The sequence below is a fragment of the Haliotis rubra genome, unplaced genomic scaffold, assembly GCF_003918875.1.
Source record: "Haliotis rubra isolate DU_JTF1 unplaced genomic scaffold, ASM391887v1 Scf178, whole genome shotgun sequence".
NCBI classification, from domain to species: Eukaryota; Metazoa; Mollusca; class Gastropoda; order Lepetellida; family Haliotidae; genus Haliotis; species Haliotis rubra.
Genome location: NW_025765758.1, coordinates 852 through 57,253, shown reverse-complemented (window position 1 = coordinate 57,253; position 56,402 = coordinate 852). Strand labels below are relative to the sequence as shown.

Sequence of the window (56,402 nt, the reverse complement as noted above, 5' to 3'; positions counted from 1 at the left end):
TTATTCGATCGCTGAAAATCAATCCATTGTTATTGTTTCAAATAGTCAAGATGTTACTAACATTCAGAATAACATAGGTGCATCAAAACCGAAATAGAACAAAAGTAAAAATTCTCTTCATCATTCTGACACTGAGAATCACGATCTTTTAATATTCACGGTGTTACTAAAATGCGGATTCACCCTGTTGAATCAGCACAGAGACAAACCAAAAACATCTTTACTTCATTCTGACACTGAGAAACACAATCTTTTAACAACCAAATTATTTCTAAACTGCAGGGTCACAATGGTTCAGGAGATCGGTTTGATGCAATACTGGTTCAGGAAGTGGAACCCGAGGCTGAACGATAGCGCATGTGCTTCAACAGAAACAGGGGCCAAGCCGATAGGTCTGGAGAAGCTGGTGTCGGTCTCACTCGCCCTCCTGGTGGGGGTACTGTGTTCGGGTCTGTGCCTTCTCATTGAGCTGGTCGTTAAGGCTTCATCATCACTGTTTTGAAGAACACAATACATAGGCGCCTTGTTTATTCAGTCCTTTGAGAGATCGCATGCTAACAACATAGTACAAGGCGATGTATCAATGTGAACCGTTTTGCATGTGCCATGTGTCTGTTGTGGTCTTCCTGCAAGACGTTGGTCACACAAACAGAGACGCTTCAGGTCTAAGCAGGGATATCGAAGACAACCAAAGTCCAAACTTCAGTCCTTATGATGCCGTCATGCTGCTGTGTCTGTTGTTTCAAGTGATTCTCAGCTAGGAATTCATTTTCAGTTCTGATGGTGCATTCGATGGATAAGTAAAATTTACATAAAAGCAGGCCATGCTATAATTCAAAGAAATACATGTGAACTATAGTATTGTTCATTACCTTGAACTCACTGGAATTTGTGGATTAGAATCCACTCGCAACGGCTCGATTTTAATGATCAGGTACGACGGTTTCACTGCTGTTGGGGGTGGCTGTATAGTTAAGGCACCCGCTAGGGTGCAGTGTGTGAAGCCCATTTTTGTTTGCCATATTGCTAAAGAGAAAGGACAACATGGTCGAGATTAACAGAAAGGTTCTGAGTTTGAGGGCAGTTGAAATACACTGTCATGCCAAATGGAAGGTTATTTCTGACATGATAATACATCACATGGACCATATTTTTCTCTTTCGTTACGTCTTGCGACAGATTTTGGTGTTATTTCCAAGTCATTCGACTAACAAAGATTCCATGCAGTCTTTTATCAAGATCTTCTCGAGTGGTTTCCTAATATACTGAACCACAAAGAAACGTCGCTTTTCAAAACCAAATGCCAAATTTTGTTCATACAAAATGGTGTTTTTATTATGATTGTATCGTTATATTAACATGTTTTTCAATCCAAATTGACAGTTGTTGCCAACATCAGTGTGTTTTCTGATGAAAAAGCATATCGACCAAACGCGCCTAAAATGACAGACGTGGTAAAAGGTTCCGTATGACATTCGTGAAAATGAAAATGCACGTGCATATAGTGACAATCCTACCAATGAAAGCGAGTCCCAAACTCACCTGAAATCATTTTTGTTTTGACACAATCGCCATGGCACGACTTACGAGAAATCAGAGGACGATTGCAAGTTGGCAGACTGCACGGAGGGTAGCCAATCATTTTAATGTTCATGTTAGGACAGTCTACCGACTGCAGGAGCGGTATCAGGTCACTGACAGCATCCAAGACCGTCCACGCAGTGGGCGACGTTCAGTAACATCACAACGTCAAGGCCGACACCATCTGCAGGATCGCTTCCCAGAGAGACGAAAACAGCACGCCAGACCATTTGGACTCACAACAGACCCATGCCGATACAGTGCGTCGACGTTTGCGCGGGAGAAACCTCTGCTGTCACAGACCATATCGTGGTCCTTTTCTCACCGCTCATCATCACCAAAACCGACTGCGATGGGGAACTCAGCAGCAAATTTTGCGTTATCGACAATAGAGAACTGTGCTTTTATCTCAAGAAAGCCGATACTGTCGATGGCAGAGTGAGAGTATGGTGAAGGCGTGGGGAACTGTTTTCCAATAGAGTATTGTTGAAAGTGACTCATGGGGTGGTCCAAGCATCATGGTGTGGGGTGCAGTCGGTCTGAACCAGATAGTTAGCACCGTGGTGTTTCAGAATCTTGGTCCAGGATGAGGAAATGACGTGACAGCTGCACGCTATATTGACCAAGTCATAAGACCCCACGTTGTACCACATTTTGGACATTACAGAAATCACATCTTCCAGCAAGACACACTGGCCCACACTGCCAGAGTTACATTGGACTTCCTAAGACAACATGACATCCAAACACTACAATAGCCTGCACTCAGTCTTGATTTGAGTCCAATAGAACACATTTGGGACGAGATTCAAAGAAGACTGAATGACCTCCACCCAAGGCCGACAACCGCTTCTGGACTCGATCTGGCATTTAAAAAAATGGACTCAAGTGCCTATGGCCATCATCAACCGGCTAATTCATTCCCTGTATAGACGATGCAACGCTTTCATCGATGCCCATGGAGGCCACACACAATACTGACTTTGAGGTATCTTAATGGTACCATTTTTGGTCATTTTGTTTGTGTGAACTCTCAATGTGATTCCCGAAAATGTGTTAACCATAATTGTCAAGTTTGAACTCAATCCCCCGTTTTGATTGTTAATTAGAGTGAGTAAAAGTGTCACACTCCGGCACAGCGATGACTAACATAACATCACTGCCACAGGCTAATTTGCATATCACGTGACCGGACTTTCTCTTGTTTGTAAACAAACGCGCATATTCATAATAAGAAGAGACTGGACTCACGAAACCTTTTCGGCGCTCTCTTCATATTGTTTTACATTGTTACATATATACTCTTCCACAACTGCGACAGTAAGGTCTATGACAGTACATATTTAGATACCAAACTGGCTGCATCGTTTGCTCTCCATCAGCTTCGATGACAGCACGTGGAGCCGTACAACCTATGTAAACATAGAATCGCTACGCAAATTTAAATAGTGTTACATGTTTTGGATATTTTGTCAGAGAAACTAAACCATTCTATTAAAGATGTTTAGTTAGATGTGCAGACTCGTCAAAAATAAAAGAGTAAAAGAAATCTGTACATTATATTGAATGGACATTGCAAGATGTGACGAATCGTCACATTTTTCTTGCCTGTGGCAGAGGTACTATGCTGGTTTGCCGCATGGAACTCTGGGTAGGAGAGTGTTAAAGTGTGTGCTTGAAGAAACCGCTATCGGTGCGACATTTATTTTATGGTTCAGTATATATGAGACTTTGATTTCTCTTTTTCGGGAACTGCATATTAGCAAGAAACACCAATTTTATGAACTCAAATACTTAGAAATGTCCTTTTGAATCTCTTCAAAAGATTTACAATAGTATTCGTTCAACTCAGAGAGGAGTAGGTACCGCCTCTAAGACACACATCACACAAGCACATACTAACACACATCTGAATCCTGATACTGATCCTGATCCTAATGCTGATTCTGATCCTGATCCTAATGTTGATTCAGATCCTGATCCTAATGCTGATTCAGATCCTGATCCTAATGCGGATTCTGACCCTGATCCTAATGTTGATTCTGATCCTGATCCTAATGTTGATTCTGATCCTGATCCTAATGTTGATTCAGATCCTGATCCTAATGCTGATTCAGATCCTGATCCTAATGCTGATCCTGATCCTAATGTTGATTCTGATCCTGATCGTAATGCTGATTCAGATCCTGATGCTAATGCTGATTCAGATCCTGATCCTAATGCTAATTCTGATCCTGATTCTGACCCTGATGCTAATGTTGATTCAGATCCTTATCCTAATGCTGACCCTGATCCTAATGCTGATTCTGACCCTGATCCTAATGCTGATTCAGATCCTGATCCTGATGCTGATTCAGATCCTCATCCTAATGTTGATTCTGATCCTGATCCTATTGTTGATTCTGATCCTGATACTGATCCAGGATTGTTCTTGCAATAATGTGCGGCTGAGGATGAAACTTGGTTCACCACTTCCAATCTATATTCCCGTTCCTCAAGCTACTTGCGCCGCTCCTTCACACCATAAAAACTCTGGAGGTGGCATGCTTCTCTAACGCTGTATTTATCTCTTCACGGACTTTTGTTGTTAAGCCCTTAATCACATCATCACTACGCGCTCCTCAAGTTTCCCAAAGGTCACAGGCCCCTGCTTAGTATAGTAACTCTAATTTTCTCAAATGTTACAAGTGTTTTTGTTTGTTTTTTCTCCGTGTGTGTATATATTCGTCTGTGACTTCATATAAAGTCCACATAGTTTCCTCTGTGACCCATTCATGACGATCCGGGTTAGAATTGATCTTCAGTAACCCATGCTTGTCGTAAGAGGCGACTAACGGGATCGGGTGGTCAGACTCGCTGACTTGGTTGACACATGTCATCGGTTCCCAATTGCGCAGATCGATGCTCATGCTGTTGATCACTGGCTTGTCTGGTCCAGACTCGATTATTTACAGACCGCCGCCATATAGCTGGAATATTGCTGAGTGTGGCGTAAAACTAAACTCACTCACTCACTCTGTGATCCAGTTCCTTCTGTACGGAACTTATCAATCAAACCTCGTACGTTCACTACCCTGATAAACGAAACGTCCTGATAATGCTTTAATCAATAGTTCTTTTCCCGTTTTTACTTGATTTGTGGTGAGTAGTGTTGTGTTATATATGCTTTTAGTAAAGAACAGGAGTGTTAGATAGTAATGTCTATACGTGTCTTGTCTACACTTTCTAGTTATTTGAGGCTTCTCAACAATGTTTTCAGGAAATGCGAGTTGTTATTAAAAACTTATTATTTAAAACAAATTATTATTGAAACTTTCGAATAAAGCGTATAAGTGTCATCTACTCTTCGGCTGGTGCATATGATAATTTTCTGTATCTTGTAGCAGAACAGATCTTAGATAAGAATATATGTTAACTTTCAAAACTGTTGTAAATGTTGTTGTACCTTCATGGCCCGCGATTGTACCGCTGAGGTGATCGTAACCTCCATACTTTAGCATTGTCTGCGGTATTCGTAACGCTGAGATGGCTTTGTGAGACGGGGCCCAGAACTGTGTAGCGTTACGACTGTCGTAAGTCTACGTTAAAGTATCGAAGTTACAATCGTCTTGGCGCTACGGTCGCTTTGTGTAACGTGACCCTAGTCCACGTTCCACTAAACTATCGTAGCGCAAAGGTAATCGTAAGACCCGGGGGTCGCAGTTGGCTCTTGACGTAACGCCTTCCCAGAAACGTTCAGTCCGTTAGGGTGACATGCCCTCGTCTTGAATTTGTAATACAAGGTTAAGTATATGTGCAAAAAAACACAACTCATAAATCAAGGCCCTTTAACCCAGCTCTGTTTCCGGAACTTGTGAGCCCGATGTTGACAGCTGGGGTCAGTGTTACAAGGGGAGATAACTGATTTTGCTAATATTAACAGACTTATTTTGAATGAACATTTGACATGAGGTAGACGACATAACTTTTTAGGCCCTACTACTTGTTAGATCTGACAGCCAAGCAACAGTGTCTTAATGTGCTAACTTCACAGCCAAGGCCAGAGTATTTAGGTACGATTTACATATTTCCTCAAGCATGTATCATTAAAAATCTAGACAATACTCGACACATAAAAACAAGAACGATTTTGTCTAGTTTCGTATCAGTCACCATCACCCGAGATGCAGACATCTCCCAAACTTCCTTTGCATCCAAATCCTTATCCAAAGACTACTATCCCGCTCAGTCAACAGATAGGACGTGGAAAGTACATGTTTCTAGAGAATATAACGAACTTGGTTCCAAAACATCCCAATCGATTGGTAATATTCTCAATGTGTGATTTTGTGTGTACTTTAAAACTTCAAAATGTCCAGTGCGTGTCTCCCTTTACTAATCAGTAGTAGCCCACAAGTACCCAAAGCAACAATAACATACTGGTGATAACCGGTCCTCGTTGTACTGTCTGGCTCAGATGGTGAAATGGTCTGACAAGGGATTTAAATAAAAGTAACTGTCAAATTCTTGGTATTTTTCTACTCTGACAAAGCTACCGTGTTAGATTGGTGCATCTACGGAAAAGAAACGAACTGCCACGAAACAACTCCTACAATTCCTGATCTAACAATTTTGTAACAGAAATTCCACTACTTGTGTAGACGGTCTAGTCCCAGATATGACACAAGGTCCGTAGGGCAGAGTTCTTTATTTGTGTCCAAGCCAGACGGTGTTAACCACTGAATTCTGGAACATGTCATAATATATGTATACGTGTCTTAGAATCTAACATTTAAATACAACTAAATCTTGAAAGAAAATATTACATTAATAAACATTAATAAATGCACATATGGCAAGTGACAACTATTACACTTACGGAAATTAGCATTATAGACAAAGGATACCAAAATACACATAATTACCAGCTATGGGCTAAATCAAACTGGCTGGTGCTTCAACAGAATGCCGTCAATAGTATGTATCCAAACACAACATAAAAAATATAAATATTATGCAAAAAACTAGTATAAAATACATCATAACTGCAATACAAATTACTTTCAAAGCAATGGTTTTACACAAATACATCACTAAGATATTGAAAAGTATTTTCTCTCAACACATACATGTACATATACATGTACTTCCAACAAGGGTTAGCTATCCTTGCATAGGTGGCGAGGCTCCAAATGAGTTGTACTGACGGTCCCTACCTCGTTATGGAATTAACAATATTTTAAAGTTTATAATTGAAACCTAGCACCAAGCAATACCTCAATGAATACAATATTTCCCACCCTGTTGCACTTGTAACTTAAGTTAATTTTAAACTTCTTAGCTTCATGTGGGTGGAGAACGTGACTCAGGGGAGGTTGTAAATAGAACCATACAATAAATAAAACTGTACTAAGCTAAAAACATAATCTTTCAAATCTTTAAAAAAAAGCAAATCAACATAGGAGCATTAAAGAAGAAAGATATGGATCTGGTGCATGCTATATGGTCCATGTAACGTTCTTGTACAGAGAATAACACAGTAACATTCTTGTACATTGTCCAACTTAGTAATATCGATTTACACTATAAATCAGAACTTCATGGCACTTATGAAGAAAATCCTGTTCAGATGACTATCACAAAAAATAATGTGATTTTATTAGAATTATTTGATAACATTATGAATTACACGCATAAATTCATTAATATTGCTTGTGAAAGCTTTAAATGTGCAACTGACTGTGACTTCCTCTCTCGTGAATACAAAAATGACTCAAACCCCTTTGTTAAGATAACATTAAATACAAATCTGATTTACATCCAGTAAACTGACATGACCAGAAAGTCTACGCTAAAATATCACGCATGACCTAAAGCGAGATAACCAAAGGTAACTAGGTAAGACAGTGGTAGAACATAAGTGTCTGGTAACTATGTTTTGTTTTTCTTTTCATTTGTAAGATGTCTTGATATCCTCTTACACCTTTCTGATATATTTCAAGTTTTACGTAATCGGAAAATTATTATAATGTTTTTTTACTGTCATGTATGGTCTCCCAATACAAGTGCTATCCGCTCGGTAACATCACACAACACCGGGTAGTACCTTTGCTTTCGAAGTTTTGTATGAATAACAAGCGAGAAGGTTCGTTTGACTTTGTTTTGTTCGAAAGCTCTGAACATCACTAATATCACCCTAGCTTTGCCAGGAGTATTTTCGCAGTGGTAACAAGTTATGTTATTTGATAATGATTGGTTTCCAAAGTCTGCTATAAGGATCTTGATTGGTCAAAACTAAGCACGTGTCTTCAGGCAGCCAATCATATTACAGTAATGGATACAACGTTATATATGCTTTCGTTGTTACAACGTTATTCTGTGGACTCCAATTTACATTGTCACAACGTTGTGGCCTGACATTGTGATACGTCAGTTTTACGTCACCACAAGTTATTTGAAGCTAACGTATTTTACGTTGTCTTCAGGTTTTATTTAACGGTAATAGTTGAATAGTTTTCCCAGTAGTGAACAGTAAATAAGACACAAAGCAGAAATTCACTTCAATGTTTATTCGTCAATGTGCATGTTGTTTTGGTCGAGTGTTTTCTGAAGCTGTAGCTGAATAGTGAAGAAAGAATCTCAAAGTGAAAAGTTTTACAGAAAACTATCAAAGTCAAGTCAAAGGTGTTCTATTGTATCAAAGGCCATCAGCCCATATACAAGTTTACGTAAATACACTGGTTGAGAATATAACGATTAGTAGATACAGTGGAAAAAATAACAATATAACATTCATTTAACAATTTTTGGTAATCAGAAGGACTTTTTAGAGTAAGGTAAATCTGAAATCCGATTCAACAAGTTATTTCTTAGGTCCTTTCCATGTTTTACAAATAGAGATAATCTAAATATTACATCGGCATCATTCGATGACAAAATAGAAACAAACCCTATTCTACTCAACTTAGATGAGAAACGTTCTGGTATATATTTAGTTCGTATTTCTGCATAATAAGGACATTCAAAGGTAAAATGTATTTCGTCTTCTATAGCAGAGTTACATAGTGGACAAATTCTTTGTATTCTTTCAAGTGATATATTCCGTCCATAATTACAGAAAACTATCGTGACACCAAGTTATAAGAAACGTTATAGCATTGTGAGGAGCCGAAAGCAAAACGTTTTAACGTAAATTTGCAACGTTGTTATTACGTTGTGACATAACGTTATAAAACAACGCTGTATCATGACGTTACCAATATACAACCTTCCAACAACGTTGCGAAAAAGTTGTGTGTTAGCAAGGTAATGTCCTTGTGTACGATAACTTATAGATTTTGATGAATGTTTTTGGTTAAGTCGTGTTATTCTGAACGGTGCAAGCAGGAAATCGCCACCTATACTTAAAATATGGAACATCGTGGACGCATTGTACTAGGTTGTGACCTACGATAAATATGTCTCATCAATATATATCCCCATAAAAATCGTGTCCGAGCGAAAGGATCCAGTGACAACAACTGAGATGTCATTTAACTAACATTACACTGTCAATAATGTACGTATATTTACAGTTTCTGTATTTTTTCCGAATGCTTTTGAAAAACGAAAACACAAGAACATGACTGAAGGACATTTGAATCTATTTTACATTACTGTCTATCTAAATGTTTATTGTAAAATATATTGTCGGACACTGGGGCCGGCAGGTGGTAGGCTTCCATCGCTGGGACAGCGTCCAGTCCTCTGGAGTCCCCGCGTCAAGTGGTCAGCTGACCTACTGAATCTGGACGGATACCAGACGGACGTCACCCCCGACGTTCAGGAAGTCAACTCTGCTAAGTGGCTGGATCCTGTGATTGAACTCACAGAAGTGTTTGTTGTTGATGGTAACCTGGAATACAGGGGTCTGAAGTTAGCAGGTTATAAAGAGGCATTTCATTAGCCGCCATATCTACATCCTCCAGCTCTCTAGTGGATCTCCATGGGAGTACTGAACACAAACTGTTTTGGTTTATAGTTTTGCATTCACATTAACATCTCATCCTACAGATTCTCAGCCAATGCTGGTTGAATTAAGTCCACAGTTTTGTAGCTTTGCCTTCCCATTAACATCTGGTCCTACCGGGTACCCATCCACTGATGGTTGAATAATGTCACTTAACAGAAGTGCAGAGAGCGATCACCCAGAATATCTACCCTGCGAGAATCACTTGACTAGCCTTGTCATTTCAATCAACAATATTCTCAACTGACAATTACTAAAACTTAATTTAACAGGCTAACATTGTCAGCAATCATACATGACTGGAATATTGACACCTATTCCATAAGCCCTTCCTTCCTGAAAAACATTAAATGTAGAGTATCAGAAACACAGTGTTTCTAAAAGCACATGTAAACCACCCATAGTGAACAAAATAAGTTCAGGATAATCTTATTCATTTATATCAATGACAGATAAACTTGAAACAAATATATGCAACATATGTTATATCTGAGCTAAAACTTTCTCAGTAAAATTCCGATTCTTGTACTTTTGTTAGGCTCTTCTGGGATTCCAACCCAAACCCTCAGAGTCAGGCACTTAATCGCCAAAACATAATGTCATCCATCTAACCCACTCAGACAAAATCAGTGGCTGAGTGTATTAAAAAAATATGTGGTAACTAAATCATAATGAGTAGCATAACAAGAGTTAAGTCCCCTACAAATTATAACCTCAGTGCTGTAATTGGACCATCTTTCATCAAAATGATGAATCCTGGTATTCTAAAACTATGTGGTCATTAACTCATTAAGAGTAGTATAACAAAGGTTATGTCCCCTACAAATGAAGACGTAAGTACGGTAAAAGTGACCAGTTGTACTTTAAACATTTACTTTTATATCTTACTGCCTCCATCACATGTTCTTCATAATCTTATTTGAGGAGGATTTTCACATGAAAACATCTAAATGTTTCACCTTGATTTCGGCTTCTTCAATGAGGATGGTCATGTTGAATTCGGCATTGGGCACGAAGGGGAAGTAGTTCTGGTGTTTCTCCTCAGTCCCCCAAACATTGTTGACTCTGTGGTTCCTGACGGTCTGGTTGCAATCGTCGAGATAGTTGAATCTGACACCAAACTGAAAGCCAATGTCCGCTTGGCTACTCTGACCACACATCAGGCTTATGAAGAACCTACAACCAGGTGGAAACGCTGAATGAGTGAATGTTGTTCTCAGGGTTGAAAAGGCCCTTGTATTGATCTTATTACATGTACAGCCATCCTGAAATGTCTACAATCATGTCTGTCCTGGTCATGTACATGACAAGGGCAGATAACTACAATTAAAATGCAAAACCAAACAATGATCCATTCTGTCACCATCTGCAGTTCAAATGCTTCCATGACAACAGTTTACGAGATAATGCTAGGTTTAATCATTTCCTTCAGTTAAAACTGTTCACACTAAAAAACGTTTCAAATGCATTGAGTGACAACAACAAAAATCAAATGCGGTGGAAAGACAAGTTCTAGGGAAGAAGTGTGTGTAATACTCTCAGGTAAAATAAACGGTGCTTGCATAACTGCAGCACATTCAGTTGTATCAGAGCAGCCTGCAACTGACCGAGTCTAACATGGCAAACCCTAGACTGAGAGCATCACACTTGAGCAATGTAAGTGAGTGACTGAGTATGGTTTTACGCCGCTATTTGCTATACTCCAGCAATATCACGGCACGGGGACATCAGAAATGGGGTGAGGTGAAATTAGGTTTAACGTCGTGCTTGAGAATATTTCGCTCATATGACGACGTGCATGCGGGTGTATGTGTATGTGCGGCTGCTTGTACTAGCCCAGACTTAAGCTGGTTTTATAGTGCTAGCTCACTCAGATACCATGCCGCAGTGAAGCATGAATACCCCACTCAGTCACATTATACTGACTCCGAGACGACCGGTCCTTTTTGTACCCATTAATACTGAGCGCCAAGCAGGGACCATATTTTAACGTCTTTTGGTATGACACTGTCGGGGATCGAACCCGCGACCTTCCGCTCTCCGGGTGGACGCTCCACTCTCACTGGAGGCGGTCTCAGAAATGGGATTCACACGTTGTACGCATGTGGGGAATCAAACCTGTGTCTCTAGCGTGACAAGCAAACGCTTTAACCCTTAGGCTACCCCACCGCCCCTGAGCAATGTGAGGATAATGTGATTTAGGTATATTTTCAATTAATTCATCAGGATTGGGTTCTCGACTGGTGTGCCACATGTTCACGATTTACTGAAGGATGGGGTCTCTACTCTGTGTGGCCACGTGGTCAGGATGTATAATTGCTGAAGACATGCATTAGGATGGGCCCTCTACACTGGTATGTTGTCATGGTCAGGGTCTGGATTTACTGAAAAATAGGATTTGGTCTCAACTTGTGTGCCACATGGCCAGGGCATAAATTAAATTGAAGAGATGTTTAGGATGGAGGTCTCACTGGTGTGTGCCACATGGTCAGGGTATAGGTTTAATGAATACACATTAGGATGGAGGTCTCTACTGGTGTGCCACATGCAGTCAGGGTATAGATTTACAAAGAATACATTCGGATGAGGGTCTCTACTGGTGTGTCATGTGGTCAGGGTATAGGTTTAATGAAGACATGCGGATGAGGGACTCTACTGGTGTGCCAAATGGTCAGGATAATAAATGAATGCATGTTATATAGGAGTCTACACTGATCTGCCACACTCTGGTCAGGGTATACATTTAGTAGAAGCATTCATTACGATGGGGGTTTCTACTGGTGTACCACACAGGGTGTTTATTCACTGAAGACATTAGGATGGGGAGTTTCTACTGGTGTGCCGGCATGTGGTCAGAATTATAGATTTACCAGAAAGGTATTATTAGAGGATGAATCTCACTGGTGTGCCACGTAGTCAGGGTATATAGATTTACTACAGATACATTAGGGATGAGTGGTCTCACAGTGTGTATCATGTGGTCAGGGTACAGGATTTACTGAAGACGTGTGTGAGGATGGAGGTCTCTACTGATGTGTGTCACGAATGGTCGCGGTATAGGTTCACTATGAAAACATGAGGATGAGGGTCTCTCTACTGGTGTGTCCACATGGTCAGAATCTGAATTAACGCTATGAAACATGAGGATGGAGGTCTCTACTGGTGTGCCATGTGGTCAGGGTACAGATTTACACTGAAGACGTGAGGATGAGAGTGTCCCTACTGATGATGTGTCATGTGGTCAGGGTATATGATTTACTGAAGGCATGAGGATGAGGGTCTCTACTGGTGTGCCAAATGGTCAGGATGTAAAAATGAATGCATGTTTGCTTGGGAGGGTCTACACCGATCCTGCCTGCCATTTGGTCAGGGCATACATTTAGTATAAGTCAGTACGATGAGGGAGGGTTTCTACTGGTGCTGCCCACAGGGTGTTTGTTCACCGAAGACGCTTGTTAGATGGGGTTTCTACTGGTAAAGCCATGTGGTCAGGGTATAGATTTACCAGCTGTATTAGGATGGAGGTCTCACTGGTGTGCCACATGCAGTCAGGGTATAGATTTACTGAATACATTAGGATGTGAGTGGTCTCTACCTGCTGACAGTGCTCATGTGGTCAGGAGCTGCAAATTTACCTGAAAGACGTGTGAGGATGGAGAGGCTCTCTACTGATAGTGTGTCATGTAGTCGCGGTATATGCATAGATTTACTCGAAAACTTCTGCTGAGGATAGCGAGGGTCTCTACTGGTGTACTTATGTGGTCAGGGTACAGATTAAAGCACTAGAAAAGACTTGCTTGCCGCCTTGCCATAGGGATGAGAGGGAGGTCTCTACTGGTGACGTACCATGTGGTCAAATTACAGATTTTACTAGAAGACGACGAGGATGGAGAGTGGTCCTACTGATGTGTCATGTGGTCAGGGTATAGATTTAATACTGAAGACGAGATGATGGAGGTCTCTACTGGTGTGCCAAATGGTCAGGATATAATGGAATGTATGTATATGGGAGTCTACACCTGATCTGCCACTTGGTCAGGGGTATACATTGAGTAAATCTCATTAACGATGAGGGTTTCTACTGGTGTGCACCCACACGTTTTTGTCATTCACAAGGCGGCTGACTAGGATGGGGGTTTCTACTGGGTGTATTACCGTAGCGGTCAGGGTACAGATTTACCGAAAGGTATTGTGGGATGGAGAGTCTCTACTATGGTATTGCCCACGTAGTCAGGCATAAGACTTTACCGAATACACATTAGGATGAGGGTCTCACTGGTGTGTCTCATGTGGTCAGGGCACAGATTTGCACTGGAAGACGTGAGGATGGAGGTCTCACTGATGTGTCAGTGTGGTCGCGAGGTATAGATTTACTGAAAGCACTTGGGGATGAGGGTCTCTCACAGGTGTGCCATGTGGTCAGGGTACAGATTAGCTTCAGAAAACATATGAGGATGGAGGTCGGTCTCTACTGGTGCGCCATGTGGTCAGGGTACCAATTTCACTGAAGGCAGTGAGGATGACAGGTCGGTCTCTGGTGTGTCATGTGGTCCAGGGTATAGATTTACTGGAAGACATGAGGATGAGGTCTCTACTGGTGTGCTAAAATGGCTCAGGATGTAAAATGAATGCATATTTGTGGGAGTCTACACCGGATCTGCCACTTGAAGACCAGGGTATACATTTATTTAAACAAAAGTCGATCATTACGATGAGGGTTTCCTACTGGTGTACACACAGGGTGTTTGTTCACGCAGGAGCATTGCGGATGGGGGTTTCCCTACTGGTGTGCCATGTGGTCAGGGCATGGAATTTGCGAAGGTATTAGGATGGAGAGTCTCTACGTTGTGCCACGTAGTCAGGGTATAGATTTACTGAATACACATTGGGATGAGGGTCTCTACTGGTGATGTCTGGCATGTATGGTCCAGGGTAACAGATTTACTGAAGACAGCGTGAGCGATGGATGGGGTCTACTCGATGTGTCATGTGTGGTCATGTGGTACATTATGATTTACAAGAAAACATGAGGATAGGGGTCTCTACTGGTGTGCCATGTGGTCAGGGTACAGATTAACTGAAGACCTGTAGAGAGATGGAGGTCTCTACTGGTGTGTGCCATGTGGTCAGGGTACCCGGATTTACTAGAAGACAGCAGTGAGGGATGGAGGTCTCTACTGGTGTGGTGTCAGGTGTGGTCGTGGGAACAGATTTACTGAAGACATAAGGGGATGTAGGTCTCTACTGAACATGTGCCCTTGTGGTCAGGTACAGATTGGCGCTGAAGACACGGGGATGGAGGTCTCTACTGGTGTGCCATATGTGGTCAGGGTAACAGAATTACTATGAAGACGCCGAGGATGGAGGTCTACTGGTGTGCCATGTGGTCAGGGTACAGATTTACTATGAAGACGGGGAGGATGAAGGTCTCTACTCGGTGTCATGTGGTCAGGGTATGATGTACGCTGAAGACATGAGGATGTGGTCTCTACTGCGTGCCATGTTGTCAGAATTTGGGAGCTACCGAAGACGTGAAGGGATGGAGGTCTACTGGTGTGCCATGTCAGGGCACAGTACCAGATGAGGATGGAGGTCTTTACCGATGTGTCAGTTACTGAAGACATCAGCACATGAGGATAAGGGTCTCTACTGTGTACCCTTAGGTCAGGGTACAGATTCTCACTAAAAGGCGTGGGGATGGAGGTCTCTACTAGATGTGTCATGTGGTCGGGGGTATATAGATTTACTAGAAGGCATGAGGATAAAGAGTCACTCTACTAGGTGCGTAATACTTCATTCAGGGTGCAAATTTACCGGAAGACGTGAGGATGGAGGTCTCTCTACAGATGTGCCATATGAATAAATTATAGGTTTACTGAAGACACAGGGATAAGGGTCTCTACTGGTGACTGCCAGCATAGATTCAGGGAACAGGTTAACTGAGCGACATGTAGGGATGGAGGTCTCTACTGATGTGTCATGTGGTCCAGGGTAAAAGATTTACTGAAGACATGAGGATGAGGGTCTCTACTGGTGTGCCATGTGGTCAGGGTACAGATTAACTGAAGGCATTATGATTGGGGTCTCCACTAGAGTGCTACATATCAAGGTGTACACTCACCGGGTCGAATCAGGGTTGGGGATTCCACTGATGTTCAGTATGCGGCCAGGGTAGATACCACCGGGAATACTGGTTGTGAAAGGCACAGGCTGTAATTGAGTGATTGAGTGAGAATATTGTTTGAGGCACTCTTTAAAATATTCCAGCAGTATCACGTCGGGGGACACCAGAAATGGGCTTCTCTCATTGAGTCCATATGGAGAATCGAACGAAAAAACCCGCCTTCGGGTGATGAATTTAAACTGTATCAGCTGAACACAATGCATAGAGCAGACGTTTGGAATTATCTGTTGAGAGATACGATGTACACAAACTAGTGATTGATATTATGAACAGAGACTAATATTGTCAGGATATAGTGACACACACAGTCATCATCACTCCATCGATGACAGATTAATGAAACAATGTAGAAATTTAGTTCACTGATCCTGACGGATCCATGGAGTCAACTCAAACATGCTGGGACCTATTGTAATCTGAATGGCTATTGTGTTTGAAACGACTGAGTTCAATGAACAAAAATCACAACTCACCGGGTTGTACATGGTTGAGCATCTAAATTTGCTGGACTCTGTACAAACACACACAAATAACATACATGGCAATATATATGTCACATACATGTCACGTACAGGGCACATACATATTACGTACAGGCACATATACATTTCATGTATAAGTCACATACATGTGAATCCATAGTATTGTTCATTACCTTGAACTCACTGGAATTTGTGGATAGAATCCACTCGCAACGGCTCGATTTCAATGATCAGGTACGACGGTTTCACTGCTGTTGGGGGTGGCTAGAGTAGTTAAGGCAACTCCGCTAGGGTGCAGTGTGTGAAGCTCCATTTTGTTTGCCATATTGCTAAAGAGAAAGGACAACATGGTCGAGATTTCTTAACAGAAAGGTTCTTGAGTTTGAGGGCAGTTGAAATACACTGTCATGCCAAATGGAAGGTTATTTCTGACATGATAATACATCACATGGACCATATTTTTCTTTCGTTTCACGGGTCTTGCGACAGATTTTGGTGTTATTTCCAAGTCATTCGACTAACAAAGATTCCATGCAGTCTTTTATCAAGATCTTCTCGAGTGGTTTCCTAATATACCGAACCACAAAAAGAAACGTCGCTTTTCAAAACCAAATGCCAAATTTTGTTCATACAAAATGGTGCTTTATTATGATTGTATCGTTATATCAACATGTTTTTCAATCCAAATTCGACAGTTGTTGCCAACATCAGTGTGTTTTCTGATGAAAAAGCATATCGACCAAACGCGCCTAAAATGACAGACGTGGTAAAGCACCTGCATGACATTCGTGAAAAAATGAAAATGCACGTGCATATAGTGACAATCCTACCAATGAAAGCGAGTCCCAAAACCCACCTGAAATCATTTTGTTTTTGACACAATCGCCATGGCACGACTTACGAGAAATCAGAGGACGATTGCAGTTGGCAGACCGCACGGAGGGTAGCCAATCATTTTAATGTTCATGTTAGGACAGTCTACCGACTGCAGGAGCGGTATCAGGTCATCGACAGCATCCAAGACCGTCCACGCAGTGGGGCGACGTTCAGTAACATCGGCCAACGTCAAGGCCGACACCATCTGCGGTGATCGCTTCCAGAGAGACGAAAACAGCACGCCAGACCATTTGACTCACAACAGACCCATGCCGATACAGTGCGTCGATCGCTTCGCGCGGAGAAACCTCTCGCCAGTCAGTTGCGACCATATCGTGGTCCTTTTCTCACCGCTCATCATCACCAAAACCGACTGCGATGGGGAACTCAGCAGCAATTTTGCGTTATCGACAATAGAGAACTGTGCTTTTATCTCAAGAAAGCTGATACCGCCGACAAGCAGAGTGGAGAGTATGGTGAAGGCGTGGGGAACCGTTTTCCAACAGAGTTGTTGGAAGTGACTCATGGGGTGGTCCAAGCATCATGGGGTGGTCGGTCTGGAACCATAGCGTTGACCGTGGTGTTTCAGAATCTTGGTCCAGGATGAGGAAAATGACGTGACAGCTTCGCACGCTATATTGACCAAGCCGCAAGACCCCACGTTGTACCACACACATTTTGACATTACAGAAATCACATCTTCCAGTAAAGACACACTGGCCCCACACTGCCAGAGTTACATTGACTTCCTAAGCAACATGACATCCAAACACAATAGCCTGCACTCAGTCTTGATTTGAGTCCACAGAACACATTTGGGACGAGATTCAAAGAAGACCGAATGACCTCCCCACCTAAGGCCGACAACCGCTTGGACTCGATCTGGCATTTAAAAAAATGGACCTGGCGTCGCGGCCATCATCAACCGGCTAATTCATTCTCCCTGTATAGACGATGCAACGCTTTCTATCGATGCCCATGGAGGCCACACACAATACCACTTTGAGGTATCTTAATGGTACCATTTTTTGGTCATTTTGTTTTGTGTGAACTCTCAATGTGATTCCCGAAAATGTGTTAACCGCAATTGTCGCCTTGAACTCAATCCCCTGCTCTTTGATTGTTAATTAGAGTGAGTAAAGTGTCACACTCCGGCACAGCGATGACCAACATAACATCACCGCTACAGGCTAACTTGCATTATCACGCGACCTGACTTTTCTCTTGTTTGTAAACAAACGCGCATATTATTCATAATAGAAGACTGAACTCACGAGCCTTTTCGAAGCGCTCTTTTCAGCGCATTGTTTTTACATTGTTATAGGTATATTCTTCTAACTACAGCGACATTAAGGTCTTTTACCGTAAAATACATATTTACGATATCAACTTGTTGCATCGTTTATCTCCATCAGCTTCGATGACAGCACGTGGAGCCGTACAACCTACAACAAACATGAATCTTCGCAAATTTAAATAGTGTTACATGTTTTGAATATTTTGTCAAACAAACCATTCTAAAGATGTTTAGTTAGATGTACGAACTCGTCAAACTCAAAAGTAAAAGAAATCTGTACCTTCTATTGAATGGACATTAGATATGACGAATCATCCATTTCATACCTATACTTAAGAAAGAATTACTATGCTAGTTTGCCGCATGGAACTCTGTAGGAGAGTGTTAAAGGTGCTTGAAGAACCGTGCTATCGCGACATTATTTTATATTCAGTATATATATCTTGATTTCTCTTTTTCGGAACTGTATTAGCAAGAACACCAATTTCTGCGAACTCAAATACTAGAAACATGCCCTTTGAATCTCTTCAAAGATTTACAAATAGTATTCGTTCAACTCAGAGAGAGTAGGCACGCCTACACACATCACACAAGAACATTACTAACACACATCTGAATCCTCGATACTGATCCTGATCCTAATGTTAGATTCTGATCCTGATCCTAATGTTGATTCAGATCCTGATCCTAATGCTGATTCAGATCCTGATCCTAATGCGGATTCTGACCCCTGATCCTAATGTTGATTCTGATCCTGATCCTAATGTTGGATTCAGATCCGATCCTAAATGTTGGATTCTCAGATCCTGATCCTAATGCTGATCCTGATCCTCTAATGTTGATTCTGATCCTGATCGTATGCTGATTCAGATCCTGATGTATGCAATTCAGATCCTGATCTAATGCTAATTCTGATCCTGAATTCTAGCCTGATGTATGTTGATTCAGATCCTTATCCTAATGCTGACCCTGATCCTAATACTGATTCTGGCCCTAATGATCTAATGCTGATTCAGATCCTGATCCTGATGCTGATTCAGATCCTCATCCTAATGTTGATTCTGATCCTGATCTATTGTTGATTCTGATCCTGATACTGATCCAGGATTATTCTTGCAATAATGTACTGCGTGAGAGTGAAACTTGGTTCACCACTTCAATCCTATATTCCCGTTCCTCAGCTACTTGCGCCGCTCCTTCACACCATAAAAACTCTGGAGGTGGCGTATGCTTCTCTAACGCTGTATTTATCTCTTCACGGACTTTTATTGTTAAGCCCTCTTAATCACATCATCACTACTACGCTCCTCAAGTTTCCCAAAGGTCACAGGCCCCGCTTGATAGTATAGTAACTCTAATTTTCTCAAATGTTACAAGCAAGTGTTTTTGTTTGTTTTTCTCTTCAGGTGTGTATATATTCGTCTGTGACTTCATATAAAGTCCACATAGTTTCCTCTGTGACCCATTCATGAAGATCCGGGTTAGAATTGATCTTCAGTAACCCATGCTTGTCGTAAGAGGCGACTAACGGGATCGGGTGGTCAGACTCACGCTGACTTGGTTGACACATGTCATCGGTTCCCAATTGCGCAGATCGATGCTCATGCTGTTGATCACTGGCTTGTTCGGTCCAGACTCGATTATTTACAGACCGCCGCCATATAGCTGGAATATTGCTGAGTGTGGCGTAAAACTAAACTCACTCACTCACTCTGTGATCCGCTAGTTCCTTCTGTACGGAACTTATCAATCAAACCTCGTACGTTCACACCCCGATAAACGAAACGTCCTGATAATGCTTTTAATCAGTATTTCTTTTTCCGTTTTTACTTGATGTATTTGTTAGTAGTGTTGTATTTGTATATGTTTTTAGTAAAGAACAGTGAGCGTTAGATAGTAATGTCTGTAACGTGTCTCTACACTTTTTAGTTATTAGAGGCTTTCCCAACAATGTTTTCTCAGGAAATGCGAGTTGTTATTATAATCATTATTGAAACTTCGAATAAAAGCGCGTAAAAAGTGTGATCTACTTCTTCGGCTGGTGCATATGATAATTTTCTGTATCTTGTAGCTGAACACATCTTAGCTAAGAATATATGTTTACTTTTAAAACTGTTGTGAAATGTTTGTTGTAACCTTCATGGCCCCGCGATTGTAATTCGCTGAGGTGGTCGTAACCTCCATACTTTAGCATTGTCTACGGTATTCGTAACGCTGGATGATGGCTTTGTGGGACGGGGCACGGAACTGTGTAGGAAGCGTTACGACTGTCGTAAGTCTACCGCAAGTAGTATCGAAGTTACGATCGTCTTGGCGCTACGGTCGCTTTCGGTGAAACGCGATCCTAGTCCACGTTCCACTAAACTATCGTAGCGCAAAGGTAATCGTAAGACCCGGGGGTCGCAAGTTGGCTCCTTGACGTAACGCCTTCCTTGCAGAAACGTTCAGTCCGTTAGGGTGACATGCCCTCGTCTTGAATTTTGTAATACAAGGTTAAGTATATGTGCAAAAACACAACTCATAAATCAAGGCCCTTTAACCCAGCTCTGTTTCCGGAACTTGTAGAGCCCGACGCGTTGACAGCTGGGGTGGGCCAGTGTTACAAAGGGAGATAACTGATTTTGCTAATATTAACAGAACTTATTTTGAATGAACATTTGACATGGAGGTGTAGACGACATAACTTTTTAGGCCCTACTACTTGTTAGATCTGACAGCCGAGCGTGAGCTGTATGGCTCAACAGTGTCTTAATGTGCTAACTTCACAGCCAGGCCAGAGTATTTAGGTACGGTTTACATATTTTCGTTCAGAAAAATGGAGATTTCTCAAACATGTATCATTAAAAATCTAGACAATACTCTCGACACATAAAAACAAGAACGATTTTGTCTAGTTTTTGTATCAGTCACCATCACCCGAGATGCAGACATCTCCCCAAACTTCCTTTGCATCCCAAATCCTTATCCAAAGACTACTATCCCGCTCGGTCAACAGATGGGACGTGGAAGTATGTGTGTTTCTGGAGAATATAACGAACTTGGTTCCAAAACATCCTAATCGATTGGTAATATTGTCAATGTGTGGATTTTGTGTGTACTTTAAAACTTTAAAATGTCAAGTGCTTGTCTCCATATGCTAATCAGTAGTAGCCCACAAATACTCAAAACAACAATAACATGCTGGTGATAACCAGTCCTCGTTGTACTGTCTGGGCCTAGATGGTGAAATGGTCTGACAAGGGGTATAAATAAAAAGTAACTGTCACTTTTTTGCATTTGTCTACTCTGTCTAACTCTGAACGCAAATGATTGAGGATGATAATGAATAGTTATGGTTATCCATTTAAAACATGGCTTTGTCTATATTGTATTTAAACCTATTCAAGACAATGCTTCTATCTAACCCGTGAAGATACGGGTTAGGAATTGATCTTCAGCAACTCATGATTGTCGTAAGAGGCGACTAACTGGATCGGGTGGTTAGACTCTCTGACTGCTGGTTGGTCAACGTATCCCTGTGTAAATCGATGCTCGTCCTGTTGATCACTGAATTGTCTGGTCCAGACTCGATTCTTTACAGACCGCCGCCATATAGCTGGAACAGAGCTGAGTGCGTCGTAGAACTCCGACAATTCCTGATCTAACAATTTTGTAACAGTTATTCCACTACATGTGTAGACGGGCTAGTCCCAGATATGACACAAGGTCCAGCTGTAGGGCAGAGTTCTTTATTTGTGTCCAAGCCAGACGGTGTTAACCACTGAATTTCTCGAACATGTCATAATATATGAGGGGCGGTGGGGTAGCCAAGTGGGTAAAGCGTTGGCTCGTCACGCCGAAGACCCGGTTCTATTCCCCACATGGGTACAATGTGTAAAAGCCCATTTCTGGTGTCACCCCGCCGTGATTTTGCTGGAATATTGCTAAAAGCGGCGTAAATTCAATCTCGCTCTGCTCGCTCGCCATATATGTATACGTGTCTTAGAATCTAACATTTAAATACAACTAAATCTTTAAAGAAAATATTACATAAACATTAATAATTACACATATGGCAAGTGACAACTATTACACTTACGGAAAATAGCATTATGAAAGACAAAGGCTACCAAAATACACATAATTACCAGCTATGGGCTAAATCAAAATGGCTGGTGCTTCCAACAGAATGCCGTCAATGAGTGTGTATCTAAACATACAGCATCAAAAAATATAAATGTTATGCAAAAACCAGGGTATAGTATACACTGCAACTGGCAATAATAAAATTACTTTCAAAAGCAATGGTTTAACACAAATGTATATCACTTCAAGATATTGAAAAGTATTTTATCTCTTTAACAATACATACATATACATGTACTTCCAACAATAATAATTTCTAAAAGACCATAAACCAATTGGTTATTTTTGTACTCTGTACTGTATCCTTTACAAAAATAGGGTTGTAAGGCGTCTTTATATACTTTAAAGCAATCAAGCACAGCTTAGGAAAAAAAGTCATGAAGGGTCAGCTATCCTTTCATATATATAGTGTGGCGAGGCTCCAAAATGAGCTGTACCTCTGAGGGTCCCTACACTGCTAAGTGGAATTAACAATATTTTAAAGTTAATAATAAGGAAAACCTAGCACCAAAACAATACCAAAATAAATACAATATTTTCCAAACCTGCTTTAATTTTGTAACTTAGCCTGCAAGTATTCTGCCACTTCTAGAAGCTTCCAAGGAAGTGGAGGAACGTGATTCTAGGAGGAGGTTAAACATAGACTAAGGCTAATAAATAAAACTGTAATTTTGGAGCTAAAAACATAATCACTTTCAAATCTTTTAAAAACAAAACAAACTCAGCAGGGATATTTAAGAAGAAAGATATGGATCTTGGTGCATGCTATATGTATCCATAAATCGCTCCCTGTACAGAGAATGCTTACTTGCACATTCTTTGTACATTGTCCAACTTGGTAATACCGATTTACAATTATATAACCAGAACTTTCATGACACACTTAAGGAAGAAAATCCAGTTCAGATGAAGCTGTACTGGCCAAAATAATGCGGGATTTTTATTGAAATTCATTTCATGCAACATTATGGAAAATAATGCATAAATTCATTAATATTATTGTGAAAGTTTATAAAATGTGCAACCAATTGACTGTGACTTCTCTCTCGTGAACACAAGCAATGACTCAAAGCCCTTTGTTAAAGATAACATTAAACATAAATCTGATCAGGCATCCAGTAAACCGATATGACCAGAAATTTTACGCTAAAATATCACGCATGACCTAAAGCCGAGGATAGAAAAAGCAAAGATAACTTAGGTAAGTCCGTGAAGTAGAGATATAATGCGTCACTGGTAACTATGGTTTCTTTTTTTCATTTGTAAGAGATGCCAATGTATCCCTCTTACCCCTTTCTTATATATTTCTATTTTCTACCTTAATCGGTTCATTATTACCTTTTATTTTCCGTTAAGTATGGTCTCCTAAGTCCCACAACAATGCGCTTATCCGCTCGAGGTAACATCACACAACACCGGGTAGTACCTCCGGGCTTTTCGGAAGCTTCTAGGTGAAATGTACGCGAGAAGGTTCGTTGACTTTGTTTGTTCAGCTCTGAACATCACTAATATCACCCTAGCTTTGCCAGGAGTATTTTCGCAGTGGTAACAAGTTATGTTATTTGATAATGATTGGTTTCCAAAGTCTGTTATAAGGATCTTGATTGGTCAAAATCCAAGCACGTGGGGTTCAGGGCAGCCAATCATATTACAGTAATGGATACAACGTTATATATGCTTTCGTTGTTACAACGTTATTCTGTGGACTCCAATTTACATTGTCACAACGTTGTGGCCTCGACATTGTGATACGTCAGTTTTAATGTCACCACAGTTATTTGAAGCTAACGTATTTACGTTGTCTTCAGGTTTTATTTAACGGTAATAGTTGAATAGTTTTCCCAGTAGTGAACAGTAAATAAGACACAAAGCAGAAATTCACTTCAATGTTTATTCGTCAATGTGCATGTTGTTTTGGTCGAGTGTTTTCTGAAGTTGTAGCTGAATAGTGAAGAAAGAATCTCAAAGTGAAAAGTTTTACAGAAAACCATCAAAGTCGTCAAAGGTGTTCTATTGTATCAAAGGCCATCATTCACATACAAGCTTTACGTAAATACACTGGTTGAGAATATAACGATTAGTAGATACAGGAAAAAATAACAATATAACATTCATTTAACAATTTTGGGTAATCAGAAGGACTCTTTTGAGTAAGGCAACTGAAATCCGATTCAACAAGTTATTTCTTGTGGTCCTTTCCATGCCTTTACAAATAGAGATAATCTAACATTACATCGGCATCATTCGATGACAAAATAGAAACAAACCCTATTCTACTCAACTTAGATGAGAAACGTTCTGGTATATGATTATTCGTATTTCTGCATAATAAGGACATTCAAAGGTAAAATGTATTTCGTCTCTATAGCAGATACATAGTGGACAAATTCCTTTTCGCTCAGCGACATATTCCGGTCCATAATTGCAGCACCCACGCACAACAAAGGTAACACATAGCATTGCGGGAGGAGCTGCGCTAAAACGTTTTAATCGCAATTTGTGAAACGCTGTTTATTATTGCTGCAGCATAACTATGTTAACGCTGTATCAGCGATCGTTATCAATATACAACCTCTCAACGTTAAGAAAAGTTTAAAGGTACGTAATGTCCTTGTAAAAAATATAACTTATAGATTCGATATCGCTTTTGTTGTCGTGTCATTCAATCAAAAAGGTGGAAATCGCCACTCCATACTTTCTAAAATATGGAACATCGTGGACGCATTGTACTAGGTTGTGACCTACGATAAATATGTCTCATCAATATATATCCCCATAAAATCGTGTCCGAGCGAAAGGATCCAGTGACAACAACCGAGATGTCATTTAACCAACATTACACTGTCAATAATGTACGTATATTTACAGTTTCTGTATTTTTCCGAATGCTTTTGAAAACGAAAACACAAGAACATGACTGAAGGACATTTGAATCTATTTTACATTACTGTTCATCTAAATGTTTATTGTAAAATATATTGTCGGACACTGGCCGGTAGGTAGGCTTCCATCGTTGGGACAGCGTCCAGTCCTCTGGAGTCCCCGCGTCAAGTGGTCAAATGACTCCACGAAATCTGGATTTTGATACCGCACGCACGTCACCCCTGACGTTCAGGAAGTCAACTCGCTATGGGCTGGATCCTGTGATTGAACTCACGAAGTGTTTGTTGTTGATGGTAACCTGGAATACAGGGGTTCCGAAGTTAGCAGGGTTGAGAAAGAGGTACTACGCCGGCGCACCACACCTCCAGCCTCGGTGATCTCCATGCACACAAACTGTTTTGGTTTATAGTTTTGCATCTCACATTAACATCTCATCCTTACAGATCTTCAGCCAATGCTGGTTGAATTAGTCCACAGTTTTGCAGTTTGCCTTCCCATTAACATTCGGTCCTTACTGGCACCCATCCACTGATGGTTGAATAATGTCAATTAACAGAAGTGCAGAGATGATCACCCAGAATATCTACCCTGCGAGAAATCACCGACTGTTCGGTTATTTCAACCTACCAACACTCTAAAACTGACAAATAAAACTTTAATTTACCATATTTAAACATTGCCCAATCACATAGCGACTTAAAGATGAACAGCATTCCCACAGTTCTTCCTTCCTAAAACATTAAATGAGTACGAACAGTGTTTCGGTGCCACATGCAAACCAAACCATGAAGTGAACAAACAAGTTCAGGATAACTTTGCCTACTATAATAAATTATTGCGATGTCTTAAATCAACATGCGCCATAGCGTTATCCTGTTTCAAAAATCTTTCTAGTAAAATCTGATTTCCCGTACTTTCTGTTGAGGCCTTCTGATTCCAAACCTTAAACCCTGAGTCTGTACTTAATCGCCAAAAGAGTTAATAAATATCCATCTAACCCTAATTGATGCACCAGTACGAGTATTAAAAAAATATGTGGTAACTAATCATAATGAGGCATAACAAGAGTTAAGTCCCCACAAATTATAACCTCAGTGCTGTAATTGGACCATCTTTCATCAAAATGATGAACTGGTATTCTAAACCATGTGGTCATTAACTCATTAAGAGGTATAACAGCGCTAGTTATGTCCCCTACAAATGAAGACGTAAGCGGTAAAAGTGACCAGTTGTACTTTAAACATTTACTTTTATATCTTAATGCCTCCATCACATGTTCTTTTCATAATCTTATTTGAGGAGGATTTTCACATGAAAAACACCTAAAATGTTTCAACCTTGATTTCGCCTTCTTCCAATGAGGATGGTCATGTTGAATTCGGCATTGGGCACGAAGGGGAAGTAGTTCTGCGTTTCTCCCCTCAGTCCCCAAACATTGTTGACTCTGTGGTTCCTGACGGTCTGGTTGCAATCGTCGAGATAGCTTGAATCTACACCAAACTGAAAGCCAATGTCCGCTTACAATTGACCACACATCAGGCTTATGAAGAACCCGCCAACCAGGTGGAAACGCTGAATGAGGAATGCTGTTCCCTGTGGGTTGAAAAGGCCCTTGTATTGATCTTATTACATGTACAGCCATCCTGAAATGTCTACAATCATGTCTGTCTGGGTATGGCAACGACAGAGACAGAATAACTAATAAAATAAAACCAAACATGATCTGGTGCCATTATGCAGTTCAAATGCTTTATGACAACAGTTTGAGATAATGCTAGGTTTAATCATTTTCCTTCAGTTAAAAACTGTTCACATAAAAAACGTTTCAAATGCATTGGTGACAACAACTAAAATCAAATGCGGTGGAAAGACAAGTTCTAGAGAGTGTATTGTAATACTCTCAATTAAAATAAACGTACTTACATAACTGCAGCACATTCAGTTGTATCGAGCAGCCTGCAACTGACCGAGTCTATGGCAAACCCTAGACAGAGGCATCACGCTTGAGCAATGTAAGTGAGTGACTGAGTATGGTTTACGCCATGTTGCAATACTCAACAATATCACGTACGGGGACATCAGAATTAGGATGGGGGTCTCTACTGGTGTGCCACATGGTCAGGATGTAAATTCACTGAAGACATGTTTTACGAGTGTCTACACTGGTGTGTCACATGGACAGGATATACATTTACTGAAGGCATTAGGATGGGGGTCTCTACTGGTGTACCACATGGTCAGGATGTAAATTCACTGAAGACATGTTTATGAGTGTCTACACTGGTGTGTCACATGGACAGGATATACATTTACTGAAGGCATTAGGATGGGGGTCTCTACTGGTGTACCACATGGTCAGGATGTAAATTCACTGAAGACATGTTTATGAGTGTCTACACTGGTGTGTCTCTACATGGACAGGTATACATTTACTGAAGGCATTAGGATTAGGGATGGGGGTCTCTACTGGTGTGCCACATGGTCAGGATGTAAATTCACTGAAGACATGTTTATGAGTGTCTACACTGGTGTGTCACATGGACAGGATATACATTTACTGAAGGCATTAGGATGGGGGTCTCTACTGGTGTGCCACATGGTCAGGATGTAAATTCACTGAAGACATGTTTATGAGTGTCTACACTGGTGTGTCACATGGACAGGATATACATTTACTGAAGGCATTAGGATGGGGGTCTCTACTGGTGTGACCCACATGGTCAGGATGTAAATTCACTGAAGACATGTTTTATGAGTGTCTACACTGGTGTGTCACATGGACAGGATATACATTTACTGAAGGCATTAGGATGACAGGGGTCTCTACTGGTGTGCCACATGGTCAGGATGTAAATTCACTGAAGACATGTTTATGAGTGTCTACACTGGTGTGTCACATGGACAGGATATACATTTACTGAAGGCATTAGGATGGGGTCTCTACTGGTGTGCCACATGGTCAGGATGTAAATTCACTGAAGACATGTTATACGAGTGTCTACACTGGTGTGTCACATGGACAGGTGTATACATTTACTGAAGGCATTAGGATGGGGGTCTCTACTGGTGTACCACATGGTCAGGATGTAAATTCACTGAAGACATGTTTATGAGTGTCTACACTGGTGTGTCACATGGACAGGATATACATTTACTGAAGGCATTAGGATGGGGGTCTCTACTGGTGTACCACATGGTCAGGATGTAAATTCACTGAAGACATGTTTACGAGTGTCTACACTGGTGTGTCACATGGACAGGATATACATTTACTGAAGGCATTAGGATGGGGGTCTCTACTGGTGTGCCACATGGTCAGGATGTAAATTCACTGAAGACATGTTTATGAGTGTCTACACTGGTGTGTCACATGGACAGGGTATACATTTACTGAAGGCATTAGGATGGGGGTCTCTACTGGTGTGCCACATGGTCAGGATGTAAATTCACTGAAGACATGTTTATGAGTGTCTACACTGGTGTGTCACATGGACAGGGTATACATTTACTGAAGGCATTAGGATGGGGGTCTCTACTGGTGTGAGGCCACATGGTCAGGATGTAAATTCACTGAAGACATGTTTATGAGTGTCTACACTGGTGTGTCACATGGACAGCGTATACATTTACTGAAGGCATTAGGATGGGGGTCTCTACTGGTGTGCCACATGGTCAGGATGTAAATTCACTGAAGACATGTTTATGAGTGTCTACACTGGTGTGTCACATGGACAGGATATACATTTACTGAAGGCATTAGGATGGGGTCTCTACTGGTGTGCCACATGGTCAGGATGTAAATTCACTGAAGACATGTTTATGAGTGTCTACACTGGTGTGTCACATGGACAGGATATACATTTACTGAAGGCATTAGGATGGGGTCTCTACTGGTGTGCCACATGGTCAGGATGTAAATTCACTGAATGGACACTGAAGGCATTATGGGGGACTGGTGTGCCACATGGTCAGGATGTAAATTCACTGAAGACTGTCTACACTGGTGTGTCACATGGACAGGATATACATTTACTGAAGGCATTAGGATGGGGTCTCTACTGGTGTGTGCCACATGGTCAGGATGTAAATTCACTGAAGACATGTTTATGAGTGTCTACACTGGTGTGTCACATGGACAGGATATACATTTACTGAAGGCATTAGGATGGGGTCTCTACTGGTGTGCCACATGGTCAGGATGTACAATTCACTGAAGACATGTTTATGAGTGATCTACACTGGTGTGTCACATGGACAGGATATACATTTACTGAAGGCATTATGAGTGATACACTGGGGTCTCATACTGGTGTGAAGGCCACATGGTCTCTACTGGTGTGAGGATGTAAATTCACTGAAGACATGTTTATGAGTGTCTACACTGGTGTGACACATGGACAGCGTATACATTTACTGAAGGCATTAGGATGGGGGTCTCTACTGGTGTGCCACATGGTCAGGATGTAAATTCACTGAAGACATGTTTATGAGTGTCTACACTGGTGTGTCACATGGACAGGATATACATTTACTGAAGGCATTAGGATGGGGGTCTCTACTGGTGTGCCACATGGTCAGGATGTAAATTCACTGAAGACATGTTTATGAGTGTCTACACTGGTGTGTCACATGGACAGGATATACATTTACTGAAGGCATTAGGATGGGGGTCTCTACATGGTGATGTAAATTCACTGAAGACATGGTCTACAGGATGTAAATTCACTGAAGACATGTTTATGAGGATGTCTACACTGGTGTGTCACATGGACAGGATATACATTTACTGAAGGCATTAGGATGGGGGTCTCTACTGGTGTACCACATGGTCAGGATGTAAATTCACTGAAGACATGTTTATGAGTGTCTACACTGGTGTGTCACATGGACAGGGTATACATTTACTGAAGGCATTAGGATGGGGTCTCTACTGGTGTGCCACATGGTCAGGATGTAAATTCACTGAAGACATGTTATACGGGGGTGTCTACACTTAATTCACTGAAGACATGTGTCACATGGACAGGGTATACATTTACTGAAGGCATTAGGATGGGGGTCTCTACTGGTGTACCCACACCACATGGTCAGGATGTAAATTCACTGAAGACATGTTTATGAGTGTCTACACTGGTGTGTCACATGGACAGGATATACATTTACTGAAGGCATTAGGATGGGGGTCTCTACTGGTGTGCCACATGGTCAGGATGTAAATTCACTGAAGACATGTTTATGAGTGTCTACACTGGTGTGTCACATGGACAGGATATACATTTACTGAAGGCATTAGGATGGGGGTCTCTACTGGTGTGCCACATGGTCAGGATGTAAATTCACTGAAGACATGTTTATGAGTGTCTACACTGGTGTGTCACATGGACAGGGTATACATTTACTGAAGGCATTAGGATGGGGTCTCTACTGGTGTGCCACATGGTCAGGATGTAAATTCACTGAAGACATGTTTATGAGTGTCTACACTGGTGTGTCACATGGACAGGATATACATTTACTGAAGGCATTAGGATGGGGGTCTCTACTGGTGTGCCACATGGTCAGGATGTAAATTCACTGAAGACATGTTTATGAGTGTCTACACTGGTGTGTCACATGGACAGGGTATACATTTACTGAAGGCATGTAGAAATTTAGTTCACTGATCCTGACGGATCCATGGGGAGTCCAACTCAAACATGCTGGGACCTATTGTAATCTGGAATGGGTTATTGTGTTTGAAACGATTGAGTTCAATGAACAAAAAATCACAACTCACCGGGTTGTACATGGGTTGAGCATCTGAATTTGCTGGACTCTGTACAAACACACACAATAACATACATGGCACATATATGTCACATACATGTCACGTACAGGGCACATACATATTACGTACAGGCACATATACATTTCATGTATAAGTCACATACATGTCACGTACAGGGCACATACAGGTCACGTACATGGCTCATACATGTCACGTACAGGGCACATACATGTCACGTACAGGGCACATACATGTCACGTTCATGACATACATTGCACATGCATGTCACGTACATGGTACATACATGGCACATGTATGGTACATGATATCACATATTATCAAACAGTGTTAAAAACGTTATTAAGGCTACTAAAAGGCTACCAAGCAAGAGTTTATATGAACAGACCAAGGATCATAATCAGGTCTGCTTTGGGAATGGAACCCATATGAAGATTCAGCACAGCAAGTTGCATTTCCTTACATGATATAGCTCTCATGCAACCTCTGTCAGATGTCACTAGATAACAAAAAAACTACAGTATTGTGAGGATTAGGTGTTCAAGCATATATACAACATGTTAGTAAGCAGTGACACGCTATTATTTGTTGTTCAATCACATTCAAATAAGGTCTCACTCTTCGCTACCACTACACAAAGATGTAACAACATCCCATTGCTAGTCACATCAGAACAACAATTTGCAAACTTTGAATGACCAATCAATGCCTAACAGGAAGTTGATATTAGCCAATGAGGGCTTTTTTCACAGCTATCATTCAAAACTTCACATTAAAAGTATTTTGATTACAAAAGTTGCAAATTGAACAAAAGAGTGAGTCAGTGAATTTAGTTTTACGCCGCTTTTGACAATATTCCAGCAAACGGGGGACACAAGAAATCAGCTTTACACATTGTAACCGTATGTGGAATCGAACCCGGGCCTTTGGCGTCAGGGCGAACGCTTTAACCGCTAGGCTACCCCACCGCCCCCTGAACAAAAGAATATTCTGGAATGACTAACAGCTTGCCGAAACTGTATGAAAGTATTTCTGTTGGATATAGAAGGTTTCTTCCCTTTGTGAATGCATGATAAGAAAACACATTGGCATATTCTCTGATTGGTCAGTTCATAGGTGATCAAATATAGTGAGATCAGTGAAAAGCAATAGTTAGCACTTAGATTAAAGTGAGACTGGTTTGATGTTCAACTCCAAAATCAGCAATAATCAAAAGGTATGGTGGCGGCCTCAAAGAAATCATGGATATGATGAACCAGTGATCAATATCACGAGCAACTTCGGGTTTACAATTACATGCAACCAAGTGAGTCACGAGACCAACCATTCGTGACCAACTCGTGTTATTCCGGGACAAGCCGAATGGCGACTCGTGCCCCTCTGGAAGGATTTCATATTGGCATAGGAACATCAGAACTACTTCAAACAGGAACGATAACTCTATTCCTGTTTGATTCCAATGGTACTTAATATCACCGAAGTACTCATACATTGGATTGCTGTTTTTGGTTTTGCTATTTATTCTAAAGAATTAAACCTCCTTGGTACAACTAAAAGAAAGAAAAAAACATATTTGTTAAAGACATATTATGACGTAATTATTACCAGATATTCACCTTACATTTCCAATCATAATTCTGAAAAGGGTTTCATAATCACAAATGGGATTTTTTTTTAATACGCAAATAAAATTTGTAAAAAGCCCGCTACATTAAATCCCAAAGCAGAAACTCAAAAAATGACTTTTATAATATTTCTCAAACTGAACATACGTGTAACCTTGCTGTCATACTACCACAAGAGGACTTTTAACTGAATTCGCTGAAAAATATATGAATGACCACAAGAAGGTCAGACTAAAATATTCCCAGAGAATTTAAATATATGCCCAATGTTAAAGATTAAAGTTGATTAGTTACATACAGATAATGTAATTTTCCTGACTCATGTATTATTGCTTGTCTCCCTTTTCCCGCGAACGTTAGTGGAACACTTGTATCTCCTTTTTGAAGCTCCTTTAAAAAAAGCAGACGTAAAATCACTACTCACCATGAGTTGCCTCCCTCTCCGTTTTGGCGGGGAAAACGGCGCCATCCGTCTTCCCACTCTTTACTCTCTCCGAATTGCAAGCCCGACACTTAGATTTGCTGGGAAATCCAACGTGCCTAGCGGGGAGGTTGGGAGGGCTTACTTCATGAGTCAGGATAAGTATAAAATATCAATTTTAATCCGAAAATTACATATTTTTCCTTATCCCGACTCATGTATTATTGCTTGTAGAATCCTACGGATTTGGTGGTGGGTCAAGCCACTTCTGGATTCCAGTTTGGTGATTAATGTCTTGCATACCCCCCTATGGGAACTTCCTGGTAGCACTTCAAATTTACTGCTAGGCTCTGCTGCTGTAACCCTTACTTCCATATTTCTCTGATGGGGGGACCACAATTGTCAACTTTGGGTCCTTACTTCTGTTAACATTATATGTGGATTTTAACAACTCCATCTCTTGATGCATGCATCAAGTGGAGAATAACCCTTCTTATGTACGAGTACGTCCTTACAAGTACTGGATCTATCACTCATGCTAAACTATCTTAGACGTGCACGTGGACTCTAAAGCTCTAACTCCCCAGAGTGTTGGCTTTTGCAAGTCACGTGATAAAAGGGCGAGACTCTGTCTCAGCGCCTTAGTGGAACTGTCAGTTGTTGTGCTACAACAAGAGGGCCGAAATGGTGAATGCCGGAGACATCCTCGGTGGCGATGTCTCTCAGGTAGTGGTTGGCAAACACCATGTCCGATTCCCAGAAGCAGCCCTCCATTATCGTAGTGATGGAGCAGTTTCCATGTAGAGCGAGTGTTGACGTCAGAGCTCTTATTTCATGTGGATTGGAGGCTCGTGGAGGATCAAGTCCTGCTGCTTTGTAGGCCCTTAGAATGACAGTTCTCATCCATATTGATATCGTAGTGCGAGAGATCTCTGTCTGTGTCTCTGCCGATATAGGGATTAAATTGAATTTTCGTCTCCTGGTCGTAGACCTTTGTAGGTAGACTTTTAATGCTCTTACTGGGCACAAGGATAGGTCCTGTGTATCCTGAGGCCCAAGGACTGATGATAATGCTGGGATGTGGAATTGTCTACCAGGTTGACCTGGTAGTTGATTCTTTGCTATAAAGTCCCATCTTAGACCCATATGTACGATGTTTCGATGCTCATCAAAACGTGTCCTTTCAAAGTCCAGAGCATGTATTTCCGACATCCTTGCTGCTGTTGCTAAGGCAATCAGAAATAGAGTTTTCTGTGTCAAGATCTCATAAGATGTCCTATCTAATGGTTCATAAGCGTCACTGGTGAGATGCTGTAGAACTATATTGAGGTCCCAAGCCAAAGCTTTAAATCTCTGTTGTTGGTCCTTCAACTTGAAGGATCGTAGTAAGGTCAGTCTCTCTGGTACCATAGTCAGTTTTACACTCGTCCTCATGGTGATAAACTGAGCTCAATGCCACTGTATGTTGAGAGTGTTGAACCTTTTAACCGCTTTGCTTGTCTTAGATGACAAAGATAGTCCGCCACTTGAGGGTGTGTTGCTTTCATGGCTGTGAAGCCTTTCCTGAAAGAATAAGTCTCAAAGCTTCGCCACTTGTTGTCCTGCAAGTTGCGGGTTGATTTGCTAAGCTAGAGTGACCGCTTTCGCTACCCTGGCGGAGTATCCTCGCTTATTCAAGCAAGCCTTGATACGGTCCATGCGTGTAGGCGGAACACTGTGAGGTTCCCGTGTGCTTGCTTGGTGTGCAGATGTACTAGCAAGTTCGTCCACTCTGGTAGTTGCATTTGAGGAGGTCCTACTTCTTGCATGAGAATGGGAAACCACATTCTCGCTGGCCAATAAGGCGCAAGCAAAATCAATTGCAGGTTCCTTGTCTGCTTGATTTTCTGCAACACTTGTTGTATTAGAGCTGGAGGCGGGAATGCGTAAGCGTTTAGTCCTTCCCAAAAGATGCTTAGAGCATCTGTTGCCCATGCTCGTGGATCTGGTATTGGAGAGACGAATGTTGCTAGTTGATTGTTGAATCTTGTGGCGAACAAGTCTATGAGCGGAGCTCCTAGCGATTGTATGGTTTGTTTGAAGACCTCTGGTTGTAGCATCCATTCTGTTGGGGATGGTTGTGTTGGACGAGATATGGGGGTCTGCTATCACATTCTTTGCTCCTAGAATGTGGCATGCTTATGCGTCTACAGCACCGGGAGTTCCCAGGCGGTCACCCATCCAAGTACCATCCCGGCCCGACGGGGCTTAACTTCGCGGAGCAGACGAGAAGCGGTGTTTTCACAGTGGTATGGTCGTAGACTGTAGATGTTCAGATTCTCCAATATGCTGAACAGATGAAAGCAGAGGTCCAGAAGGTTCGCCAACCTTGTTAATCGTTGTCCGTATGGATCATCAGATAAGCATTTCTTAGAATGCTGGTCCAGTGAAGTATGGCGTTGATAACTGCTTTCATCTCGAGCATGTTGATATGCAGATTTTCTTCCTGTAACGTCCATTTCCCAGCTGACACTTCGTTGTCGAGGTGCGCTTTCCATCCCTGATGGGATGCATCTACGTAGAGATGAGTGTTGCACTCCGGCTTTACTAAGTAGGACTCTCCGCAACCATTTGATCTCAAAGTCCACCATAGTAGATATGGTTTTAGTCCGTCCGGAAGTCGGAAGAGGTCCGGATCGTCCCGATGGCCATTCACTAAGATTTGGAGTGGCATAGACGTAGTCTCCCTCTGCAAGTCATGTGCTGACGTGAGAGGACTGAGTAGGCTCTGCCAACTTCGTAGTAATAACGGAGAGAGTAGTGCTTGAGATACAATGGCTTGTATCTAGATCCAACGATCGTGAAACCCTTGCCATGTCCGTAAGGGAAACGTAGCAATGCCCAACTCTGTGACTGCCATCGTTGTGAAGTCTATATAAGGTAGACTGGCTGCCGTAAGCAAAAGTCAGTCAAACGTATGTTGCTGCCATTCCCCTAATGGACCGTCGTCCATGCTGACAGGGAAGATCTCTAACCCCGTGAAGACAGTCGAATCACGTAGTTCCCGTCTAACTGGACTGTAATTGAGGCCTTCCTCCCACATTGAAAGGTTGTTGTAAACACTTCCCTGACATGTGAACTACGTCCGACTTCTGCGCAGGGCGTTGTCTCTGATGGACCAATCAAAATGAAGCATTTTGATTCCTTTAGCTTCCCGCGATGTGACGTCACTGGTTTAGCAGAAAAAAGGTCCTTGTAGAATCTTATCAACACTCGGTCTTGTCCTTAGCCTTCCAGAGTTACACGAGTGACCACGTGTATAGAGGGTTGAATGGTAAACGCTCGAAAGATTTCGCCGCGTAATACCGATGTAGGTAGGCTGTTTTCCTGGCTGCAGTGACTGTTACTTCAGTCCTGAAGATGATGCAGTCGTCCTTTTATACAGATGATCAGCTGAAGTCCACACCTCCTCAGCGCTGCCACCTGTAGACTGCATTCATCGATCTCAATGAAGCGTCGTAAAATACCCTCTTTGTGTTGAAACACACAGGTCCTTGTAGAGTTGATGCTCAACTTTGTTGTAAGTTCTACAAAGGGAGTCGTTGATGATTTTGTAATTTACATCAATCTCTGGAGCCTATGCAGGGTCCCATGTAAAGTAGCGGGAATTCCCAAGCTTGGACGTTGGGAATATGTTGACTTTGTAACTTCATAGCCTTAGCAAGGCCTCTGTATCATGTCCAGTTGGATATGATCGTTGAGTATCCTCCCTGCATGGAGATCTGCGTGGCAATCTGTGTGGAGATGAGTACGTAGAACTATGTGTAGTTCTAAGAGGCGATCTGTATGGCGACCTGCGTGGAGGTGAGCGTCTACTTGTCCGGGGATGCCTTCGCGAAGGCAATATATTCCTATGTGGTGAATCCCGTGACGACCTGCATGGTGATGGTGACATTCTTGATGATCTATCTGACGACCTTTCGCGCAGGTGAGAGATTTTGTTGAGGGTCTGAGTCCTGAGACGTCTCTCTGTATCTCTGTGATGTAGGTAGCCTGCGCGAAGGCTCTTCATTAGCTTCATCATCAGATGACGATCTATTTTGGTTGGATGAATGTCCCTTCCTTCGCGCAGGTTCGTTGACGTCGTGCAGGGTAGGTCTGCTCTTAGTCTTAGAGCTAGAACCTCTTGTAGATATCTCAGATGCACCACGGGTGCGTGGTCCTTCGTGCAGCACTGGTCCCTCTTGACTTGAGCATGAGAGGCGACTGCCTGACCATCATGCAAGGTCCTTTCCTGCGTGAAGCGCTTCTCCATCAGGTCCATCATCTGTGGGGAGAATTGCTGCATGAAGGTCCCGGGGGTTGAATGTGTGCGACGACTGTAAAGATGACGCATCTGAGAGGGTAGCGATATGGTCCAGGGATCGCTGTACCTCATGGGTCCCTGTTGCCAGTGTAGAAGGTAACTCAGACTGCGTCGATAATGTTGCTGACGTTACCGTTGCTGAGGCCTGCGTCTTCTTCTTATGCAGTATCTCTGGGATGAGGATAGGCGGTTCTTCGTACAAGCCTATTTCTTCCATCGGGACGATCTCGGCAGAGAAGGTCCTTGTAGTCTGTGAAGAGCTCCCAGTAGATCTCGTTGAAGCCTTAGGGGTGTAAGGCTTCTTCTGCGACGAAGATGGCCTCTTCTTCTTCGTATGGGTTGAGGAGTTGTCCGACGTAGAAGATCTTTTCTTCGACGTAACGGCGGACTTCATCCCACGCCCATCTTCTGAAGACGCCTCCAGCAGGTCACTGGATGGAAGTATGTCGTCTGGCAACGACAGACAGCTCTTTAGGGGACTCAACCGGTTTAGCCATGACTTGTAACAGCCGCCTGGATTTATCCTTAGCACGTCTAAATACAGAGAAATAATAATTATTAAATTCAGAGCTGGAAGTACATATTGTTGTGCAACTAAGGCACAATAAATGCGGGTCTGCAGCAGAGAACCTAAACCTACAACGAAAACAGGTTTTCATGAAATGTAAACAAACTGAACAATCACGTGAAACCGTGAATAAACAGTCAAATTTGCTAATAAATTTCAAACCGTATTGTAGAAGGATACTCCCTGAAACCTTATAAAGGTAACTTATAGGGTAATAACTAAGTTAGCAAAGGATATAGTGCCGTGTTGGAGACACAGGTGCTCTCCCAACCGTCCACTAGGGCAAAGAAGGAGAGAGTGAAGAGTGGGAAGACGGGTGGCGCCGTTTTCCCGCCAAAACGGAGAGGGAGGCAACTCGTGGTGAGTAGTGATTTTACGTCTGCTTTTTTTAAGGGAACAAGTGTTCCACTAACGTTCGCGGGAAGAGGGAGACAAGCAATAATACATGAGTCAAGATTAGGAAAAATTAATATTATTGTTTTGAAACTCGTAGCGATTTATAATTACATTTCCTAAAATTGTTGGAAGCGCACGTACAATCTCCATAGCAAGCCCTCAAGATCGTCAGAAACACCCTCAGTTGGACCCATGAGAACCGTTATGTCAAAACAAACGCACGTGCGTGTATTTGAAGCTCTCACCGTCAATCGCATGATTCTTATCAAAAACACCCTAATAGGCAGCAAAATTCTGTTAGCCAAGTTCTTTGTACTTTCAATATGACGATATATATTTTTCATGATTTTTAAACAATGCCACAATGCCATAAACGATTTAAGTACTCGGGATTATTTTTACCAAAGCACAGCAGTCATTTACGCGCGTTCTTATTGGTTTGTAGTATTTTCGCACATAACAAGCATCGATAGGGGGACGAGTCTTCTTGCAGGTTACGGAAAGGGGCGAGTGGTGACAAATGATCCGGGGACATAGCCAGGGGCATAGCCGGGAGGAGGGGCATATCCAGGAGGAGGGGGTTGAATAAATAAGTCAATTAAAAACAATATCTGTAGAATTATCTGTTCATATTACACACTAATTTGCTGTGTGAGATCAGTCTGTCCATATAAAACTTTCTTACTGAAATTTGCGAAAGTATCCATACATATCCATTACTAGTTGTTCAACCCGTTCCAAAAATGCATTCAGAAGGCATTTCTATTTCACTCGAAATGACATCTCGAATTATCCCTTCGGAAATCTACATTAATTAAATTACAGAACATTAGAGTTAAATCTCCTAATATTAAAGCTTATATGACCAATTAAGTATGTCCTCTATCAGATGGCACCGTATCAATACTAAATTTAATAACTTTGCTGTAACATTGATCTGTGACACCAGTACTGTGGTCATCCTGTCTTGTAATGTACACCAGGGTATTCTATGTCATATCGTGCCAGGAAGGAAAAACTTTCATGCAGCAGCATCCGGAGCAGTTACAGTGGAGAAAAAGGAAATATTCTTGCCGTAGTAATAGTAACGTTTCCGTGGTGATGATGATGATGAAAAAGGTGAAGACTTACTGCACCACCCTCAAACTTGACGTAGCTGACGTTGACCTCGCCGATGATGACCAGGTACTGAGCACTCTCCATGGGAACGCGATGGCAGAAGTTGGCAAAGTGGCTGCCGTCTACGGAAATCTGTGGAGATGAAGGCACTTTGCTATTTGACCATACTTATGGCAGTGTGGAAATCCTGGTTTAATGCAAGCAGTTGTGGCTGGAACCACAAAATCCATCCCAAAAAGGTCAGGTGTTTTTGCAGATGCATAAGGCGAAACAAATTCTCTAAAACAATAGGCTGCTCCGTCAGGTAATATTACCACTACTCCATCAATGGAGTTAGTTTGTATTAAGAATCTACCACTGGAGGAAGCTGGAGGTTGTGGTAAATTCTAGTGATCACTGATCATTTTAACAGGTTGTGAATAAACTTGTCACTGGCAGCAGCTGATGTGTTTTGTACAAAAACCGCCACCTCCCAATGATGATTCACTTCACTTCTCTCATAAAGCAAAAAAAATCGAATAAAAGTCTGAAGGGCAACATGTATAAATGTGATAAACTAACATGCTTGAATAATTTGTTCATATATTTTAGTATCCCTCAACCAATATGGTCAAGGGGATTACCTTGTAGTATTGAGGATCCGCCAGGAAGACGATTTCAAATGGCGTCCCCTTCCGGAGTGGCATACCCCCTTCCTGCTCCTCCTGTCCCCAGGCATCGTTCTGCTGGGAGTTCCGGATGATGGCGTTCTCGTTGAATCTCACGTTAAAGTGGAGGACAGTGTCACGCATGGGGCTTATCTGGGAGTTCGCACTCAGGTTGATGGAGAATCTGTAACATTCAACACCAGCATCTATATCACGTTAGTGTATGTTGCTAGTTGCTCTATTGCTTTATGTGGGCTGTATGTAGCTAGTCACTATCACATTTCTCCATGTAACTAGTTACTCTGTCACTGTCTGTGGCTTGTCTCTCTACCTCTGTATGTGACTAGTCACTCTACCCCTATATGTGACAAGGCCCTCTACCTCTGTATGTGGCTAGTCCCTCTACCTCTGTATGTGACTAGTCACTCTACCTCTTTTTGTGGCTAGTTCCTCTACCTCTGTAAGTGACTAGTTCCCCACCTCTGTAATTGACTAGTCCCCTAACTCTGTAATATGTCTAGTCCCCTATCTCTGTATGTGACTAGTCCCCTATCTGTGTATATGGCTAGTCCCTCTATCTCTGTATGTGACTAGCCCCCTATCTGTGCATGTGGCTAGTCCCCTATCTGTGTATATGGCTAGTCCCTCTATCTCTGTATGTGACTATCCCCCTATCTGTGTATATGGCTAGCCCCTTATCTCTGTATGTGACTAGCCCCCTATCTGGGTATGTGGCTAGTTCCCTATCTGTGTATATGGTTAGTCCCTCTACCTGTGTATGTGACTAGCCCCCTATCTGTGTATGTGGCTAGTCCCCTATCTGTGTATATAGCTAGCCCCCTATCTCTGTATGTGACTAGCCCCCTATCTGTGTATGTGACTAGCCCCCTATCTGTGTATGTGGCTAGTCCCCTATCTGTGTATATAGCTAGTCCTCTATCTGTGTATATGGCTAGTCCCCTATCTGTGTATATGGCTAGTCCATCTACCTCTGTATGTGACTAGTCCCTCTACCTCTTTTTGTGGCTAGTTCCTCTACCTCTGTAAGCGACTAGTTCCCCATCTCTGTAATTGACTAGTCCCCTATCTCTGTATATGGCTAGTCCCCTATCTCTGTATGTGACTAGCCCCTTATCTGTGTATGTGACTAGCCCTATATCTGTGTATGTGACTAATCCCCTATCTGTGTATATGGCTAGCCCCCTATCTGTGTATGTGGCTAGTCCCCTATCTGTGTATATGGCTAGTCCCTCTACCTCTGTATGTGACTAGTCCCTCTACCTCTTTTTTGGGCTAGTTCCTCTACCTCTGTGACTAGTTCCCCACCTCTGTATGTGGCTAGTCCCCTATCTGTGTATGTGGCTAGTCCCGTATCTGTGTATATGGCTAGTCCCTCTACCTCTGTATGTGACTAGCCCCCTATCTGTGTATGTGGCTAGTCCCCTACCTCTGTATGTGACTAATCCCCTATCTATGTATGTGGCTAGCCCCCTATCTCTGTATGTGACTAGCCCCCTATCTGTGTATGTTGCTAGTCCCCTATCTGTGTATATGGCTAGTCCCTCTACCTCTGTATGTGACTAGTCCCCTATCTCTGTATGTGGCTAATCCCCTATCTCTGTATGTGGTTAATCCCCTATCTATGTATGTGATCTCCTATCTCTGTATGTGGCTAATCCCCTATCTATGTATGTGGCTAGTCCCCTATCTATGTATGTGGCTAGTCCCCTATCTGTGTATGTGGCTAATCCCCTATTTCTGTATGTGGCTAATCCCCTATCTATGTATGTGGCTAGTCCCCTATCTATGTATGTGGTTAGTCCCCTATCTCTGTATGTGGCTAATCCCCTATCTCTGTATGTGGCTAATCCCCTATCTATGTATGTGGCTAGTCCCCTATCTATGTATGTGGCTAGTCCCCTATCTGTGTATGTGGCTAATCCCCTATCTCTGTATGTGGCTAATCCCCTATCTATGTATGTGGCTAGTCCCCTATCTATGTATGTGGCTGGTCCCCTATCTATGTATGTGGCTAGTCCCCTATCTCTGTATGTGGCTAGTCCCTATCTCTGTATGTGGCTAATTCCCTATCTATGTATGTGGCTAGTCCCCTATCTATGTATGTGACTAGCCCCCTATCTATGTATGTGGCTAGTCCCCTATCTCTGTATGTGGCTAATCCCCTTTCTATGTATGTGGCTAGTCCCTCTGCCTGTGGCTAGCTGTTTTATCACTGCCTGTTACTTCAGCAAAGCATATGCACAAGATGTATACATTTACATGTTTACACACTCACGCGTCCTGGTCCTGATCACAGATGCCCTTTACTATTATCATCTTGCCATCCGAAAGTCCACATGGGATGGGGCAGGCGTATGGAATGGTCTAAAATAACAAAATATTATCTTGAACCAGCCAATATCCATTACCTTCTTACCTTCCATTACCTAACTTACAAAACAAGTCACTGGAAGATTTTAGGACCCTGAACAAGGGTGACATGCAAGTTTGTGCATCTGTGCTACCTTCAGGTTTACTGAATAAGTGTGAATTAGTAATGATGTGCAATTAAGGAAGATGTTGTGGACCCCTCAAGTGGGTTGGTGATCTCATACAAAGACAGTCAGGGGTTGGGTGGATCCCTCAAGTGGGTTGGTTATCTTATACAGAGCAAGTCAGGGATTGGGGTGGATTATTCAAAGGGGTTGGTATCTCATACAGAGAGAGTGAGGGATTGGGGTGGGTTATTCAAGTGGGTAGGTGATATTATAGAGAGACAGTCAGGATTAGGGTGGATCCCTCAAGTGGGTTGGTGAAGAGAGCGTCGGGGATTGGACTGCATTGCTGAAGTGGGCTCCTGATCTCACACAGAGAACGTCAGGGAATGGGATGGATCCCTCAAGTGGGTTGGTGATCTCATACAGAGAAGGTGTCACGTATTGGGAAGATCCCTCGAGTGGGTTGGTGATCTCATGCAGAGAAGGTGTCACGCATTAGGAAGATCCCTCGAGTGGGTTGGTGATCTCATACAGAGAAGGTGTCACGTATTGGGAAGATCCCTCGAGTGGGTTGGTGATCTCATACAGAGAAGGTGTCACGTATTGGGAACATCCCTCGAGTGGGTTGGTGATCTCATACAGAGAAGGTGTCACGTATTAGGAAGATCCCTCGAGTGGGTTGGTGATCTCATGCAGAGAAGGTGTCACGTATTAGGAAGATCCCTCGAGTGGGTTGGTGATCTCATGCAGAGAAGGTGTCACGCATTAGGAAGATCCCTCGAGTGGGTTGGTGATCTCATACAGAGAAGGTGTCACGTATTGGGAAGATCCCTCGAGTGGGTTGGTGATCTCATACAGAGAAGGTGTCACGTATTGGGGAAGATCCCTCGAGTGGGTTGGTGATCTCATACAGAGAAGGTGTCACGTATTGGGAACATCCCTCGAGTGGGTTGGTGATCTCATACAGAGAAGGTGTCACGTATTAGGAAGATCCCTCGAGTGGGTTGGTGATCTCATACAGAAGGTGTCACGTATTAGAAGATCCCTCGAGTGGGTTGGTGATCTCATACAGAGAAGGTGTCACGTATTGGGAACATCCCTCGAGTGGGTTGGTGATCTCATGCAGAGAAGCTAAGGTGTCACGTATTGGGAACATCCCTCGAGTGGGTTGGTGATCTCATACAGAGAAGGTGTCACGTATTAGGAAGATCCCTCGAGTGGGTTGGTGATCTCATGCAGAGAAGGTGTCACGTATTAGGAAGATCCCTCGAGTGGGTTGGTGATCTCATACAGAGAAGGTGTCACGTATTGGGAAGATCTCATACAGAACAAGTCAGGGATTGGGGTGGTTCCCTCAAGTGGGATGTAATCTCATACATAGAGACAGTCAGAGATTGGGGTGGATCCCTCAAGTGGGCTGGTGATCTCATAGAGAGACAGTCAGGGATTGGGTGGATACCTCAAGTGGGATGTGATCGTATACAGAACAAGTCAGGGATTGGGATGGATCCCTCAAGTGGGTTGGTGATCTCATACAAGGAAAGGCAGGGATTGGGTAGATACGGCAAGAAGGATTTATATCTTATACAGAGAACGTCAGGGGTTGGGCTGGATTCATCAAGTGGGTTGGTATCCCTCAATTTGCTAAGTGATCGCAAACAGAAAAAAATTAGATTTGGTCTGGATCTCTCAAAGTTGGTGCTGGGTGGAATGTGATCTTATACACATAGACAGTCAGGGATTGGATGGATCCCTCAAGTGGGATGTGATCTTATACATAGACAGTCAGGGGATTGGGTGGATCCCTCAAGTGGGATGTGATCTTATACAGAGACAGTAAGGGATTGGTTTGATCCTATAGTGGGATGTGATCTTATACATAGACAGTAAGGGATTGTTTGGATCCCTCAAGTGGGATGTGATCTTATACATAGACAGTAAGGGATTGGTTTGATCCCTCAAGTGGGATCTGATCTTATACATAGACAGTCAGGGGATTGGGTGGATCCCTCAAGTGGGATGTGATCTTATACAGAGACAGTAAGGGATTGGTTTGATCCTATAGTGGGATGTGATCTTATACATAGACAGTAAGGGATTGTTTGGATCCCTCAAGTGGGATGTGATCTTATACATAGACAGTAAGGGATGGGTTTGATCCCTCAAGTGGGATGTGATCTTATAAATAGACAGTAAGGGATTGGGTGGATCCCTCAAGTGGGATGTTATCTTATACATAGACAGTCAGGGGATGGGGTGGATTCCTCAAGTGGGATGTGATCTTATACAGAACAAGTCAGGGATGGGGTGGATCCCTCAAGTGGGATGTGATCTTATACATAGACAGTCAGGGATGGAGTGGATCCCTCAAGTGGGATGTGATCTTATACATAGACAGTAAGGGATTGGGTGGATCCCTCAAGTGGGATCTGATCTTATACATAGACAGTCAGGGATGGGGTGCATCCCTCAAGAGGGATGTGATCTTATACATAGACAGTAAGGGATTGGGTGGATCCCTCAGGTTGGATGTGATCTTATACATAGACAGTCAGGGATGGGGTGGATCCCTCAAGTGGGATGTGATCTTATACATAGACACTCAGGGATTGGGTGGATCCCTCAAGTCGGATGTGATCTTATACATAAACAGTCAGGGATTGGGTGGATCCCTCAAGTGGGATGTGATCATATACATAGACAGTCAGGGATGGGGTGGACCCCACAAGTGGGACTATGATGTGATCTTATCAAGTGGGATGTGATCTTATACATAGACAGTAAGGGATTGTTTGGATCCCTCAGGTGGGATGTGATCTTATACATAGACAGTCAGGGATTGGGGTGGATCACAAAAGTGGGATGTGATATTATACATAGACAGTAAAGGATTGGGTTGGGTGGATCCTCTCAGAATGGGATGTGATCTATACATAGACAGTCAGGATTGGGTGATCCTCAAGTGGGATGTGATCTTATACATAGACAGTCAGCGGATTGGGTGGATCCCTCTCGCTAGGACTAGGATGTGATCTTTATACATAGACAGTAAGGTATTGTTTGGATCCCTCAAGTGGGATATGATCTTATATATAGACAGTCAGATTTGGGTGGATCCCTCAAGCGGGATGATCTTATACATAGACAGTCACAGGATTGTTTGGATCCCTAGAAGAATGGGATGCGGATCTTATACATAGACAGTCAGGATTGGGTGGATCCTTCAAGTGGGATGATCTTATAAATAGACAGTAAGGATTGGGTGGATCCCTCAAGATAGGATGTGATCTTATACATAGACACAGTCAGGATGGGTGGATCCCTCAAGTGGGATGTGATCTTATACATAGACAGTCAGGGATGGGGTGGATCCCTCAAGTCAGGATGTGATCTGTATACATAGACAGTCAGGGATTGGGTGGATCCCTCAAGTGGGATGTGATCTTACATGACAGTAGGACATCCTCTTCAAGTGAGCGATCTTTATAACAGAGGGATTGGGTGGATCCCTCAAAAGGGATGTGATCTTATACATAGACAGTCAGTGAGGATTGGGTGGATCCCTCAAGTGGGATGTGATCTTATACATAGACAGTCAGGGGATTGGTGGATCCTCAAGTGGGATGTGATCTTATACATAGACAGTCAGGGGATGGGGTGGATCCCTCAAGTGGGATGTGATCTTATACATAGACAGTCAGGGATTGGGTGATCCCCTCTTATGATCTTACATAGACAGTCAGGGATGGGGTGGATCCCCCAAGTGGGATGTGATCTTATACATAGACAGTCAGGGATTGGGTGGATCCCTCAAGTGGGATGTGATCTTATACATAGACAGTCAGGGGATGGGGTGGATCCCTCAAGTGGGATGTGATCTTATACATAGACAGTCAGGGATTGGGTGGATCCCTCAAGTGGGATGTGATCTTATACATAGACAGTAAGGGATTGGGTGGATCCAAGCGATGATGTGATCTTATACATAGACAGTAAGGGGATTGGGTGGATCCCTCAAGTGGGATGTGATCTTATACATAGACAGTCAGGATGGTGTGATCCCTGTTATACAAGCGGGATGTGATCTTGATCTTATACAGTCAGATCCCTCAGTGGGATGTGATCTTATACATAGACAGTCAGGGATTGGGTGGATCCCCGTGGGATGATCAAGGGATGTGATTTATACATAGACAGTCAGGGGATAGGGTGGATCCCTCAAGTGGGATGTGATCTTTATACATAGACAGTCAGGATGGGGCGGATCCCTCAAGTGGGATCGATCTTATATACATTGGGTGACAGTAAGGATTGGCGGATCCTTCTCAAGGGATGTGATCTTATACATAGACAGTCAGGGATTGGGTGGATCCCTCAAGTGGGATGGGATAGACAGTCAAGGGATGGGTGGATCTTATACATAGACAGTGGGATGGGATGTGATCTTTATACATAGACAGTAAGGGGATTAGGTGGATCCCTCAAGTGGGATGTGATCTTATACATAGACAGTCAGGATGGGTGGATCCCCTCAAGTGGGATGTGATCTTATGATCCATACACACAGTCAGGGATTGGGTGGATCCCTCAAGCGGGATGTGATCTTATACATAGACAGTCAGTGGGTGGATTCAAGGGATGTGATCCCTAGACAGTCAGGGATGAATGGATCCTTGTGACTTATACAGACAGTCAGGATTGGGTGGATCCCTCAAGAGGGATGTGATCTTATAAATAGACAGTCAGGATTGGGTGGATCCCTCAAGTGGGATGTGATCTTATACATAGACAGTCAGGGATCCCTCAAGAGGGTGGATCCCTACATAGACAGTAAAGGGATTGGGTGATCTTATCACATAGACAGTCAGGATGGGGTGGATCCTCAAGTGGGATGTGATCTTATACAGTCAGGATTGGTGATCCTTCAAGGATGTGACCTATACACAGACAGTCAGATACAAGCGGCACATGTGACAGACAGTCAGGGATTGGGTGGATCCCTCAAAGTGGGATGCGATCTTATAAATAGACAGTAAGGGATTGGGTGGATCCCTCAAGTGGGATGTGATCTTATACATAGACAGTAAGGGATTGTTTGGATCCCTCAAGTGGGATGTGATCTTATACAAAGACAGTCAGGAATTGGTTGGATCCCTCAAGTGGGATGTGATCTTATACATAGACAGTCAGGGATTGGTTGGATCCCTCAAGTGGGATGTGATCTTATACATAGACAGTCAGGGATTGGGTGGATCCCTCAAGTGGGATGTGATCTTATACATAGACAGTCAGGGGATTGTTTGGATCCCTCAAGTGGGATGTGATCTTATACATAGACAGTCAGGGATTGGGTGGATCCCTCAAGTGGGATGCGATCTTATAAATAGACAGACAGGGATGGGGTGGATCCCTCAAGTGGGATGTTATCTTATACATAGACAGTCAGGGATTGGGTGGATCCCTCAAGTGGGATGCGATCTTATAAATAGACAGTCAGGGATTGGGTGGATCCCTCAAGTGGGATGTGATCTTATACATAGACAGTAAGGGATGGGGTGGATCCCTAAAGTGGGATGTGATCTTATACATAGACAGTTAGGGATTGTTTGGATCCCTCAAGTGGGATGTGATCTTATACATAGACAGTCAGGGATTTGGTGGATCCCTCAAGTTGGATGTGATCTTATACATAGACAGTCAGGGGATGGGGTGGATCCCTCAAGTGGGATGTGATCTTATACATAGACAGTCAGGGGATGGGGTGGATCCCTCAAGTGGGATGTGATCTTATACATAGACAGTAAGGATTGGGTGGATCCCTCAAGTGGGATGTGATCTTATACATAGACAGTCAGGGATGGGGTGGATCCCTCAAGTGGGATGTGATCTTATACATAGACAGTCAGGGATTGGCTGGATCCCTCAAGTGGGATGTGATCTTATACACAGACAGTCGGAGATTGGGTGGATCCCTCAAGTAGGACTAGGATGTGATCTTATACATAGACAGTAAGGTACTGTTTGGATCCCTCAAGTGGGATGTGATCTTATACATAGACAGTCAGGGATTGGGGTGGATCCCTCAAGCGGGATGTGATCTTATACATAGACAGTCAGGGATTGTTTGGATCCCTCAAGTGGGATGTGATCTTATACATAGACAGTCAGGGATGGGGTGGACCCCACAAGTGGGTTGGTGATTTAATACAGGGAAAGGCAGGGATGGGGTAGATACCTCAAGAAGGATTGGTATATTATACAGAGAACGTCAGGCATTGGGCTGGTATCAAGTGGGTTGGTATCCCTCAAGTTGCTAAGTGATCGCATACAAAAAAAAATCAGAATTGGTCTGGGTCTCTCAAAGTTGGTGCTGATTTCCAAGGAAAGACATGATCAAACACCTATGTCTACAGAAAGTTGAAGGAATAAAAGTATTTCTTTTCCTGTCTTGACAAAACATTTTCCATCTTCAGTGGAAGTGAATGGCATATAACCTACCGTAGCATCTAAACACTCCTGACAAATTTCACATCTCCATTAGATCTATTCACACATGTTGAAGCTTTCAAACTACTTCATTATTCGGAACAACCTTTTTCTACTGCCTATTTCACAATTGCCTCATGCTTTAAAATATATATCCTCTTTGTAATAACGATCCCTGTTGCAAACAAAATCATGACAAGCTTATCGTTTCATTCAAGTTATAACAATGATTACTCACAAGGAACTTGAGTGATTTTTGTTGGTATAACATTCTCAGTTGACTATGATAAGATGGTAAAACGTAATTTTGCAAGTAAAATATATGAAATTGAGCCAATAATTAAACAATGGATGAAAAGAATTATTACTCCATTGGGGAAAAGAGCTATTATTAAGTCATTACTGATTTCAAAGTTAAATTACTTTTTCTTATTCTACCAAATCCACCAGGAGACTTCCTTAAAACGCTAAATTGCATTCTCATTAGTTTCCTTAGTGACAACAAGCCAGATAGAATTAAAAGAACTGAATCTTGTAAACCTGTTGTAGAAGGGGGATTAGGAATGATTATATATTTGCTTACGTTTATGCACTGAAGTTGACGTGGATACGGAAATTGTTTAATGATTATGACAAAAAGTTGAAACACCTGCTACTTACTACTGTTCCAAATTATTACAATTTGGCACATTTTGGAAATGATTCTGCAAATGTGATGTTAGGAAATGATACTCCTAATATGTTTTGGGGATGTAGAGAAAGAGGATCTTTTTGGAAGATAGTGGATATGCTACCAGAATTATACTCCATTGTGATCCGGTGTTATTTGGTTTTTCAGAATCCTTAGACAGCGATGCTATATTTGACTTGATAATCTTATTAGGTAAATTGCATATCTATAAATGTAAACTTACAAATCGAATACCGCATTTATCTCTATTTAAAAAAGAATTGAACTATTACCGCAAGATAGATAGAATCAGATATTATCATGATTGTTTAAAAAGCGAGCTGTGTGCTGGATTTGCAGGTGAAGGTACACAATACGTCACTTCCGGAAAATATGCAAATGACTTTATAGTTGTTTGCAGGATTACTCTTGACGAAGTAAGTTTTGATTCATGCAAGATGCAATGGCGGTAGAGTTATATTAGTTTCAAAATGTTCCAGAACTCACTGCAAAGATGAATACTTTAACATTTCTAAAATTAGCCATGACATCCACTAAATTAAATCACATTTTCAAATGCGATTAATTGTTTTTACGTAATTTGCATATGTAAACAACCGACCCTGAGCGTGGTGTTTCTTCCCGAAAAACCCGTTTATTCACGACTGTCAAGTAACCACCACGCTTGGAGATTTTACGGGACGCTTTAATCTCCCCGCGCCGTGTTTGCACCCAATCGAGTTGGTTCCACAGTGATTGAATTAATTAGGGTCAAGCTCTTCAGTTAGTACCGCGGAGCGCACCCGTCTCGCGTACAAGAGACGATAGGCCGTCTCGCGTACACGTTACGTCTCTGACATGATTATAGCAAAGCTAGATTTCAGGAATACCAAACAAATGGAAACAATGTAAAAATCTTTTTCAGTAGTAAACATTGACAATGTGAATCAGTTTATTTCTGTATTAATATAGTATGGCTGAGTGAGCGAATGTTATATCTATGTGTAAATAAAAGCAAAGAAATCGGGTAAGTCCAGCTTTATACGTCTTTTTTTACATTGTACACGTCTTTTATTCAGAGAATATAAAAAATTGACGTAGCACAATGTCAGGCCACAACGTTGTGACAACGTAGAAGGGAGAAAACTGTTAGAATTGAAGAATCTGTCAACATATTTACATATTGTTTTTGAAAAGTTAAAATGGCCTAGATTACTGATATCAAATTATGTAAAATATGTATCCTTGTGTCATTAAGTTCGATCACTTAAGAACGGTCGCTGAATTTTCAAAGTTTTATTCATATAATCTTATTTTCAAATCTCTTACCTCTAAACTTGTTTATTTATGTCAAACATTTCCAAAATCCAGGTATTTTTACTGCTTTTAACAATTGCGGCATGGCCGCCCTCTCACTGTCAACACAACATTCGTGACCAACTCGTGTTATTCCGGGACAAGCCGATTCTTATCAAAAACACCCTAATAGGCAGCAAAATTCTGTTAGCTAAGTTCTTTGTACTTTCAATATGTCGATATATAGTTTTCATGATTTTTTAAACAATGCCATAATGCCATAAACGATTTAAGTACTCGGGATTATTTTTACCAAAGCACAGCAGTCATTTACGCGCGTTCTTATTGGTTTGTCGTATTTTCGCACATAACAAGCATCGATAGGGGGACGAGTCTTCTTGCAGGTTACGGAAAGGGGCGAGTGGTGACGAATGTCAACACAAGTGACCCAGAAAGTAACGTGACATAAGTTCCATCATATGATTGGCTGGCTTGTCGCGTAAACAGGATGACTCATATGGACGATATCTTGTGTCAAATTCAGAGTTAGAGCAGTCCCAAGTAATTTTATGGTATTTATGTCCATGAAACGTTCATTTTATGTTTCAATGCTTCTAAAAACGATGAAAAGTCACAAATATTCAGCTTATATACAAGTATTATGCAGGGAATTATTCTTCAGGCCCATCGTGACGGGCATCAAACCTCAGAATGTAGACAAACACCACGAACTGGCTTGCAGAATCGTAAATGTGTTCTGTGCTGACATGTAGGGTGGGTACATTGTGCCCAGGTTGTATTTATCAATGAGGCAATAGCTCGAACTTCATCAGGTACAAATTCACGGAAATTCTCAAAAAGCATTAAGTTTTCTATAAGAAATGGCCCTTACTTGTTTCCAAAGTTTTACATTTTGACAAGGATATCACGTGTCTGGACATGTCACAATTAGACCAGCAACGTAAACAAACAGAAGACAGGGGTGCTGTCAATTTACAACGTGTGAAATTTATACTGTTTACATTTTATTCGCATTTAGCGTTAACCGCTAAATGGTGTTATTGTTGGCGTCGCCATACCACGTGCCTTTGTTTATAAACATGACCTTGGCACGCGCAGTCGCAAACATTACGTCACAGATGACGTCATCAGTTGCTACGTCATCACACCACGCGATAGATAACGGTGAGTTTCCTCACTTCTCGCGTCACCACCGAACTCGCCTGTCGCGCACAGCTATTAACCGTCAAACAACCTAACGTCACCGCCAAACTGAAATGGGACCCCTTAAAAGAAGAGCAGCGTTACAGCACAGGATAGTCCCACAACCTGCAGCTGGAAAGAAACGCAGGACAACACGGGACAGCAGTGGAGTCGGCACATAAAGCCCGCCGGTGGACATTCAAGGACCGACCTTGGATCCTCCTCGGAACGCGCAAGGTAGGTTTAGCTTGGGTTCTGGTTTACATCAGGGAAGTAACAATCCCATTCATATAGATCCAAACTTACTGTTAGCAGCACCGTCCCTAACGCCCGCGCCCGTTACCCAAACCACGGCAGCGCAGTCGGCGGCAGACGCGCACTCTGTGTTTCAGCAGGCGGTAGACGCGCGCACTGTGTTTAATTCAGATATAGCTGCATGCACAGTTCCTTCTGCATCAAGCATTCGAGCCACGCTACAATGGCTTTCTAATCTAGCTTCGGGTGGGGGGAACTTCACAGCTAAGCCTTCCCACAAACAGCCAGGTGTCCGATGCCACAGCAGTTAATGCGGGTTTGCCCCCACTTTCTTACCAAACAGACCACGTCGGAGCTCACGTTAAAAATTCTGTAAGGCAAAAAATATGGAACGGCGAGTTCGTAGACTTCCAGACACTCCTTCCTTCTCAAAACGTTGCCCAGGAGGACGATGTCCCTTTACAAATGGTTTATAATCAGTCAGGTCAGGTCATGTTTAAACCGGCAGGTAAGCAATCTTCTAAACCCCTCACTATTGCCTCCTGGACTACGGCCTTCCACAATTTTATGAGTATTTACCTGCAAAAAACACCCAGGTACGGTTCAAGAGCTGTTAGGATACGTCGACGCAGTTCGGGACGCTGCATACAAGTACGGTAATGACTCGTGGTACACCTATGATAACTATTTCCGCCATAAAATGGCTAGAGATCCCACGCGTTCCTGGGGAGCCATCGATGGCGATCTGTGGCTCCGTTACATGGTTCAGGGTAGGCAGTTTTATACTCCTAAAGATACAAAGACAAGCGCTGCTAGTCCCGTCACTGCAGTGACTGATAAACAAGTCTGCTGGGATTTTAATCTGTCCCAGTGTTCAAGAATATCTTGCAAGTATCCCCACAAATGTTCCAAATGCAAAAGTTCAAACCACGGTGCCCGGCAATGCAATTATTTTCGTACCAAAACAACAAACAATGCACAAGTGCAGCTCCGAAACAGGGCCAGCTTGCCTCCAACAGCCAATGTCGTTAGCTCCGATACCCATAAAATATAACACACTAATTCCATGGATCGCCGCGTACTATGCCGTATGCCCCAAAGACGCCTATCTGTTACAGGTAGGTTTTACCTCAGGTTTTAATTTACAGTTCTCTGGCTCGTTCATTCCTAACGACGCTCCCAACCTTAGATCAGCGAGGCAACTTCCTCGTATTGTAAGTATAAAACTACAAAAAGAAATCTCTCGCATTGCCGGGCCTATTCAAAACCTCAAGGTATCTCCCGTTGGTTTAGTCAAAAAGAAATCTGACACATCAAATGTCTCCACAATCGCGGATAGCTACCGTCTTATACACCATCTCTCCCATCCCCGGGGATCGTCCGTCAACGATGGAATGTCCGCGGAATTTTGCTATGTTCAGTACACACGGTTCGATGAGGCGGTAAGTTTAGTTCAGCGTTTAGGCAAGGGCGCTCAATTAGCAAAATTCGATGTTAAGTCAGCTTTTCGTTTGCTCCCAGTGCGTCCGGAGGATTTCCACCTGTTAGGTATGTACTTTCAGGGCGATTATTATTTTGACAAATGTCTCCCTTTCGGCTGTTCTATATCATGCGCCTTGTTTGAAACATTTAGCCGTTTCTTGCAGTGGTGCATAACCAAATACACCAACAGTACATCCATCATGCACTATCTAGATGATTTCCTTATGGGAGGTCGCGCCCAATCAGGTAAATGTAAATACCTGTTGGATTCAAGCATTCAGCTTTTTCAACAATTCGGCATTCCCATAGCACAAGAAAAAACAGTTCAACCAACCACGACCATCACTTTCCTGGGCCTAACCATAGACACCGTTTCTATGGAGATTAGAATACCACCAGAAAAAATCAATCAGTTGTGTCAGGAAATTGTCACCTTACTGCAGTCACAAAAGCGTAAACTAAAAGTTCACCAGTTACAATCCCTATTAGGTAAGCTGTATTTTGTGTGTCGCGCAGTTAGGTGCGGGAGGGCCTTTTGTAGACGCTTGACTGATGCCCTTTGCGGAAAAGTCCATCCCAATCATCGAATAAGACTCACTAACGGTATGAAACAAGACCTGCAAGTATGGTTACAGTTCCTGCAGCACTACAATGGTGTATCTGTGTTTCATGATTCTATTTGGCTTACTGGTCAACACTTACAGCTCTTCACAGATGCATCTAGCACACACGGCTTCGGGGCGTATTTCCAGGGCAGCTGGACATGTGCGTGCTGGCCTCAAACATGGATACAAAAAGGCTATACCAAGGATATGACACTCCTTGAATTATTTCCTATTGTGGTGGCGTTAAAAATGTGGGGAAATCGTTTGAGCAACAAAAAAGTTATGTTCACATGTGACAACCAAGCCGTCGTACATATCATCAACAAACAATCATCCAAAAACAAGAATGTCATGGCGCTAGTTAGGTGCTTAGTCTTACGCTCCTTGCAGCACAACATAATATTCCACTCCAAGTACATTAGCACGCATGATAACGCTATAGCTGACGCTCTTTCGCGCTTTCAGTGGCAGAGATTTCAACACGTGGCTCCAGACGCAGACCCGACACAGACCAGCTTACCAAAAGACATTTGGGAGATTGTATGACAGAATCTCGTAGACTAATCTCGTCCTCTTTATCTCGCAACACAAGACGCACATATTACACGGCACTACAATGTCTCCAACATTTTAGGCGCGCGTTTAGCCTACAACTAGACGGGCCCATTTGCCTAGACCAGCTTCTGCAATTCATAGGCTACATGTCAAGTTAAATTGTAAATCACCTCGTACTGTAAGGGCCTACATTTCAGCCTTATCCACCTGGCATAAACTGAATAACTTTATCAATCACTGTGAACATTTCTTGGTTAGAAAAGCCATCATCGGAATGCACAAGATTAAAGTTAAACGGGACATACGAAAGCCCATCATTTTCCCAATTCTTCAGCGAATCGTCAATGCTTTGCCTGTTATCTGCAGCTCTTATTACGAAGCTCAGATGTTTAAATCAGCATTTACCTTTGCCTTTTTTGGTTTCCTTAGGGTCAGCGAGTTGGTTTGCAGTTCACAGGCCGATGATTCAAAAACTTCACTGCAAATTAATGATGTTTCACTTTCCGACCGGGGATTAACATTGCGCATAAGGTTTTCGAAAACTGACCAGTTCGGTAGAGGAACAGTGCTTTCAATTTCTCCTATTGTCTCAGAACTATGCCCTGTTAGCGCGCTCGCTGGGTATCTCACGTCCAGACCATGCACTACCTCACAGCTGTTTGTCCATTTTGATGGCTCGTCACTAACGCGCTATCAATTTCAGGCGATTCTCAATAAGTCGCTATCGCATGTCGGTTATGACGTGACCCAGTATACCTCACATTCTTTCAGGATAGGCGCTGCTACAACTGCGGCGATTAATGGCTTGGATGAAAGTATAATTCAGCATTATGGTAGATGGTCATCTCGCGCATACCAAGGCTATATTAGGTTCTAATAAAATACTAACAAATAATTAACTTAATCTAGTTAATATTTACTAGCTTGGCTTCTATTAATTACGTTGTTGTAGCAATTTTTTCTGCTGTCCGATCTATGTTACAGATGTGGCCTGGGTAATTGGCGACAGCTACATGGCCAGAGCGAGGGGA

At 42.4% G+C, this 56,402-nt stretch overlaps 1 protein-coding gene and 1 pseudogene across 1 annotated transcript; both read right to left on the bottom strand.

Moving 5' to 3' along the window:
• Window positions 1-9,337: 9,337 nt before the first annotated feature.
• Window positions 9,338-46,282, bottom strand: LOC124273195 (galectin-9-like). The gene is made up of 10 exons (XM_046708414.1): window positions 46,268-46,282; window positions 42,618-42,706; window positions 40,298-40,505; window positions 39,687-39,806; window positions 37,792-38,060; window positions 37,409-37,604; window positions 31,192-31,230; window positions 15,690-15,778; window positions 10,528-10,744; window positions 9,338-9,454 (listed from the first exon to the last, which is right to left on the bottom strand). The coding sequence occupies exons 1-10, from the start codon at window positions 46,280-46,282 to the stop codon at window positions 9,338-9,340; spliced, it is 1,359 nt and encodes a 452-aa protein (XP_046564370.1).
• Window positions 35,430-35,548, bottom strand: LOC124273227 (annotated as a pseudogene).
• Window positions 46,283-56,402: the final 10,120 nt, after the last annotated feature.

Excerpts from the sequence above, each read along its gene's own strand:
- LOC124273195 (XM_046708414.1), bottom strand. Across the intron at positions 31,231-37,408 it reads ATCTGAGATATCTACAAGAG|AGTCCAGCAAATTCAGATGC; the intron begins GTTCTAGCTCTA and ends GTGTTTGTACAG. Across the intron at positions 10,745-15,689 it reads CCCAACCCTGATTCGACCCG|GTTCTTCATAAGCCTGATGT; the intron begins GTGAGTGTACAC and ends ACCTGGTTGTAG.